Consider the following 72,089-nt stretch of genomic DNA (forward strand, 5'->3'; position numbering starts at 1 on the left):
TCGATCGAAAAGACAACGAGACCCGTAGGTGTAAATCCTACGTAGCTTCTCTCCTCCGAACACCGTCTGATAATAATGATGATACGTGAGCGGCAATTTACGCGTATAATCGTGCGCCCTAGCGGAATTTACCATCGTCGTCTCTATCCACGCGCGCTCGCGCACAGTTCGCGCTCCAATCTCTCTCCGCAAATGATGAGTCGCCAGATTCCATCGCGCGTCCTCCTTCACCACCACCAACGCACATGCGTTTGACGATAACGACGTTTCGAGTCTCGCCGATTCTTCGTCCGAATCCGACGAGAACGCGGGCATGGGCTCGTAACAGCGCGATTCGCCGTCTGATTCCTCGGGACGAGTAATGACGGTGATCGTTCATTCGCGAGTACGCACATTGCTATTGCTACATTATCACCGCTGTCGGGTCTAAATCAATTAGACGTATAAATACCGTCCTCTATTCTTTTCAAATATATTTGGCAATAGAAAAACCTCCAGTTCGATTGGCGATCGGCGATTCCGATTTCGCGACGGATCAGATATCTCGTTACGTTGACTCTCCACGAATCCGATCTGCAACAATTCCTCACGAGCGGTTCGCTTATTTTTACAATCGGTTTTCTAATTTTAGGATTAAACACCGGTTTGCAAAGTTCTACGTACTCGTCGCTCATACCGCATTAAAAAACAACTTATTCCGGTTCCGATCGGTTCGCACCGCTCTCTCACGATACATTTGTCAATCCGCGTCACCGTATGCCGCGCTGTCGCGAGCAAAACTCATTTTATACGCGTTCGTTATCTCAACGTTTTGGTTTTCCATACCCAGAGATAAACTCTTTCCCCGGAAAAAACGACAATTGCTCGCCGCATTGTTCGAGAAAAACAAAAGGAGGATGTGACGCCGACAGCAACCTTGAACGAGTTCGGACGCGCGATAAAAAATATTATTCGCAAAACGTACGGTTCGGGTGAACGAAGAGAGTGCGGTATCGTCTCTCTCGGTCTCTCTCGATACAACGAGGCTGGTCGGAAAACCACATCCGGTACTATCTTAGTATTATTTTTATCGGATTTTTTTGCTGATTATGACTGCTAGCTTTATATAATTTAACGAGTCGTTTTAGTTCGAGACTGTTTCTCCGTCGCGTAACGTCTTTTCATTTTTTTTTACGATTATGACTCCTCTCGAGCAATTTGTGCCAGTTAGAGGTGTAGTGACTCTGGAGGAACTCCGGGCTGTCGATGCGGGGGAGGAAACCACCCCTCCTGCGCTGGTGGTGCCCGACTGGTTGGATGGGGGCTTTACCTACGCTCGTCCACGTTTCCGCATCGGTCAGCGCGACTTTTTGCCGGGTGGTGATCGGCGTGACCCGCCGGATACTATGGCGTTGTTCATGCTGTTGTCCGAGCTCCGTTTCCGTCTGTTGACGGGTCGGGGATATACTCTTCCCCGTGATGGTTAATTGTAAGTTTTATTAATTTATACATTATACATCCTTTTTATAAAATTAATTTGATTTAAATTTAATAATAAAATGCATATTACTGCCGTGCCTCGTTGACTCGAGTCTGTCGCACGTGTTCCGCGTTAGCGACTGAAGAAAAATTTTCACACGCGTAAATACGTGCACGTATATTTATGTGAAAAAAATTGACTTGATGAAATAATATTTTTTTTTATCGTTGTGTTCAAATCATTTTTATTCTTGAAATTATATCACTTTTATATGTCCGCGATAAAAGTGAAAAAAAGTATGTAGCCAATCGCTAACGTTGTACATCGGAAAACCGCGTCCGTCCCGTTGGGACGAAGAAGCGCGCGATCGACGCTCCCCCTCGCGGGAGGACGACTCGCGATTTTCGCCGTAAAAGTGGAAAAAAAGAAATAGGGAAAAAGTAAGTAGCCAATCGCTAACGTTGTACATCGGAAAACCGCGTCCGTCCCGTTGGGACGAAGAAGCGCGCGATCGACGCTCCCTCTCGCGGGAGGACGACTCGCGATTTTCGCCGTTTGGGAAACGGGCGGCCGGAAACCACGTCCGGCCCGGGCGACGCGACAGTACGCGCCTTGCCGCGATCGACGACGCTCCCTCCTCGCGCACCGTCGGTATCGCGGTACCCCCCCCTTCCCCGCCCCCCTCCAGAGTACCCTGAGGCCAGAAGTGAATTTTCCCCCACTCCTCGTTCCCCCACTTTGCGTCCCCCCCACTATTACCCCCACCAGCTGCTCCTCCCGGACCCCCCTCGCCCATCTCTTATGGCGTTCCCCCCGCGGGGAACGCGCCCCCCCCCCCCCCGACCCCCGCAATTCGGCCTGAGGCCAGTAGTATTTATTCTTTAGCTACTCATATGCTTCGGGAGAAATAAAATTTCGAATAGTTGTCGACTTCTGCAAGCTCAACTACCTTTCAATAAGAAACTCATTTCCATTGCCAAACATTGCAGAAGTACACGTCAAATTAGAAAAGGCAAAATGTTTTACAACATTAGATCTCGCATCCGGTTACCATCAGATACCGATGCAGGAAAAAGATAAAAAAAAGACAGCATTTTCCACACTCAATGGACACTACAAATTTAACCGAATGCCTTTCGGATTAAAAAATGCCAAAAACTTTTCAGCGAGCTATAATTGCAGCACTAATGGGATTAGAAGGTATCAAATGTCTCGTTTACCTCGACGATATCGTGATATACGGAGCAACCTTAGCCGAACACAACAGGCGTCTAATTGAAGTACTACAACGATTACGAAAATATCGTTTCAAACTTCAACCAGATAAATGCGAACTCTTGCGGAAAGAAGTACTATATTTAGGGCACATTATTTCAGAAAACGGAATACTACCAGACCCTGACAACATACAAGCAGTGATAAAGTGCAAAACGCCTAAACGAGCAAAAGATGTCCAAACTTTCCTCGGGACTTGCTGGTTACTATCGAAAATTTATTGACAACTTTTCTAAAATTGCAAAACCTTTGACAAAACTACTGAGAAAGGGAGAAAATTTTATTTGGTCAGCCGAACAAGAAATGGCGTTCGAAACATTAAAGGAAAAATTAACTACGGCACCCATATTAAATTACCCTAATTTTAGCCAAGAGTTCTTAGTGACTACAGACGCGTCCGACTACGCAATCGGAGCCGTGTTATCACAAGGAACAGTAGGACAGGACAGACCGATAGCATACGCTAGTAGAGTATTAAATAAGGCAGAGCAAAATTATAATACGACGGATAAATAATTGTTAGCCATCGTATGGGCCGTAAAACATTTCAGGCCTTATGTATATGGAACAAAATTTAAAATAATTACGGATCATAGACCACTAATATGACTATTTAACGTGAAAGACCCCGGCTCGAGATTGATTAGATAGAGACTTAAGCTGGAGGAGTACGATTACGAGATTGTCCACAAGGCAGGCAAAATGAATGCGAACGTTGACGCATTGAGTCGAAACCCGATAGTGCAAGACTTACAAGTAAATAACGTGCATCAAGAGAAAATGCCGAAAAAATACTCGAAAAAAGATAAACTACAAATATTACAAGAATATCACGACCTACCTATGGGAGGACACCAAAGAGTCACAAGAACTATAAATCGAATCTGATTAACTCACAATTGGAATGGACTTACTAAAGATGTCGAAGATTATATAAATAGATGTGAATACTGCCAAAAGAATAAATTGAGCAGAAAAACGAAAATGCCTCTGTCAATTACAGATACTCCACTCAACCCATTCGAAAAATGCGCCCTTGACATTGTGGGATCATTAACTATTACCGATAACAGAAATAAATATATTTTGACTTTCCAAGCCAACCTGACGAAATTTAGTAAAGCAATTCCTGTAGACAATCAAGAAGCAGCTACTGTCGCGAAAGCTTTTGTTACTAAAATCGTGTTAAAACACGGAATACCGGAGAAAGTACTCACGGACCAGGGTAAAAATTTTACTAGCGAAATGTTCAAAAACGTGTGTAAATTATTAAAAATTGAAAAAATACAAACGAGACAGCTTATCACCCAGAAAGTAACGGAGCATTGGAGCGGTCGCATCGCACATTAGCCGAATATTTAAGACACTATATAAATGAAGATCAGACAAACTGGGATGAATGGCTACCCTATGCGATGTTTACATATAACACAACCCCCCACATCACGACAGGATTTACACCGTTCGAATTAGTTTACGGTCATCAAGCTTTACTACCGACAGCTCTAACAAAACCGTCAAAACTTACATATACCTACAATTACGCACAAAAACTTCGAGAAAGACGCGCAACAAACGAAATAGCTAGAGAACACACCAAGCATAAAGTAACTTCAAGAATTTTTGCAGCAAACCGAGGAATTATGCGAAAGGATACTCGCAATGGACACGCAGCAGATGTGTAAAAATATTATCCATTCAATAGAGGAAGATAACGTAAAATTAACGCAATTATTAACGCGATTACAAACTATATATAAAACAAACGATAACAATGTTGGTTTAATAAATGCGATCGGCACGATGAACAAAACGCTGTTCGGTACTATGGATACCGACGACACACAACACATACATGAGCAGCTTAAACTGATACAAAATCAGCAACAGACTCTACGGCACACCGCGAAAAATCAATTAAAAGTGATAAATGCCACAAGAGGTCACATGGAGGCCTTAGAAAAATCGTTATATCATAACAAGCAACTGCTGACGAACGTCACAAAACGAATACAGAAGGAAATAGCCAAGTTCGCCAAAAGAGAAGAAATAGAAGAACAGTTATTAAATAATAACTACAATTACAGAAGATCTAATAGAAGACGTGAAAGATACGATAGATTACCTCACATATTTGCAAGAAGGAAACATACTCACTCGTTTATTACCGATAGAAAATATAGTAACAGAATTAAAAGAGGCAACGTGTCACAATTGACGCGAGGATCTCATTACCCATTCAAAGTTAGATTAGAAAATTGGAACGATATACAGAGTTATGTGCAAATTAACGCGTATTACGAAAGCCCGAATATTTACACAATAATTAAATTTCCCGTGGTAGCATACCCTTTGTATGAAATAATAAAAACGACACTATTACCTGTCTATAACCACGCGAATAATTTTACATTTTTAAGAATTACTCACAACATCTTAGCAATAGATAAAGAAAATCATAATTATATAACATTAGAGGAGCGTGATTTAAGTGATTGTAAACGAAACGGAATAAAATATATATGTAACCGAAACTACCCGGTATACTTTATAAAAGCCGATGCACCATGCGAGATACAAGTTTAGTAAAAGCGCCAGGATATGTAAATACCTGTGAAACGTCAAATATTGTCAAACGTAACTTTATGGATAACCTTAATCGAATCACAAACGTGGCTGTTCTCAACACCAAAAAATAAAAGCTAACTGTACCTACAATGTAATGATCAGGCGGAACAAAAAATCGAAATAGAGCGAACAGGAAAAATAAGTATAAATAAAAATTGTAAACTAACTATAGCCGACATTATTATAAAAACAAAAAGGCAAACAAATATGAAACAAATACAAATGCATTTAGCAGATTTTAATTTAACACTAACAAGCGAAAATAAAAATACTAAGAACCAAGCGAAAAAAGAAATTAGAATAGAACCTGTAATTATAGAAATCCTAACAAACTAATGGAATTAAGTTTAGACATAAACGAAATAAATAAAGAATTGGATAAACCCCAAGATAGCATAATAAAAAATCCTTATGTCATATATCTCGTAGGATCGACCCTAACGATTGTAATTATTTTAAGCGTAATCGGAATAAGTATCCATGTAACAAAAAGAAACAAGAAACAAGCGAGCGCCCGACCGCACATACAGAACGATTTAGCGATGATGTATTAGAAAATTGTAACAAAAACCACAGACCGTAGTTTCCTTCTCTCAAAGGGGGAGGAATGTTGTGGCCTCAAATTAATATTACAAAATAGGATTAAGAAACATTATTATTTAAAGAGATGTATCAAACAGAGTATTATAAAAAACGGTATTATTATAAACTCCCACGAGACAAAGAAAAATTAAAACAATGAGTTAAGCGATCGGCCTACATCCGATCGGGCAACTCAGCGAAATCGAAGGATGAACGAGCGAACAAAACGGAACGAGAGAAGCAGACGAGCAGGACAATCAGAGTCTGGAACCAGGGGGAGTAACGGGCATTTCACGCGAATAACCATTGTAACGCAGAGTAGTTATTAAAGTTATCTTTTATTGAAAAGGGACGTTTAAATCAATCCATTCCGCCTTCTCCATGGACTAAAAAAATCCTAGTGTCCTTCCGCCAAACGGGGCACAACAAGTCCACAGTGTGACATATTGTCGTAATAGACTCTTATAATGTTTGACATCATTGACTCGGGAACTGCAAAAAGCAAGTTGTCTGAATATTTTCGAAATACTAATCCATTAACAAGAGCGAATTTTTCATCATCTTGTGTTTCAAGCTTTTCAGTGATTAATTTATATTTAGGATCTTGCAGTTGTCTGAACTGAAGTTTTTTAGTTAAGAAGAAAGAATCAATAGAAGCGATAACGCGACTGAGCGCATCTACATGTATCATTTTTTTTCACGGTGTTTAGTATCGAAATCGTAATTTTGTAATTTTAATGTCCATCTAACGATACGTGGATTGAACTGCGTTTTTCTCATTACGAATACTAAAGCATTAGGAAGTAATTTGTCAACTCTAAAAATTTTCGAAGTTCTACTAACTTACATAGTTGAGGAAAATTTTGTACTGCTTCTACGTGGCGAGGACTTAAGGTAATACTTTGATCAAATTTAGTGGAATTTGGATGAACTTTAAGTAAATAAAAACTGTCTTTTAGGTCTATAAGCGTAAAAACCGTTTTACAATGTAATTGTGATAAATAGTCTTCGATTAAAAAAAAAGAGTGTTCGAGAGCACGCGATAGCGCGAGGTAATAGACAACCACAAGAAAAGAAACAGCAAGTAAAGGAAAATAAAGTTTATAATGTCAAATATATACAAGTATTTGCACAAGTCTTTTTTAAGGCAAAATGCCGTGAACGGTAGCGCGCACTGAAGTGAGCATAGCAAAAGTGGCGAAAAGCAAGCAAGTGCGGATTGAAAGTTAAAAAGCGGTATAAGGCGGTATACTAGCGGTCGTATAGATATACTAGGCGGGTGATCTGCGAGCGAAATCGATTCCGCGGCGCAGCGGCGGTCTTTTATCACCTCCGAGGCGAAGCTCCCTCCAGGCAGATTACCAATAATTTCGGGAAGGTGATTGGCTATCGGCGGCCTACGTCATCGTGCTGACGTCACCGTTTTCACTTGACGATCCGAAGTGATCGTTACTTGTTTTTGCTCGCTATGTTTATAACATGGATCTTTCCTTTGTGTGAGAGCGGTTGCTTGACTTTGTTTGTGCGATCGGTCAGCCGTGGCTGTGTTATTGCTAACAATTAGCGAACTTTCCGGAATGTAACTGTAACGCAAGATCCATGCTATAACGTGACGTTCTTTTGAAGCGAAATTATTTAGGGGACTATTTTATTCAAGGCGTGCTTGCGCGGACATGCAACCAAAAGCGGTTTTCGTGATGCGAATTATCACGATCTCAAACAAAGGGCAATTCTCTTTATGAACTCGTTCGTTCAGAGGTCGTAAATCAATGCAAAGTCTTATCGAACCGTTTTTTTTTTAACAGGAACGATGCGTGCAATAAAGAGATTCACTTTCTTTAATAATTCCTCTTGCAAGAAGATTATCTATAATTTCGCGAATTTGAATGCGTTCATGTTATGCAAATTGTCTGGGTGAATACGCATAAATAGATTCATTCTTTAGTCTAACTTCGACAGAATAATCATCCTCAACGAGAGGGGGATATGCGTTTTACTAATTTTCTCCATAAGAGATATTAACTGTTTCTTAATGTTATCCCCGAAATCTATTTCAATATTGCTGAATTCGGAATCCGGTTTATCCGGAGATTCTTCCGCAACTTCTATAGAAACTATTTCTGAAAAGAGACGTAACCTTTCATCTGGTTTTTGAGACGATGGTTTTATTAAAACTGCGATCTCGTGTTTCTCGAGAAAATTACAACCGATTATCATGCCTATCGACGCTAATTTATCATTTAACACGTGTAATTTAATAGAACTAGACACTACAGACGCGCGCTTCGCGCGCGCTATTTAGCTTTAACATTATGCTATTACTATATATTAAACCTTGATACACACAACTGTCAAAATATACAATGACAGCTGCAAATAAAGTAAGCGCAGCAAAAGAACCAATCGAGATCGCGGAAAAGTGACAACAATACCTAACGACATGCCCTTTTTATAAGAAGAGTCACTATAATTATACCTATCTCCGATCCGCTGATATTTCGCGTGGCACTTCGATCCTTGCGTGACGCAACCGAAATTCAGAATTAAACAATTTTATATTTATAATAATGATGAGAGATCATAATAATAATATTAACCTCGCGACATAACGCGGGACGATTAACCTCGCAACACCGCGACACGACGCGAGCTGTCACATCACGACACACACGACGCACTACACGCACAAAACTCGCCACACTCCGCGATGACAGTCCCTCACGGGATGAAGCAAGCTACGGCGCGGCAATCAATCGAGATAACCAATCGGCATCGCGGAAAAGAGATTTCAATTTTTCGATACAAACGAAATTCACTCAGTTAACACGCCTTTTTTAAAAGTGGATTAGAAGTATCTGGTAAGGCTTCCAGTGAAATTATAGAATTCTTAACGCCTTCAATATTAATCGGTTTATCGTTAACCGCTTTATATTCCGAGTTAACCGCATTAGAAATTAAACAATCAGAAAGGAATTTGTTGTACGTTAACTTATTAACGAGAGAAATTGGACTGCCTGTGTCCAAAAGCTCATAAAATTCGCACGGCGAATTATTAAGCTTGGTTACCTTAATAACGTTACTGTTCGTGACAATTTTCTTATTTTTACCTCGGTCAACGAATGCGATCAATCAGTCGAATTAGGGTTGGTCTCGGCAGGTGCAGATTCTACAACCGATGAAACGGGAGCTGCTGTAACTGGTGGCGAGGTTTTCGAGGATTGCTCCTTTTTCTTCAATTTGTTGCATTCTTTTTTGGTGTGACCTTTGAAACGGCAATAGGAACAGAAGATTTCCTTGGAATTTTTCTTGGTCTTCGCGTGAAGATCCTTTTTCTCTAGAGAGTTAGTGTCTTCCGACTTATGTTTTCGCTTTTCAAATTTAGGCTTGAAAATCGGTGACTTCTTGTGAGTATTTCGGCACGTTGTCGTAATGCGATGCATCTGCTCAAGAAAATCGTCGGGCGAATCCGTTCGAATGGCTGCTGCTGTATGTTTATATATATATATATATATATATATATATATATATATATATATATATATTGTGACGTTGCGGCCCGCCGCTTCGTGGCAGGGGCCGCCGTTACAAGGCGCGGAAATTTGCGCCCAGGGACGAGCCAGAGAGGCGACGACGAAATCTCCAGAGGCCAAAAAGTCGATATCGTTTCCGCGTTTTGACTATTCTTTTATTTTCATGTATAAATTGTAATGCGCACGGCACCTCACCCACACCACGGCGAATCTTCGAGGGAGTACCGATAACGAGAGGGGTCCGGGAGGACCAAGGACCGAAGAGGGGTGGCGAGAGCGGAAGCTACATGGATCACGGGCGGCGAGAGCAACGCGGCAGGCGTGCGGCGAGGGAGGCAGCGATAGGGCCGCCGATAGCGGGGCCCCAGGCGCCTGAGGAAAACCCGGCCTCAGCAATCTGCCTTCACGAAGTACCGGCCCGCGGGGTGACTGATCACCGCCCCAAGGTCAAACCGGAAGCACACCGGCTAGAACAAAGTCCAGTCCGCTGTCCAGGGACGAATTGAAGTAGTCGCTACGCCGCCGAGGGACCGTTGCGCGCCCCCGAAGGATCCACCTTACGACGATCCTGCGTTAGAATATCGCGCGAGCATGCAAGCTCGCTCTCGATTGGTTGGCACGCCCCTACGGAAGGGGGTGCCGCATCGATTCCGCTATCGAGCGAATCTAGCGAGACACTCTCTGGTCATCCGTCGGCGAGTCCGAACGTTTTCTTAAACTACGCGATAGCCGCCCCGAGTCGGAAAAATCTGTTGCGCTGCGACGATCCTCCGTACGAGGTGACGGCGAGGAGCCATACGAGGAGACATCACACCGGTGAGGTTGCCCGCAGTAATTAATCGCGAGATGTAACGCCACGACGCCGCCCTCCGGTGCACGCTCTCGTCCGGGATAACGTTGTAATATCGCGACGCGTGCGGTCCCTTGAGACCGCGTATCGAATGGCGATCGACAGCGAAAGCGAAGGGCCTCGGGATGGTATCGTGGCCGCGGAATTGAAGTAAAGACGCGATTGCGAGCCTCTGGAGATCGTGATAGATTCGTGGCGAAATCCGTTACTGCGAGTCCGTTTCGTGCACTGTCCGCGCTCGCGATTGTGTCTCGTGCCTTCCGTATTCCCGGCGTATCAAATTACCAAACATCGTTCTTGTGGAATTTCGCGGGCGTCGGCACGTCAGTCGCGTTAATCGGCCGCTTGTGAGGAACTAATTGCCTTAGAAAATCGTGCGTGTTAGGGGAGTCATGTCCGGACGCGTTTTTCGGTGCCTGCGTGTGAGACGCATTGCTAGCGGGAGAGCGTTATTCGCGTGAGTTACTCCGTTCTCGCAATAGGCTCCGTGCCGTCGGGATTGCGTGTGATTATTACTCGCGGTAGTTCCACTTAGTTTTCCTGGTGTTCGTTCCGGAATTCCGCGCTATTTCAAGTATCTCGGTGTATTATTCTGCGCAGTACGCAAATCACCGAAGACCGAGTAGTGCCTTTCCCCGAATGACTTGCGTTAGGCGTAAGATAATTGGCGACAGAATTCTCGCGCGACTCCCGGCGTTGAGTTCACGCAATCCGAGCGTGAGGTATCGTCCTCTCGCGATCTGTCTTGCGAGATCTTTTTTTTTTTCGTGATTATTTCGTGTTCACCGTCAATGTTCTATATTACTTGTAAGTTTCGCCATACTGTATCCCTCGGAGATAATCGCAGCGCCTTATGCGCGTTATTATACGATAACACAGTATTTCGTTTATTCTGGTGTCCGCGCTATCATTATTCCTCTTTGTTTCATTTCTGACGCTCGCGCGACTGATTATATGATTTGCCTGACCGACCGAAGCCGAATCGATCTTTATTGTTTCACGCGCAAATTCCTACCGAATAAATGTTATTCTGATTTATTAATTGCTTGAGTTTGAAACCTTATTTATGGCGTGTCACCCCGCCGAATATCGCGCCGCCCTTCATCACCCCCGCCCCAGCCCTTAGGTCGAGCTAGCCGATTCCTCGCGCATCCGCACGTCTCGCTTTGCGTCTCGTGTTGGCTTTCTTTCGCGATTTCGCGGACGCGCGTCGACGCGTCTGGCGCCCAACGGTAAAGTCGTTTCGCGAAATGTCGGAGGTGCGAGGGAATCGTCGGAGAGGCCCGTCATCCCGCTCTCCTTACTCCTTTTGATCTGGCACACGTCCCGGAGCGGTCCGGGAGTGAAAAAGTCGTGACAATATATAGCGGCTGTGTCCATAATACCTGCTATAAGGCAATGAATGACGTTGTCATCAGTTAAGTCCGAACACTGTAGAATAGATATTTTTTCCATTGCGTATTCCTGAAAACTTTCTTTGTACTGTAACCATCTTCGAGCGTTAGCTTTTTTCCATAACGTCCGTAAAAAGTACTCTTATTTTGAAGCGTCTTATAAGAGCAGATTTGAAGTTTGTCCAAGAACGACTACTGACTCAGGGCTTAGGTCAAGCCACTTGTGAGCTGCTTTTTGTAATTTGGATGAGGCGGCTGATAGCATAGCTACTGCAAGCAAACTATGTGCATTGACGGTGCTTTCAATCTTGCGAACCCAAAGTTCTACATTTTCCTGCTCGGATCCGCTGAACGGCGGGATTTGCAAGGCCAAGAACTTAGAAGCATTCGTCAACATTGACACAAATTCTGACATATGAGCACTGTTGAAAATACCTGGAGAATCAGGCGGTTTTCGTCCTCCAATTGCAGCGTTGTTGCTGGCATTATTTAACCCTCGTTCCAGCATGTCTTGCTGTGATTTCAGCCCCCCGCCAACACTCCTATGTTCACTTACACCGACCATGCAGCGCCACCTAGTACACATGTACCAATGATCGACAACTGCACAGGTCGCACATTTCGGTGTCCAACTGCACAAGTCGCGCATTTTTGTGTCCATCTGCACAGGCCACGTATTTTGGTGTCCAACTGCACAAGTCGCGCATTTTCGTGTCCATCTGCACAGGTCGCGCATTTTGGTGTTTAACTGCACAGGCCGTATTTTTTACGATGTCCAGATGATCCGTGTCCAAATGAACGGTGTCCAAATGCAACGTGTTCAAATGAACGGTGTCCAAATGAACCGTGTCTAAATAAACGGTGTACAATTGATCGTGTCCAAATGACCGTGTCCAAATGAACGGTGTCCAAATGTACCGTGTTCAAATGCACCTCTCCCACTTTTATTTGGTAAGTGGTTGATGCCTCTGAACGAGCTCTTTTTTCCGCCATGTCTATGAGCTGATTCATGCACCGATCGTGTTCGTCGGGCACACTTTGAACCCCTTGACGGCGTAGCTCTTCTTATGCCGTAATTGTGATGTTAAAATGTTCCCCGCACAGCACTCGGCAACGGCGAGAATTCCGCACAGCGTTAGCAACGGCGAGAATTCCGCACAGCACACGGCAACGGCGGTAGAATGTTCGAACACCAATTATGCGTTGTAGCGTAATGTCCGCGGTACCGCGCACGCACGTTAACAAACCGGTAACCGAGTGACGATCGTAAGATAATTCCCACGAATTCAGGAACACGCTCGTGATGCCACGATGAGGAAACCGAAACGCGAACCTGCGTAAAAAACTCTCGAGACGGGTTCACTTCCACTGTAAAGTAGCTCGTCGGGTACTCGAGACGAATCCAAAGCGCATTCGAGTTGTATCCCACTTCTGAGCTGTAAGGTAACGCCCGGTCCGTAGCTCAGATTATACCGGCGGCAGGGACAAGGGCGTCAATTCAGGATGGATAGTGAGGGTGAAGAAAGGGTAAAACTCGATGAAACGCGTAACGGATCATTATTCTTAATATACACGCGAAGTACGTCCGCGTGGCTTGGTCGCCAGACAACGACTCTCTCAAGCACAGAACATATACTAAGAGAAGTGCAGATCGCTCTACGGTTGAAACATGAAACGACGCGCGATCGATACGACCCCACGCGGCCTGGCTCTGTTACTACGTTCTATATCTATGGCCTATTCCGAATACACTGCCAGTACTAAAAATTTATAATTTACGTTATACGTAAACTATAGATTTTCAATACTGGCAGTGTATATCGGAACACGGCCTATATAAGCTGTAAATAATATAAAATAATATATGTTAATAAATATGGTATTTTCGTCAATAAATGAGGGAATGCGCAATACAGAACAAATTAATTGTATATAAAATAAAATACATTTTTATTTCATTTTTAACATAAAATACATTTTTATTTCAAAGTGTGTAACATCAAATACATTTTTATTTCAAAGTTGAACATAAAATACATTTTTATTTCAAAGTGTGTAACATAAAATACATTTTGATTTCGTAATAAAGTTTATAATAATAAAACACAAAACAAAATATACGATTATGTAATAAGTGGAAAAAAGAAAAAACTGTAGAATTAAAGAGTTCGAAAGCCAAATACATCAAAGAGAAACTAAAAATGCAAATAAACAAAAAATGCAACTAAATCACAATGATTTAAATTGCTTGGTTTTTTCGTAAGGGCCTGAAGTTACCTGTAACGGTTTTTTCTTATCTTTAACATACTCATGTATTAAAAACGCTAAACTATTTTCGACGATTATATTATCACATCGATGATTGCTACAAAAATCACTGGTGTAGTTATTGAAAAATATTTTTTTAAAAGCTGATTCTAAGTTTGACTTATATGTCCATTTTCATCGCAAAAGTGAAATAATCTATTGTGTACGTTTTGTATTAACGTAATCACCTGATTACTTAGATACGTTAACGAATCTTTTTCTGAATATTTCTTAAAAACCGTGTACAGATGATGTTGTTCTTGTTGTGTACAAAACAAATCAATTTTACATTTTGAACAATTTTCATCAAGAAGTTGTAGCCTTTTTAAAAAATAACCCGACACGTAAGAAAGAGCTTGAGAGGCATCATTGTTTAAATTTTCAAAATCGACCCATGGAAGAGTACAGTCACTAATGGTTCTCACTAATGTTCTCTAATGGTTCACTTTCGCCCTCGCTGTCACAACCATTACTTAAAAACGAGCCGTCTTGCAAACAACATCTATACCTCTTGCCATCATCTAGATTTATTGTTGAACCATTTAAAAAATCAAAGAGATTATCTATAAGTTGAGCAAACTCTGCCGTTTATTGTATATATTTTTTAATTATTTTAAAGCATTCCTTTCGTCACTTAATTTCTTTTTTATTTTACACAGTTCTACCGAAATTTTCCGATAAATCGAGTACATGATTCTTTCTCGTGGTGTCATCGTCTTTGACGTAACTCCTGCTTACGTTAAAAATCCGCATCTTTTTTTTGTAGGTTTTGTAGAAACACTAGGTGATTGCAACTCATTTGAAGAAATGCTTTGTCTATGTGTACAATCTTCCTTGTCACAGATGCAAATAGACCTGTTTTCGCTATTGTCTGTATTACCTAAATTTGATTCTAAACTATTTCCAAATTGACTGTCGTTACTATCATGAACATTTTGAAACATGCTATTGTCATAAAAATTAGCAGGAGTTTCATCAAAAACAGTATCACTATTCACAAAAATATCACACATATTTATGTTAACCTTATTGTGATTTAAATCATTATTTAAATCTTTATTTAAATCGTTATTTAAATCAGGATTTAAATCGTTATTCAAATCGTTATTTAAATCAATACAAACGGCAGAAGATGTTTCAGTCATTATTGACTGGCAGTCAAAAGCAGCAACTTCTATTGTGACTAAATTGTTTGACATATCAATGTGTTTCGGTATGACATTTGGGTTCAACAGATGTTTTGTACAGTTAACAAAATCTTTTTTCTGAAAATGATCTTCGCAAATGTACATATTCCGGCAATTAATAGTGATATCGATGCCACAAATCATTTTCCATTTCGTAGAAATGTCAGAATTTTTAGAAGAAATCTATAAAAGCGTTTATTTATGACTGTATTGGCTTTACCTTTTGACCAATAATAGCTGTTGGCACAATTGGAAAATTTGCAAGAAAATTTCTTTTGCGAAGGCGTCGTATACAACAGGTTATCAATTGATATTAACCCCAAAAGAAAGTGCAAAGTAAATATTTCCTCTTGTTTCTCCTCCGAGCAAATGTATTGCTTTTAGTACCAACAGCAGTCTGTAATGATACAATTACATTCACACGTTAAATATTGCCAATTTAAAAAATTATAAATTGAAGTAAAAAAGTAAAAAATTAGGCAAAATTAACAAAGAAAATTTACCTTTGACATCACACTGTTGTGCCACTGTACGGATGAGGCAAAAGTGTTCACCCTTCCTGTGACAGTTAGTACATTCACTTTTTCGTTCATCTGAAGTATATGCATTTCATTAATTGATACAGTTTCAGATTGTATATAAAACAAATGTGAACAGTAAACAAATCAGTACATGGTTATATATATATATATATATATATATATATATATATATATATAGGTATATATATTTGTACTTACAAATATAGGGTGATTTGATGGCGAATCTCCGAACACGTGCATCAGCAGCGAAATCTGTCCTTTGCCGGGTTTTCTCTCGTCCGAGAGCGAATCTCCGAACACGTCTCACGAAATCAGTCCTTCGCCAGGTTATCTCTCGTACGAGGGCAAATCTCCGAATATGTGCAGCAGCGATCTCACGAAATCTGTCCTTTGCCAGGTTATCTCTCGTACGAGGACGAATCTCAGAAGTCTCAGAACACGTGCAGCAGCGGTCTCACAAAATCTGTCCTTCGCCAGGGTATCTATCTACAAGGGCGAATCTCCGAATATGTGCAGCAGTGATCTCAAGAAATCTGTCCTTCGACAGGGTATCTCTCGTACGAGGGCGAACTCAGGACACGTGCAACAGCAGCGAACGCGAGATTATCTCGGAGGAATATTAGGAACGTCGTCACTCGGGATCCGCGTTTTTCACAATTCACACCGAACATTAGAACAACGGCACTTCAGTTTCACTTTTCCTTTTCGACTTTGTGCCCGATCAACAGTCTTCGGCTTGCTTCGGCTTTCCTGCCTGGCCCTGCCGCCATGACGTTTTTTCCCTTTTCCTACTACTTTCACCTCCGTGCTCTCGAGTCCCGGTTTGAATAGGGTGTGTCTACCGCGCGGGCCTTTTACAACCAATCACGGCGCGCTTACTACAGCCAATCATTGCGCGCTATTACAACCAATCACCGTTCGTGGGGTCGCTAGGCACGAAGTGTATATGCACGAGCGCCTCGGTGGCGTTGCGCATTGCTCGCATAGGTAAACGCAAGAAATTCAAACACGGCCTATGTCCCTAGTCGACGTTTACAATATAATAGATTGTAAAATAAAATGTAAATACAACTGTATATATTATTCCATCAACTGACTTCAGGAAGTTGCTATAACTAAAATTCTATTAGTTGAATCTATTTCGCAAACGGTGTCTAATTATCTAAATAATGAGTTCAGTGTACTTATTATCAGTTTAATTTGACCCTCCAAGTAGTAAAATTACTAGAATTCTGGTAGTTTAAAGAACACATTATACATTGTACAAATAACTATGTTTGAGTTCTGTTAACCTTTTACTGTTGACTAGATTTTACAGTACAAATAACTACGTCACATTGTTGAACTAATTCGACTTTTAATCAATTTGACTCGATACCAGTTTGTGCAACTAAATTCTCGCAACCCTAACACTTAATTCTCGTTACTCAATTTTTTTTCAGTGTAGTGAAACTGGGTATTATTTTGCATATATAAACTGCAGTATTTTTGTTTAAGCAAATATTGTCGTCAGGTGACAGCTGTATATGCACAAATTTTTAATTTTTTTGTTTTTTATTTGAAATCGTATGTCGGGCACTAAATTTTTGTGCGTATTTTAATTTTGTAAAAGAGTTTTGCAATTCCGTAAAGTCAATTCAAAGATTTCTTCTAATAAAGAAATGTCGGTAATTGCTGCCACTATAAAATCCCCTTAAGAAAAAAAGTTTACCTTGAAATCGATGGCACCTCCACCTAGACAAGACCAATATCTATAATAATATATCCTCCGCAAAATAGAGTAAGTTCTATTTCGAACATTTTTTTGAACAACAAATATTCGGGAGATAATTGTGTAGAAAAATTAAAATATAACACCCTGAGTTGCGTTTATCATTTATAATCGTCAAGTTATAATAAAAATTACATTCATATATTATTTTCATTACGCTTTTAAATGAATAGTGTCATTTTACGGCACTTTAGCTTACAGTAAATTTGCTCGAATTTATTTATTTATTAAAAACCAAACAACAGTAGTTTTTAAGTTTTGATTCGCGTAGAGTATTAATGTAAATATTATTATAAATGTAATAATACAGTTTTATATCAGAACTGCTCATTTTGACTCGCTTATCGGTAACTTTTCGAATTATGATTTATTGCCCTTAAAAATACGTATATTTAAGGACATACACTCAAAAGATACTTATTTTTACGAATTATTTTATGAAAACTATTAATGTTATTATTAGTTTTTTAATAAAAATTATTAATGCTATTTCACTAGGTTTTTATACATACTTTGGTGAATGTTAGGGGAGAGCGGGGCTAGTTAGTACGCTTTTTTAATGATTTTTTTACATGTATCTAATAAACGGAATACAAGCTACAAAAGAATTTTTCAATAGCCGCATGCTTATACAACATAAAAATAATTTTTTAACTAAATAGTACAATTAATTTTGTTGCATTAATGAAAACTATAAGGCGACTACATTTGTAACAACTAGCCCCATATATGGGGTAAGTTGTTACAGGGTAAATATGCATATTAAGTCAAACCTCACCGATGACCTTGACCTTGACATATGTTGTCAAGGTCACCCTCCTGAGTGATCTTCAGAAGGTTTTAGCCGGCGGTTATTGTTTATTAAAAAATTATAAACAAAAAGAATTTGAAAAATATAGCAGATATTTTGAGTATTGGAAGGCATAAATGACTAATATTACGTTTTTTTTTTAAAGCAGAGAATACTTTATTTTGCGAGAAAGTCGCTGCTTTACCAAAACACAACATTTAAAGTAGTAAATTGTTGATAAATTGAAGTCTTTTTGTTAAAGCAGAGAATACTTACATGGGTTAGATGACGCGCTTTAAACAGTTGAATACTTTTAAAGCGCGTCATCTAACCCATTTGGCATTTCGCATATTAACTTTCCACGCATGAAAAGTTCACGCATACACTTTCCACGCGAACCGAGGTTCACGCACACCCCCCCGTGCTTTCGGGGGAGGTGCGGTAGCCCCGAAAGTTCACGTATACGCTTTCCACGCGAACCGAGGTTCACGCACACCCCCCGTGCTTTCGGGGGAGGTGCGGTAGCCCCGAAATAGTTCACGCATACACTTTCCACGCGAACCGAGGTTCACGCACACCGTATTTTGTCCAATTGTATGCGTGAACTATTTCGGGACTACCGCACCTCCCCCGAAAGCACGGGGGGGGGTGTGCGTGAACCTCGGTTCGCGTGGAAAGTGTATGCGTGAACTATTTCGGGGCTACCGCACTTCCCCCGAAAGCACGGGGGGGTGTGCGTGAACCTCGGTTCGCGTGAAAAGTGTATGCGTGAACTATTTCGGGACTACCGCACCTCCCCCGAAAACAGGGGGAGGTGTGCGTAAACCTCGGTTTGCGTGAAAAGTGTATGCGTGAAGTATTTCGACATATATATTAGTCATTTATGCCTTCCAATACTCAAAATAGCTGCTATATTTTCGAAACATTTTTTGTTTATAACTTTTTAATAAACAATGACCGCCGGCTAAAACCTTCTGAAGGTCACTTAGGAGGGTGACCTTGACAACATATGTCAAGGTCAAAGTCATCGGTGAGGTTTGACCTAATATGCATATTTACCAAAAGTTATTAACAAATATAACTGAAAAATATAACAGTTTATTTCAGTACTAAGGGAAGTAATTTGCTGATATCCCGGGAAAAAAGGATTGGATCTGACCATATAAAATTATAACTCGGCACATCAAATTATATCTGGTCTCATTTGCTTAGATTTGTGTTAGTCTGCGCAGATCTGGTTATATATGTTCATATATAATAATATATGGGGCGTAATCAGTCTTCGACGGCATCAAACCATATCTACTCAGATCGGACCAATCTGTGGTTGAATTTCATCAAAACAGTCCAGATCTGACTGTCTGTTTAGATATAACCATACTCGAATGCGATCCAAAATACATTATATTTGACCATATTTGTCTAGATATAATTATATATGAATAATATTATTCATATATATATATATATATATATATATATATATATATATTTAGTGTTAGAGAATTTTACATCCCTTCATAATTTTTAAATATATCTGAACAGATCTGGATCTACATTCGGTAAATAATTATATATCGGCAGATCAAATTATATTTGGTCAAATCTAGTTATATCTGTTCAGATCTGGCCCGACAGAAACAATTTGCAAATCTGGTCAGATCTGATAAACCATATCCATGTATGATCCAATACCATATATGATCATATCTTAGTAGATCTAATTCTTTTTTCCCGGGATGTGTGTATAAACAGTACACATATAGGCGGGGAATAGGCTTATTTGCCCCTACCCCTGCAACAGAGATAGGTAGCATCGATCTCGGTTTGCATGGAAAGTCGAAAACCCGAACCGTACAATAGATCTCGTTTCGCCCTGTAAGCCAGGGATGGGGTGACCTCAATTCGAGTGGACGATTCTTTGGACAGCATTGTACGATTCGGGTTTTCAACTTTCCATACGAACTGAAGTCCACCCTTCCCACCCCTGCTATAGGGGAAGGTGCAAAGCCCCTCCTCCGCCTATATATGTACTGTTTATATACTAATATCACCCAAATTACTTCTCTTAGCACTGACACAAACTGACCTATACTGCAAAATCATGCAGACACTCGAACCATGCACGCGCGTCACTTGTGCGCGCAACTTACTATAAGTTACCATTTTTTATAAAACTTAATTATAATTAAGTTTTATGAGATGATTATTTTTTATGTATATACATACACTTAAATATATAACAAATAAAATAAAAAACTCTGCATTAATTACTATGTAATTTACTGAGAAAAAAATTCCTGAAAACAGGCTATTTTTGCGTGCAACAAAGGTATGTAATACCTTAAAATAATTTAGAAAATAATACAGGGCTCTTCATTCATAAGCTTATTTTTACTGTCTGTCTTCATCAGTCTTATTCTCATTATTATATCAATGCAATTTGACGTTATTTATAAATCACTCATTGCAAGGTATAAGATAGAATTTTGTTCCCTCAATTTTAAATACACTTGAGATTACGGCAAAAGAACACTAAGCAGTTCGATCATTATATGCATATCTCGTAATACAGAATAAAAGCCTTATACTTGAACGTATTGCTCATCATCGGTATCCCCTCCGTTGCTAATTCGTTCCAAGGAATTATGTAGTTTTATTTTTTCGTAATCAATATTAGTTTTCTTCTTACTCTTTACCTTCTCGTAACCATCTGCATTTGCATCTAACAAGAAATTATTCACTTGCTCATATGGCGGTTCCTCATTCTGCGCGACACTCATGTATTTCACACTTTCATAATTTGGATCGGTGTGATTCACAGATTCGTAATTTGGGTCCGTATCACTGTCACCAGAACGACAAACGGATGCATAATTCGGCTCGTTCGTATCATGCGGCATGCTTTCGTAATTTGGCTCCGAATCCGTGTCCTGATCCAATTCATCTCGCTGTCGTAATCGCACCTTCTCATAACCGGGATCGTCGTTGTTAGCGTTACTCACTTGTCTATGCTTAAATGGTGTTGAATATACGTCCGTGTTATTTTTCACAGGTATCGAATTAGGTTGATAGTCATTCTCCCGCGAACACTGCGGACGTAACATCTCATAGTTCGGATTGGATAAATTTGCAATTACTCTCGCAAAAGAGTTTCTTTGATTATTGTTAACGGCTTCGTATTCGTGATCAAATTCTAAATGCGACGGAACAATCGCATCAACTTTTGGCAATCTTAAAGAAGTGCGACTGTTACCTTCTGCATGAAAGTTGCTTGCAACAGAATTGATAGTGGTAGAATAATGTACGAGATCGGGTTCCTTCTTCTGTATTTCTACAGATTCGTGGCTGCACCATGACGCTCGGCTGATTTCTATAAGACTAAGTTTTCTATAAGTATTTGTTTCGGAATGTAGAGTGTTATTAGAACTTAGATGAGCATCGTTCTGCTGATCCTCTATTTCCCTTTTCTTCTTCATCACCTTCGCGTACATATCCTCAAGCGATTTACCCGCCGACAGTGAAGATCTCGATCTATCATCACTTTTATTTTTTTTATCAATAGATGCATATCCCTCTGCAGTTGTTTCAGGCGGCGGTGGTAAAGGAGAATTTGCTTGACGTTTTTCAGGTTTAGGAGATCCGAGATTGATAATGGAGCTATTGGCACTTGACGATGATGCTAAAAATAAGAAAAACAGTTGTATTATAAATATATTCTAAAATCAACACATTTATTTAGAGAACTAATAATATAACAAAATAATAAAAATAAATAGCAAAATCTAAAAAAAAAATCATAATTTTGCTTCCTCTTTGTTTTCATAAACCTCGCGTGTGGACCTTTGATTGGGCATAAAGCTGGTTCTAATCAACCAAATCTTATAAAGAATTATATATGAAATAGGGGTAGAAAAGATCAAAGAAAAAAAATGTTTTTTAATTTTCTCTGCTAATGTGTTCAGAATGTTCTAAAACGTCGACAAATTATATTTTGTGTGTGCGTGTGTGTGCGCGCGTTTATATGTGTATTTGTAAAGACATGAATACTGTTAGTAAGATATTTAACTTATTGGAAGGCAACAACAGCTCAGATGGCGCAGTTAAAGTACGCGCGAGTGTGCTAGTGTCTCAGGATCCGCTCTCTCTTAATTGTAACGTGCATTATGATCATTGTACGATTATATTATACGTAATATACGCTCACTTTGTAAGCGTACAAAAAGTAAAGATTATAATTGACTGGCATAAGTCAAATTTTCTTGTCATCTAGGTTAAGGTATTTAAGTACTGCACTATTACATCTATTATTGTGTCTACCATCATATATTCTTCGGGCATTTCTAATAACTAAATATTTTTTATTTTTTTTGTTTAAGTTCTTACATGCCTCAAAGATATGAGTAATCAAGGTATGCGAATAAAAAACTTGGAAAAGTAGTGGAGCTTAATATTATGTTTAACATAGTCCTTGCTTATATTTTAAGTATTTTCTGTTCTACATTATTGTACGAAAATTGTTTGTTACATTTTCATTGCCTTTTTTTTTATTTGGATCGAGTAGCTGAGATACAGGTCAATGAAAGAATTGTACAATAAAGTGTATGTAATGTATTTTTTGTTCTCTTTCTCTGACGGTCTCTGTATTAAGACGGACCAAGTATCTGAAGCAGCGAAGGAATTAAAAAAAAAGAATACTACAATTTAGTAATATATAATATATGTAATTTTTTATGTGTTGTAATTTGTCATGGGTAGCGACTGTTGCGCGTCCCTAGCGGCCCCGAACAGAACCTTCCAAGTCGTGTATCGACGCGATTCAAAGATCGGGTGCGTATGCGAATTGTAAAATGAATTTTTTTAATAAACATTAGTAACTTAATTGATTATGTTGGAGGTGATTTGAGAGCGTATGTTGAAGGGGAGAATGTACTGAAGGAATGAAGGTGATGCAAATCACCTTATGTAAGTTGGAATAATTTCCAAAAATAGAGGAAATAAAAATAATGTCCTTATTGCGCTTAAAAAGCTCGGATTTGTTTGGTCCACTACACGAAATTAATTTAATTATTAATATAGCTAATAGAATAAATATATCTTGCATATGTTCCTGCAAAGCAGGCTAGTCTGGTAAATGTAAACATAGTGTTGCCTTATTAATGCACTTAACTAGGTAAGTAACATCAACAATTTTATAGCGTTCTTTCTTGGCAGCACTACCGCCCACTAGTGCAACACTAGTGCAACACTAGTGCAACACTATTGGGTAATGCAGGGCAGTGCAGGGCGGTAGTGCAACCAAGAAAAAACGCTATTATTTTCATATATTGTGATGCATAGACTAATTTATTTTCACATTTTTGAAGAACTGCTATCGAAGATATCGAAGAATCAAGCTGTACAGACGTAAAACAAAAATGAGGAAAATTAAAAGAAAATGCAAAATTGATGTATGAAGTTACACCAATAAAGAAATTTTGCCATGGTGTACAACTGGATGCTCCACAAAATATTGAAAGTATTCCAGAGCATATACTAAATAATGTTTTTCAAATTTTATTACAAAGTAAGAAATTTATGCTTAAAAAATAAAATAAATATATATATGTATATTCATACGTTAAAAGTATGTACAAAATTTTTTAGGCGCTCCAGAAAGTGAATTAAGTAAAACAATTAAAGGGTACAGAAGTTCTGTTAATAATAAGCCTGTAGCATGCATGAATGTTATAAAAAACAAATATATTTTCCTATCAAGGAAGATACGATTTTATATGTTACTCAGATAAATGATAGTATTTGTAATATTACTTTGAAAAATATGCTTCCTCAAAAGAGAGTTCTACGAACAAAAAGTGTGTATTACAGTAGAAGATGCAGTTTTATTAAGCAGTAATACTCAAACCCAAAAAAGCTGTAAGCGGTTCCACGAAAGAAAGAAAAAGATCACTACCAGTACTGCATATTCTTTCTTAACTTATATAAACAATAAAAATCCAGATTGGGATACTAAAATAAAAAAACATTTGGACAATAAATTTGAAGGTAATGCAAGTACAAGATATGGCAACATTATGTTTACATTTATCAGACTGGCCTGCTTTGTAGGAACATATGCAAGATATGTTTATTCTATTAGCTATATTAATAACTAAATTAATTTTGTGTGGTGAACCAAACAAATCCGAGCTTTTTAAGCACAAGGACATTATTTTTATTTCCTCTACTTTTTTGGAAATTATTCCAACATACATAAAGTGATTTGCCTTCAGTACATTCTCCCCTTCAACATACGCTCTCAAATCACCTCCAACATAATCAATTAAGTTACTAATGTTTATTTAAAAAATTAATTTTACAACTCGCATACGCACCCGATCTTTGAATCGCATCGATACACGACTTGGAAGGTTCTGTTCGGGGCCGCTAGGGACGCGTAACAGTGGCTACCCATGACGAATAAAGATAAAATTTTATTTTATATTAAAAATGTAATTTCTTTGTTCTATTCATTAATAAAACATGTATTTTTAATATTAATTAATTTGTATATATAAATTTAATATAAAGGATGAATACACATAAATTTAAATTATTTTAAAATATAATATTATTAAGATATTTTAGTTTTTACATTGTTGTATTAAAATTCAAAGTTTATTTATCACATTTTAAATTAAGCATAAATACATATCAGTTTTATTTTGGATGCATAGAAATTATTCGTTTATTTTATTTAATATATAAAATCATTTTATATTATTATAAATATTTTATAATTATAATTGTTTTTTTAAGTATAATAGGTATAACATTATATTTTGCTTTCTTGTTATTTATGTTATATAACATATATTTTCTAATAATTTTTTGCCACAATATTTATATTTATATTTATATTATTCAATCACATTTATATAATTTTATATCTTATCTCATTTTTCCCATTTTTTTCTTATTTTTTAATGCACTATAAATAATTTATCTTTATTATTTTTATTTTAAATTTATTTGATACAAAAATTAGCTAGAAATAAAACGGAGAAAAAAAGAGCAAGTGAGACAGGTCAGACGGCATTACTAGTTAACTTGGTTATTTCGCGCATGCGCACTCCATTTTGGCCAACACTATCATCAAAGGTGCCGACAGGGAGTTGCGCTACCGGCTACGGTATATACTGTAGTTTGGTAGGGATAACTCTCTGGGCAAGACGTGCGCCAAGGAACAGAGTGGAATTATGGAGTCCAGGCGCCGCGCTTGCGCTCGGCGGCGATCAGCCCCCTTCGACGATGCTTGATACTCCTCGAGTTCCTCTAGTAAGAATTAGGACACTGCGTGATGACTACTGATTGGTCTGCCATTAATAGGGAAGAAGTTAGTGGAAATAAGACAAAGCTATAACATCCAAGTAAAAAGTACAAAAAGTACAAGAGTGAGGAGGCTGTCTCTCTCGATCGTTCACTATAATTCTCTATTATTAGTGGACGGTGTCCTAACTCTTACTAAAAGAACTCTTATCTAGCTTATACCTGTTACAGTAGATCGGTCGGACAGCATCCGGATGATGACTGCCGGAAATGATGCCTTTATAGGGGTGTATCGTTACAAGTAATTAAATGTAAAAATAGCTTTGACAAAAAAATATCTAATATGTTTTAATATTTAATACCGTTTTTATTTTATAAAAATATGTGCGTGGCCTCCACGCGCAGCAAAAGTAAAACTTCCTAAATGTAAGAAATAGGATAGAAATAAAAAAAAAAAGACATTTCGACTGGAAAGTGACATAATAATCTGTTTTCATTTGTTGTGACTTTAGAAACGAAATATCGATGTAAATTAGGCCAGAGTCAAGTTACGCGTTAAAGTGTCTCTATAACACAAGTTGTTTGAATAGCGCATCACCTCACGCAACATACACGCAGAGTCTACGTGATCGTGACGCTCGGATCTGACGATCGGCCATAACGCTCCCGCAAAGAATTGCGTCCATAGAAATTTTATTTACTTTCGTGACGCTCGGATCTGACGGTCAGCCGTAAAGCCCGTATGAGACTACGGATTGGGATTAAAATTGGATTGAAATTTGACCAATCAAAGCAAAGCTCACTAAATTTGAGATCATTTTCTCTATTCTGATTGATTAAATTTTAATCCAATCTCAATCCCAATCCGTAATCTAATACGGATTTAACGCTCACGCGCAAAGTCGCGCCCATAGTAAAATTTTCACTTTTGTGACGCTCGGATCTGACGGTCGTCCGTAACGCCCACGCGCGGAATTGTGCCCACAGAAGTTTCACGCGATTCGACGCGGGAGCGTTACGGCCGACCGTCAAATCCGAGCGTCACAAAAAACTTCTATGGGCGCGATTAGGCGTGTAAGCGTTACGAATAACCGTCAGATCCGAGCGTCACGGAAGTGAAATCAAAAGACGCGGTAGCGTCTCACGCCAAGTATATTATAATAATTTATTAATTATTAATTAATAAAATTATTTTTTAACAAAATACAAGAGAGATACATCTTTCATGTAAGCGATTCATATCCTCCTTTCATAATATAATATATATAATAATATTATATTATTTAATTATTTTAATTTTAAGTGAGACACGCTACAGCGTATCTTTTACAGGAAGGAGAACGCTTCTCCAAAAATAAATCACTGAATTCTTTTAATAAATTAATATTATCGAAAGATTTAAATACTGGAGAAGAAAATTGATTTTTCTGATTATAATGATACAACATTGATGCACAGATATTGTATAGGAATTGAGTATCGAACCTTTTATTCGAAGGGAAGGAAAGAACGATGCCTTTATTGTTTATGAAATAATTATATTTTATTTGGCAGAATTTCATAGAATACCAACATTTGGTGCACGGGTAAGGAAAACTGCCAAAAACCTTACCAGTATTCATAAAATAAAAGTACAATGCTTATATCACTTTACAACAAGATCAAGTAAATGCACAATATAATAAAAAGGCATAAACATATGCTAGAAACGTAAATCATACAAGGATAATGCAGTAAAGGATTATATTGCATTGTTGTCATTAATAATTGAAGTTTCGTTAATTCGGTCTTATCAGGTATATTCTCTTTTGGAATGGAATTCTTAGAAAAGAAAATTGACTCTTTTTTATTTGTCTGATTACTGAGTTGAATTACTATTTCAGCTGAACACATTTACTAAGTATATAATTTCTGAAAAGAAAGATCATGTTATAATAGTATGTCGTACTTCAATCATTATTGACCGATATAAACCCACAAGTAAATGCCAAACGTACACTGAAAACTATTACTGAGTATACGCAGAAAAACACGTAAGAAAGAAAGTATTCATAATTACTGATAATTGAATAAAAGGAATATAGTTTCTCGAACAGAGAATTTCGACAGTATTTACTATTCGTATCACTGATAACAATATCTATATTGATTTTAGTCCGGCTTTGTACTCGCTATGTATTATGTTTAGGATACGCAATGTCGTACTAGTTTAACACGGTATATCACGCTCAAATCACGCGAAGTTTCACGCCTCAGGTATTACGTTGTCACGCGCCGAACACGCTATGTGTTATACGGATAGAAGCACGAATAGCTTTGTACTATTCGTCTTCTGGAAAGTTCACGAAGAAACTGAACTTCGTTTTCTGGAAGGTTCACGAAGGAACTGAGCTTTCTGGAAAAGTTCACGAAGGAACTGAGCTTTCGAGAAAAAGCCTTTAGATAGTATTAATTTATGCGCACCACAATTGTATTACTTTATGTGCGCCACAAAATGGAATCGTGATAATCTCACGATATTCTCTGTAACCAATATCCTCTGATTAGGCTTAATAGCCCGAATTTATTGTTAACCCAAGAACGGTTTTACCAAATAAAATGATAAGGTTACCTTGCAATTAGCCAAAATTAGGCTTGTTCCAGAATAGGATAACTGGAATTCTCTCATCAAAGTGTACTTATCGAGTATAAAGTCGACGTAAGAGATTCTCGTCCTTCCAAACATATATCTCGGGATTAATCGCTGCCCTCGTCTTTACTATCGGAATTCCCTCGTTCTCTCCTTCAGCAATCAGAAAGTCCAGAGACAAGGTTTCGTCTTCTCAAATTGGCACTGTAGCTGTATATAACAGCTCTGCTTCCTCAGAAGCCGGAATAATACGGATTTTACAAATATAGAAATAGCGTATCTACGCAATATCAAAGCAAACTGATATATGCTCACTCGTTGAGCGTCCGAAAAGAAGTGACGACGAGAACGTCGTTGTTTGCGCGGTAGAATCAGGGAACGCCTGCGCGTACACGTTGCGCACGAATATAGAAAGAAACACGACACATGCGCTGAATTAGACGGATGTCTCACAGCGCGACAACATCAGAAACGCTGCTCGATAGATAGCGCGCTTACGGGAGGTCGATAACAAATAGATTACACTACCCAGATAACCAAGCGTGCGATTCCCGCACAAGATACTGCTACCGTATTGTTACTGTACTGCCACGAGATGTCAGCGTACGGCGTAGCTGTACAGTATCAGTACAAAAATGATACATGATACTGATACAACGTACTGTTCTGGTACTATCATCGTACCTGTACTGCGTACTGTTCGGTTTATATGCGCAATAGAAACTGTACCATATCAGTACAGCGTACTGAGCATGTATTGAAATCTAAAATTTTATTATTTTTTAATTTTAAATACAAATAAGATATATATATATATATATATATATATATATATATAGCGTCAAATTTACATCAATTTAGAAGGACCAAAATCCATGGTCGAAATGTCTTGACAATTTAATTGGTCGAATTGTCATGACGCGATGATAGCCAATTGCAGTCGATCAATTAAAGAGTTTTTTAATTGAAAACCTAGAATACTTAACCCTTAATTAATATTCATACGTTTTTTCGGTACCTTCAAAGTGCATACGTGAGTCTGTCATCACGTTCAACGCTATTTTCTCCTATACCTTAAAGTACTTAAAAAAATCTAAAAAAATTTATGAAACATTTGTCTACATTATAGTTGACAATTTTAGTCATTATTTTGATAAATATTGTTATTTAATATCTTCCGACAGGCTCTTGCAAGTTTTATTGTTACGAACAGATATATCACTTTATAGCTCGGACACCGTAAACCTATGTATGCACTTTAAGGATTAATTATAATTATTTTTATAATTAATTAACTGAAGCGGCGGAAACACGCGGGCAAAAACAGCGGCAGTGAGGACGTATGAATTATTACGTGCCGATTCCCGATGTTGAAACTCCAACGTGTGAAAACAAGTAAGTTTTGTATAATTTATAGAGCTTTATATTTTTTTATATCTTTTTTTTGCGAATTGTATTATTTTGAAAGTAATCTCATTATTTTTTTTCTACAGCATTTCGTTGGATCGTTGCGCGGTTCGTATACTCAGCAGACGATACGCGCTGACAGCTACGGAATACAAATTCCTCGAAATTGGTATCAACGTGGGTCCACCAAGCTACGTGGAGATCGCCATTGGAGATCCTCGCCGAGGAAAGGAACTGCTGTTGTCTCTCGAAACGTGGAAGGCGCTATACGAGCAACGGCAAAAATATCAGAATTTTCTTCGCAATGACTTCAAAGATATCCTATGTTTTATAAACGTTGGACCACTAACGGTGAGAGTTTGTACGGTTAATAACATCAAACTCATACGTCTCGAATCTGCAAACGTATGCTTGAGAATGACCGAATCGACGTTGCATCGTATGTTCGATCTCGATTGGTGCATCGATGTGAGATTCGATCATTTGATCAGAATACTTGCGACGGTCGATGCAAAGTTTGCGCTGTTCTCCGATATCGCGTCCACTGTGAAAGATCCCAAGGAAACGTCGAATGTAATATACGCTAGCGATGCGTTTAATACGAATCAGATCATCGATTGTGAGCTCGCAGCTTTAGTTTTTAGCACGTAAGATATATTATGTAAAAGAAGAGTTAAATAAACAGGCTTTTCTTACACCCTAAAACAAACGATGTATTTTTCTTTTGCCTGCCATTGTAGTGCGAGACATATTTTATTTTAATTTCTTTTCGTTGGAAGGGGCTGTCCGTTTTTAAACTGTTACCATTTCTTTCTCTGGTGACATTTTACCCCGCTTCGTTCTGCAACCGTCGTTGCAGAACCGAGAATTCAGTTTCGTCGAGTCCGCGAAACCAAACGTTCGAAAGTTCGAAAGTTTTAGTGTCAAACAATTATGGTGCAGTACATAGAAGTACTTATTCCGAGGGAGGGCACGGTACGGAAGACACAGTGACAGAGTATAGTGAATAGTGACATAATATAGTTTTTTAAATATGTTTTTTTTTCTGTTTAGCAGATGCAGCTAAATATACAGGTCGTGACGGATGAGCGGTTGGTGCGGGTGCGCATTGCACGGGAACACGTGAGTCTTATTTTTCGTGTGTGCGCGCGTGTTTTGAAAAAAAGTACAATAATATTTTATATATATTAATTTTACAGCTGTGGATGAGTTACGTGATACCGGGATTTATAAATATAGCTCACCGGCGTTGGATCCGAGAGGATAGGCGAGATGAGAGAGAGATGTGCGATTACCGAGAAACATCTCGATACGCGCTACTCAAACTTTTCGGAGAGGATACCTCCGACGAGGAAGAAAATGAAATCTGGTAAAATAATCGCTTTTTAATAAAAAAATTTTGAATTTTTATTAACTATATTAATCATATTGCATTTGTATGTTTCAGGTGAAGATCCTCCGGATAAATTGATTCTCCATATAAATTATTTAATTTTTATATTATAAATTTTTTTGAAATAAACAAAAAATTAAATAATTATAATATTTATTTATTTCCCTTCCTTCTCCCTGCCTTAAAAATAGTTTAATTATATATAATAAAATATATTTATTATGGGGGGACGGGAGCGAGAGAAACTGCGCGCGAGAGAGAACGCGAACGGGGGACGGGAGCGAGAGAACGCGCGCGAGAGAGAACGCGAACGGGGGACGGGAGCGAGAGAAAGACTGCGCGCGCAAGAGAACGCGAACGGGGAACGGGAGCGAGCGAGAGACTGCGCGCGCGAGAGAACGCGAACGGGGGACGAGAGCAAGCGAGAGACTGCGCGCGAGAGAGAACGCGAACGGGGGACGGGAGCGAGAGAGAGAACGCGCGCGAGAGAGAACGCGAACGGGGGACGGAAGCAAGCGAGAGACTGCGCGCGAGAGAGAACGCGAACGGGGGACGGGAGCGAGAGAGAGAACGCGCGCGAGAGAGAACGCGAACGGGGGACGGGAGCGAGCGAGAGACTGCGCGCGAGAGAGAACGCGAACGGGGGACGGGAGCGAGAGAACGCGCGCGAGAGAGAACGCGAACGGGGGACGGGAGCGAGCGAGAAACTGCGCGCGAGAGAGAACGCGAACGGGGGACGGGAGCGAGAGAGAGAACGCGCAACGTCATAATCGAATGGCACCGCAAAAACGTGACCCAGTGAACCTGTGACCCACATGTTCACCAAAAAAACCTCAATAAATTGCCTTAAAAGACATGTCTGAAGAGGACATTGCGGCGGTAGGCATGCACAGCGGGGGTCTCCGAGACTCACAGGCCAACTTTCTTATCCGGCGTTTTATTGTTTCCCTTTTTTACCCCGTATATCTCGGAGTTTTTTTTAGAAATTTTCTTAAAATAAATATATAAATATTAAATAATTATCTATTCCCTTTCTCTTAGATAGTTCTCCTATACAGAAAAATAAAGAGAAGAGACCGCGACGGTTAAGTCGCATAAAATTTTGGTCGAGTACCTACGTCGCGTGACCATCGATGCTCGGCCATCCGCAGTGCGAGATGATATTCGTTTATAAATTCTGTCATCGACGTTCGTCGATACCCATAGAAATTGAGTCGCGTTGCCGCGCTTATGCCGTCTAGTGTTTATAAAATCTAGCAGCCTGTCATCGGCGCTCGCCTTTGTAACGCGCGACGCCATAGCCGAATGGCGCCGCCGCGAAACACCGATAAGCGGCAATTCCTACAAAGAAAAGTGAAAAGGACCGCGGTGTCACGCTAGTCGCAGGTCGTAAATTATAGCCGCCTGCCATAGGCGCTCGCTCGCATTTGATAAGTGTGAAATGATATCTGTTTATAAATACTATCGGCCGAACATCGACGCGAGGCTGCATTTGTTTATCAAACATGTCCCGACGCGCTCGCCTAATCCACCCCCCTCTCCCCCCCTCCCCCAACCTTATGCTAGGAACGCAGATCACCCCCCCCCGCACCATATGGTGGGAACGCAGACCCCCCCCCCCCCGCCGCACCCCCCCGGAGGACGGTGCACTAAAGTCCCCCCCCCCTCCCGCCCGGCAGACCCCGCGGCCGCGAGTCCTTCCCCCGCCCCTCACCCCCCCTGAGATCCCCGGCCTAGAAGTCTCATATCTATGCTACTGATCATATTAGACAGTTTTATATGCAAGACGTCAAACAATGGATAAGATGATGAGCAGCTCCTAAATTATCAAAAATTCATATGGACCCAAATAACTTTATGAGAATGAAAGTTAAATATGCCGTACAAGTACTTAGTAACCATGTATGTGCAGAACTGTGTACACAGATGTTTGTCGGTCTTCTTCCGACTGAAGTCGTTGGAACTATAGATTTAATTGATCATTTTGATAAGTTGTTCGATATGTTAAATTCGTCCGCCGTAAATAATCCTAAAGAACATGGAAAAGTTTTTACCGGAAGTGAAAAACAAATGCAATTTTTGCAAGAAATCTTATAAAAAGTATTAAAGTAGTTAATAATAATAATAATGGTAAATATGTAAAAGTTAAATGCTTTGAATGCTGGCAGATAACAATTAATAGCATCATTCAGCTTTGGGAAACATTAAAAAATCATAATTTTCCATATCTCCGAACACGTAGATTGAATCAAGATTGTGTCGAAAATTTTTTTGGTTCCGTTCGGAAACAAGGCGGTAATTGTCTTAATCCGACACCTATACAATTTAAGCGCGCCTTTAAAAAACTTTTTAGTACAACATTATTAAAACATTCGGATACGCAAAATTGTGCTTCTGATAATGATGATATGTTAAATCTTATTGGAACGTTAGATAATAACAAAGAGTCCACTGTTTCGGAATTTACTGCTTCATCATCGGCGCATAACATTTTAAATATTCCGACTCATGAATATTGTTCAATGGATCTGCCAGAAGAAAACGCATTTAAATATGTTTGCGGATTTTTAATTAAAAGATGTACAGCAATACATTCTTGTGATATATGTACAAAATATATGAATGATAATATGGCTGTCTTAGATAATACAACATATTATATTGTTTTTTTCGAGCCTATGAAAACGAAGAAGGAAATTTGTTTGGGAAATTAAACATACCAAGTAATGACTTTTGTTATTATATTCATAAATTAGAAGAAGTATTTGTAAAAAATTTTGAGAAGAATTGTTTCCAGAAAAATATTGGCAATTATTTATACCAATTAACATAAAATATAACTTTTGAACCGCCATGTACAAATTTCCCTACTTTATTTTTGATGAAATTATATCTTCGTATGCGTATATATTGCACATTATCGCTGCATAATAAATCGTGCAAACGGGTTACCACAAAAAATAAGAAACTTTTAAACGTTTCCCATTTATAAATTTTCTTCTTATAATGTTTAATTGTTATGTTGAGTTATGTTTTACGGGCATATTTTAATTATTGAGGCTACTGTTTCATTGATTTTTATTCTTCTAATAGATTGTGATATATTACTTACCCAGTATTGTGTGTTCATTTATTGCATGTTTTGTTTGCTTGCAAATAACATTTTATATAACTTTGCGTGTTTCTGTATTGCATTTTGTTTATTTTCAAATTGTATTGTTTAACTTATATTATATTTAATAATGTATTGATTGTGTATTGTTGCGTTTTACATTTTACTTTTAATTAATGGCAACATGTATGTGCAATTTTTTCAGTTGCGTTAATATTGATATTGTGTTTTGATATTATGCGTTCATATTGTGCGTTGAAATTATGCGTTACTATATATGTATTAATATGTGTGCATTAAGGGGAGATATACACCTAGGAGGCCGAAAAAAAGGTCATTTTTGCGAATTTTTTTAAGGAAAACTATTTGAAATTTCGGATTGGGAGTTTTTCTATCTAAAAGTATACACATTCAAGAATATGTCCAATTTTTTTTTATTAAAAAAATCAAAAATTGACGAGGTTGTGGTATAACCTTTGGAGCGCCGTAAAAAAATCCGGGTAAACGGTACCCACTGGCGTTTCTTCAAAAATCATCTGAAACAAAAAAAACCAAAAAGATTATTAAATTAGATACTATAATCTAGTACTTGTCATAGCCGATTTTGAAAATATCGATTTATGACAAAATGGCGGACGTTTGAACATAACATAGCGATTTTTCGACCAAAAATCAGTTATTATTTTGCCTATAAAACAAAAACTAAGCAACGAAAAAAAAAATCCTATGACAAGTACTAGATAATGATGTACAGAATAACCACAAAAAAAATTCAAGGCGATCGGTTCATTGGTTTTCGAGAAATTTTGGGTACCGATTTGAAAAACGTGGTTTTGAGAAAAACGCGTTTGAAAATTTGGGAATGAATAAATCATGAAATTTGTCAACTTACATGGAATCATCGATACCAGCTCCATAGTGTAGGTCTTCTGCAGTCAACGGAATGTTCATATTGGCTAAATTTTGTTGTCGGCGCCGTATTCGTCCTTCTTTCGTCTGTTCTTGCGCTTGCAGCTCGGCTTTCGCTATGCGAGTTTCGTCTTCTTGCGCAGCGTACAAGTGCGCGCCCGATCCGACCGATATTCCTAACACGTTCATGACTTCTAACAATGACGTGAAACCATTGTTGAACGTGCATGTTGCAAGAAATGCAGCAATGTTAACAATTTTGGCCCCGCTGTGCATCGTTTTTGGAGCTATCTTCCAAATCAGTTGGTTGAAGCTCTCATTGCTGTTTTGTGTGTATCCGCCAACACAGCGTTCCAACAATTTGTCATTGCTGAGGTTTTCGTAAATTGGTTTGATGGAATCTAACACCGTTTTTGGCAATGCTGAATAATCGTGACGGAAATTCTTCAGTTCTCCTTTAGCTTTCGCTTGTTGCGCTCTCGGAGACGGTTCACTCTCTCGGCTGTAACTTCGTTATTTATCGAGATATTGACTTGCAATTTTAACCAGATATTTTTGAGACCTCAAGCTTCAAGAAAATGCAAAAAAAATCGATTTTTTTGACCATGCTAGGTGTATATCTCCCCTTAATAAACTTTTATACATTACGTTACTTATTAAATTTTATATTGTGTATGTTACATAAATTCATGTATTCGTGTGTGTTAAATATATATATGTATGTATATATATATATATATATATATATATATAACATTAACATTATTTTAACCACCTTTAACTGCAATAATTAAATTATTTATATTCAACTAATTAATAATTTTTAAAATAAGTAATTTACCTGAGACTAATTATTTATTATTGAAAAAAATTTATAATTATTTTTCACTACTTATTAATTTTTGAATAAGTAGTAATTATTTTTGACACGTTATTAGTTATTTTAATAAAAAAAATTTATTTTTACTAATTACCGGTTTGCAAAAAAAATTAATTTATTTTTATCTAAATAACTTTCACGAACTAGAAATTTTTCTCTGACAAATTACGAATTTTTTAAGTAATCTGTAATTCATTTTACCTAAATATTATTAATTTTTATGCAATTAGTAATTTTTTGTTACTAATTACTAATTTGCTAATTTAATAAAAATTTAATTTGTTGTTATTGCTAATTTTGTAAATAATTAAAAAATAAAAAATAATTTTTTTTGCCATTCCCTGCTTAACACTACAAAATGCGTAATATCAGTATAAAATTATCTATTTTAAAAAAGGTAAAAGAAGGCGCCAAGTACACGCAATGTATTTTGTAAATTAAAAAATCCTAGTTTTATTTCTCTTTAACAAAATTATATCACAAAATTACGTTACCTAGCTCAACTTAAATGATGTGTATAAATAAAAAAAATCCAACCTAAGTGATAGTAACTTTAATTTCTCCTTAACAAAATTATTATATCACAAAATTATGTTACCTCTCAACCCAAATGACATGTATTTGAAAAAAAGATGTGAAATCGCACTAATTTAAATTGCACTAATTGCAAAAAGAATATATATATATATTGCTTTAAAAAATAATTGTTGTGCAACTACTTTTAAAAAATAAATTCCAAGTAGTACATATTTTTGCGTTCCCATTCAAGGGTCTTCCTATTTTAATCTAAGTGATAATAGCTTCTTAATTCTCCTTAACAAAATTATAATATTACAAAGAATCATTTTGATCACAAAAAATTTAAGAGGTACCAGTACAAAATAAAAATATTTAATTAAAATAAAATAAATAAATTTTTTTGGCGCTGCTAAACTTCAAAATTTAAACATTAAAATTAAATTATACATAAGTGAACAACGTTTCGGCTCACGTTTAGAGCCCTTATCAAGTGCCGTCTGAAATATATGAAAATCGCGATGTAACACCATAAAAAATATAAATTAGAAATTAGTCATAAAAACAAAGAGCATTACCTAATCATCAATAAGACTCGTCATATGTTAATCAAGACCGCCTTGCGTTCATGGGAATGTCCCAGCATTGTCACAAAGCACAACTACGGGAAATCACTTATATAAAACCAATATACGGAGAGAAAAATGCGACAATCGATTCTTACGTGTCTTAAATATTAAAACTCGGGACACTTTTAAAAGTGAAGAGCAGTTTTTCCATGCTACCGGGCGCGTCCACAGGTTGCGGATAGTGGAACGTCCAGGGAGAGTATCCCTCTGGATAGTCGTGAATAACAATCGGAGACTCTGTTTCTGGGCGGAATAAGCGATCGCGAACAAGGGAATCAAAACCCAAAACCACAATGGAAGAGAGCAGTATAAACAGATTTACCCCAGGAGGTAACCCAGAAATGGGGAATCCTTCCACTTTCTCGGAAGTGGCTGAGCTCCGATCGGATTCTGGGGGAGGCTCAATATTTCTTGATTCGGAGAAGCCGACAGTGGGACACTTGGCTGTCGGAACCACTCCACAAACGTCAAGTGAGACAATGGAGACTGATACTCCGGCAGGCGGGAGAGGTCCGCGGAGTATCTCATCTCGGCTGGAGAAAGTACAGATCGACAAGGCGACCGATGACGAGCAATCGCTTAAAGATGGCAGTGTTGACTATATGGATTCCGACGCTGAGAGAGATTTTCTCGACTCAGAGGCCGACACAGCTTGTCAGGAGGAAACAAAATCCAAGAAGAAAGAAATAACGGCAGCTCAAAAGGCTAGAAAAGCCTACAGAAATGCCCTGTCATTTCTGAAAAAGATGAACAGTAAAAAAGATGAAGAACTGACCGCCAGCGACAGGGAGCTCATCAAAGTGAATAAAAAGAAGGTCTCCAAATTTGAAGCCAAACATCAGCAACAAAAATTGGAGACGATCACCGAAGAACACAAGGTAGCAAGAACTAAACCGGCAAAAAAGCTACAGAGGTCCAACGCTACGGTGGAATCTCCAAAGCCGGAAAAACCCAATTTGCCACCTTCCGAAAGGAAAACGGTAAAAAGTGTGCAATCGAGCAACGGAGAGGAAAGTAAAGCGAAAAAGGTCAAACCCTCGATAAACTTTGATTTGCCCGAGAAACGTCGGATTGCCATCATAGATCGTTCTGATCCGGATGGCAAGATGACGGCCGAAAGGTGGATGGAGGTAGAATCGAGGATCCTGCTGGCCATAGCCGAGCTGGATAGCGACGGTTGCGAGGAGGTTGATTTTGACGGGGCTGGCTGGGAAAAGGGAGTCAAAGTCGTTGGGTGCAGCAACAGAAAGTCACGCGACTTTTTAACGCAAGTCATCGACGGCTGCGGCGAACTCTGGCAGGGGGCCCAACTCGAGGTCATTCAGATGTCGCAACTGCCGCTGAGAAAGAAAATCTCACTGTGGATCCCACCGCCGGTTTCGGAGGGGGACGATACCGTGGTGAAAATTTTGGGAAAGCAAAACAGAGGCCTGAAAACCCAAAGCTGGAGGATCATTTCATCGGCTAAAAGCCAAAATGGCAAAAGAAAGGACTTCGTCTTTACGATCAATGGCGAGTCCTTGGAGTCTCTCAGGAAGTCAAAAGGAAGCATCAAATTTGGTTCGGATACGCTGAAAGCGAGGCTTCCAAATGACAAGAGACGGCCAGGACTTCGGGTGGTTCAGATTAATCTGAATCACTGCGAGGCGGCCACGGAGGATTTGATGCTGCTCATGACTGAAAAGAATGTGGACGTAGCTCTGGTCCAAGAACCCTGGCTTGCAAAGGACAGAGTTCGAGGACTGAGGACCAAAGAGTATACCCTGCTACATTCTCAGACTGCAGGTAAGAAAAGAACGTGTATAGTGGCAAAGAGATCCCTAAAACTCACACTACTAACACAATATAGCACAAATGACCTGACCGTGGCAACCTGCGAGAGCCAGGGAAACACAAAACTTCTTTTGGCTTCCGCATACATGCCATACGATGAGGCTGAACCACCACCGGAAACCGTCCAAAACCTGGTACTTAAAGCCAGGAAGCAGGTCAGACAACTGGTGATAGGATGCGATGCCAATGGACATCAATGGGGAAGCAAGGACATAAATGAGAGAGGTGAGTCAATAATGGATTTCATTCTCACAAATAACCTGACCATTTGCAATAAAAACAATATACCGACTTTTGTAAACAAGGTTAAAGAAAAGGTGATAGATCTGACCTTGACCACAGGCGAAGAGGGGTTGATAGTTGAGGACTGGAGGGTCTCCTTAAAACGATCCTTCTCAGATCATAGGAGAATCCTGTTTAGTATAAACCGCGCAGTCCCAATTAGCAAGCCCTTTAGGAATCCCAAAAGAACGAATTGGGAAATGTTTAGTAAACTCGTGGATGGGGGACCAAGGGTCCAAATGTCAGAGTACCCATCAATCGAGGGAATAGAGATTTTAGTTAGTGAACTAGAAGATGCATTGATGAGAACATTCAAAAAATCTTGCCTTGTTAGCCGCTTGCGCAAGGCCACCAAACCCTGGTGAAATGGGGAGCTCAAGCAACTAAGGACGGAAACAAGGAAGCTCTACAACAATGCAAAAAAGGACAAAACAGAAGAGAGCTGGGAAAAGTATAAAACCAGTTTCAATGAGTTTAAGTATAAAATAAGAGAAGCAAAATGGGAATCGTTTAAGGAGTTTAGTGAATCCCTTGTGAATACTAGCGAAGCTGCAAGGCTCAAAAGGGTGTTATCGAAGGATCCAGTGATCCCAAGTAACATCATGAAGCCGAATGGCTCGTGGACTGAATCCAATAGCGAGACCCTGGATCTTCTTATGAACACCCATTTCTCTGGATGTGGGAACATCAATTACAAAGACGTAAGAAAGGATTGTTCCCGCAAACAAAAGAAATTGATGACCCCCGTAGAGAGAAAAACGAGGGTGGAAAAGATTATCACAGAGGAGAGAATACTATGGGCGGTGCATTCTTTTGGCCCGTACAAGTCTGCGGGTTTGGATGGAATACTGGCTATCATGCTACAAAAATCTCTGAGCAGCATCATTGGGATGCTAAAGAAAATCTTCGTGGAATGTCTTGAATTAGGCTACATATCAAGAAGATGGAGTTAAGGGTGGCGTTCATAGCCAAGGCTGGTAAACCGAGTCACACTACGCCAAAAGATTTTAGGCCTATTAGTTTATTGTCGTTTCTGTTGAAGACACTAGAGAGACTGATAGACACGCATATAAAAGAGATCACAAATATAGAAAATCTGTGCAAAATGCAACATGCTTATCTCAAAGGTAAATCAGTTGAAAGTGCATTACACGTGGTTGTCGGAACAATTGAAAAATCCCTCAGGGACAAGGAATACACCTTGGCTGCATTCCTGAACAGAGGAAGCTTTCAATAATGTCAAAACTAAATCTATAAAAGAGGCCTTAAAAACATTGGGGGTAGAGCATATGGTCACGGAGTAGGTGATAAAGATACTGGAAAGCAGAGTTATTACCTCTAAAATAGAAAACAGCTCTACTAGTAAGAAGGCAACAAGAGGCACACCGCAAGGAGGAGTGATATCACCGCTACTGTGGTTGATTGTGATAAACAAGATCCTAACAACCTTTAAGGAGAAAGGAATCAAAATGATAGCATATGCAGATGATGTAGTCATACTTATCACAGGCAAATACTTGTCTACAATCAGTGAAATCATGGAGTCTGCGCTAAAAGAACTATCAAAGTGGGCAAGAGAGAACGGCCTAGGGGTAAACCCAAGTAAGACCGAGCTCATTCTGTTGACGAGAAAGTATAAAATACCCAAATTTACACCCCCAAAATTGGAAGGAAGGGCACTCACACTTTCAAAGGAAACTAAATACCTCGGAATCATCCTAGACTCCAAACTCTCATGGAAAAAGAACGTGGAAGAAAGGATAAAGAAAGGAATGATTGCTTACTATGCATGTAAGAAAATGTTTGGAAAAAAATAGGGTCTGATGCCGCACATCATACACTGAATGTACACTGCCGGTAATAAGACCAATCATTACATAGGAGCATTAATCTGGTGGGAAGCTATGAATAAGGAGGTAAATAAAAAGAGCCTCACCAAGGTGCAAAGGCTTGCAGCCCTGGGTATCACAAGAGTGAGGAATAACACAGCACAAGCTGCATTAAAGGCAATTCTGAACCTACAACCTACAACCACTCGATTTGTACATTAAAGGCCAGGCAGCAAAAGGAACCGTAAGGCTCAGGGAGTCAAATCTCTGGAAGCCGACTAACTATGGATTTAAGAATACTGGAAGAGATCGGAAAGCTGAGTAGTAACAAAGGACCAAACTTATTGAATAATCCAACGGACTACTTAGTTGCCAGATACAATTTTGAAGGGTGTGTTAACATACACATTCCCTCCAGGGAGGACCTACTTAGTTGCCAGGTACAACTTTGAAAGGTGTGTTAACATACACATCCCCTCCAGGAAGGACTGGGATGATAACTCAGTAATAAATGAACATGAGACATCAGTCTATACTGATGCCTCCGTAACCAAAACGGGCACAGGCATTGGAATCTACTCTGAGGCGCTCAACATCCAAAAGTCATACAGACTAAAAAATGACTGCCGCGCCATACAGGCAGAAATCTGTGCAATAGGGGAGGCAGCTAGGCTAATCAGGGCAAGCGGCAAACCATTAGAAAATGTTATAATTTACTTTGACAGTCAGGCTGCGCTCAGAAGTATTGCATCAAAAACGGTGAGATCAAAGGTAGTGATGAGTTGCCAAGAAGCACTGTCCTAGATCCGTGGCGACGGGGTCGGTCTGCGCTGAGTCCCTGGCCACAGAAACGTAATAGGGAACACATGCGCGGACGGACTAGCAAAGCTGGGGGCGAGGGGGAGCGGTGCGGAGGTTATAGACTCCCCACTACCACCGATCAGTTCACTGAAGGATGCCATAAAAGAAATCACATCGGAGAAACAAAAAGAAATTTGGCAAAACCGGAACGATTGCGGTATAGCCCGAAATCTATGGCCCAAGATAGACAACAGTAGGACTGGGCAACTACTGAAACACAAGAAAAACCTGGTTCGCATAGCGGCGGGAGTTATCACAGGAAACTGTGCGGTCGGAGTGAACCTCCAGAAATGGAAAATCACAAATGACAACTACTGCAAAGAATGCAACAAGAAAGAAGAAACAATTGAGCATCTACTGTGTCGGTGCCCAGCCCTAGTAAACCGACGCCTCCAGATAATGGAACAGGAATTTCTGGATGGATTGGAAGACGCAGCAGAAATGGAGATTAATAAAATAATGAACTTCGCACGGAACTGGAAATGTTTTCGGAGCGAGGTGGTAAAGAAGGGTTAAGGGTTAATTGCAGAGTATCACAATGGACCTCAGGTCTCCGAGTGAACGGTCACTATAGATGACCACACCCTTTTACCTAACCTAACCTAACCTAAATATTAAAATTCCACCACCAAGCATCTTAAATTTGAGACTCTCCGATATGCGATGTTATGCGAGTGGAAGTACTTAGGAGACTGAACACTTACAAAGGAAAAGAATCAAAGAGTCAAAAGGTTGCCAAGAGAACTGACAAATATAAACAATTAAACCGACGAGATGACACCGTCGTATACTGGGTTTAGATTATTTGTGTCTCTCTGAAGATTAATAACGTTGTTGTGTTTTTTAATAAAAAACATTTCAGCAATCTTTCTCTTTTTCGTATTATACTCCTTATGTAAAATCTTAGGCTCTGACCACTTAAAATGATGGTTATTGTGTAATCTGTGTTTGCTCGCACAACAGAGTGATTTCTGAAATGCTTCTTGATATTATTACAATGCTCCTTGATTCTAGTCTTGAGATGTCTCTTAGTTTGCCCTATATAAGAAGCCTCACAGCTTCCACAATCAATCTGATAAACAATATTGGTTTCTTTGTTCTTTGTTAATCTATCCTTACCTTTTTTGATAACGGTGTTAAGCTTCTTCGGTATCGTGTATAATACTTCCAGTCCAAAATTTTTTAAGGTACGACATATACCCTCGCTTAAGCCCTTGATATACGGGATTGTTATATGATTACGCGTGTTAAAAGAAACATATGAGAAACTATCGCCACTATCTTTTCTGTTCTTCAATTGCAATAATCTATTATGTATATGCTTATTCACTAACTTGGTTGGAAAACAATTATTTATAAGAATGTCTTTCACAATTTTGACATTTGCATGATGGAACCAATCATCAGATAACAAAACAGCACGGTCAACCAAGTTAGTTATAATGTTAATTTTATATTTATGTGGATGATTGGAAAAGTAATTTATATATCGTCCCGAAAAGGTCGGTTTTCTGTACCAGTTCGTAATTAGCCTCTCACCATCTCTTATGACTAATGTATCAAGAAACGGTATTGAGTTATCAACCTCGGTTTCGAAGGTGAACTGTAAACGGGGGTTGTAGTTATTAAAGACGTCAAGCATCGAATTGACCGCGTTCTTCGGCACTATGGCAAAAATATCGTCCACATACCGAAGGAAAACCCGAATCTCAAAATTCAGAAGGCTAATACAGTGCGTCTCCAAGTCATCCATAACTATGTCAGCTAAGATCGGTGAGGGAGGAGATCTCATGGGGCTACCAAATATATGTTTATAGAATTGATCATCGAAACTGAAACTGGTGGACTGCAAAATCAACTCGATAGGGTAGAGAAGCTGTGTCAAATTAAGTTTTTTTTTATGTTGAGAAATGTGGTGCCACCGCTTCCTGACACCCTCACACACCAACTCATTCGGGATGTTAGTGAATAAAGTCCTGACATCATGCGATATGAGGATCTCGTCGGTACCGATGTCCGCATTCACAATCATCTTCGCAAAAGACTAATTTTTAATGTGAGATCGCGGTTTAGGAATAGATTTTTGTAAAATGTTTTGCATAAAGCTCGCAACATTATATAGTAAACTACCAATAGCTGATACAATAATGCGCAACGGGTACTCAGCTTTGCGTATCTTCGGTAAACCGTAACAACGCGGCAGATTCCCATTCGTGCAATTCAAACGTTTGTAATCTTGGTAGTCAATGATGTCGTTATCAAGTCAAGACTTTACTAATTGGTTCAGTTTACTAGTAACCTATTTAATAGGATCATTCTTAATTTTTTTATATGTAGATGTGTCATTCAATACTTCCGTCATACGATTAATGTAATCAGATTTATTCATAATAACCGTAATTTGCCCTTTATCAGCCCTGGTGACAAGAACATCATCGTTTTCACACAAAAAGTTTTTACATTTTGTAAATTCGTTCGAGATATAACGCTCGGTATAACTAACATGTCTGCTCTTGTTTAAGAAAAGCTGAAGAGAGTTCGCTACTGCACCACGTATTCCACTGACCATGTTCGGAAGTATCCTGTGGTATACCGGTGTCGCGTTTAAATAAAAATGATAGGCTCAATTCTGCTATGGAGATCATTATGAAGATCGAGGTTAATAACCACAGGATTCTTCCGAACATGGTCAGTAGAATACGTGGTGCAGTAGCGAACTCTCTTCAGCATTTCTTAAACAAGAGCAGACATGTTAGTTATACCGATTGTTATATCTCGAACAAATTTACGAAATGTAAAAACTTTTTGTGTGAGAACGATGATGTTCTTGTCACTAGGGCTGATAAAGGGCAAATTACGGTTATTATGGATAAATCTGATTACATTAATTGTATGACGGAAGTATTGAATGACACATCTACATATAAAAAAATTAAGAAAAATCCTATTAAACAGGTTACTAGTAAACTGAACCAATTAGTAAAGTCTTGGTTTGATAACGACATCATTGACTACCAAGATTACAAACGTCTGAATTGCACGAATGGGAATCTGCCGCGTTGTTACGGTTTACCGAAGATACGCAAAGCTGAGTACCCGTTGCGCATTATTGTATCAGCTATTGGTAGTCCACTATATAATGTTGCGAGCTTTATGCAAAACATTTTACAAAAATCTATTCCTAAACCGCGATCTCACATTAAAGATAGTTAGTCTTTTGCGAAGATGATTGTGAATGCGGACATCGGTACCGACGAGATCCTCATATCGCATGATGTCAGGACTTTATTCACTAACATCCCGAATGAGTTGGTGTGTGAGGGTGTCAGAAAGCGGTGGCACCACATTTCTCAACATACCAAACTTAATTTGACACAGCTTCTCTACCCTATCGAGTTGATTTTGCAGTCCACCAGTTTCAGTTTCGATGATCAATTCTGTAAACATATATTTGGTAGCCCCATGAGATCTCCTCCATCACCGATCTTAGCTGACATAGTTATGGATGACTTGGAGACGCACTGTATTAGCCTTCTGAATTTTGAGATTCGGGTTTTCCTTCGGTATGTGGACGATATTTTTGCCATAGTGCCGAAGAACGCGGTCAATTCGATGCTTGACATCTTTAATAACTACAACCCTCGTTTACAGTTCACCTTCGAAACCGAGGTTGATAACTCAATACCGTTTCTTGATACATTAGTCATAAGAGATGGTGAGAGGCTAATTACGAACTGGTACAGAAAACCGACCTTTTCGGGACGATATATAAATTACTTTTCCAATCATCCACATAAATATAAAATTAACACCATAACTAACTTGGTCGACCGTGCTGTTTTGTTATCTGATGATCGGTTCCATCATGCAAATGTCAAAATTGTTAAAGACGTTCTTATAAATAATTGTTTTCCAACCAAGTTATAACTAATTCACTAATTAGTGAATAAGCATATACATAATAGATTATTGCAATTGAAGAACAGAAAAGATTGTGTCAATAGTTTCTCAGATGTTTCTTTTGATACGCGTAATCATATAGCGACCCCGTATATCAAGGGCTTAAGCGAGGGTATATGTCGTACCTTAAAAAATTTCGGACTGGAAGTATTATACACGACGATACCGAAGAAGCTTAACACCGTTATCAAAAAAGGTAAGGATAGATTGACAAAGAACAAAGAAACCAATATTGTTTATCAGATTGATTGTGGAAGCTGTGAGGCTTCTTATATAGGGCAAACTAAGAAACATCTCGAGACTAGAATCAAGGAGCATTGTAATGATATCAAGAAGCATTTCAGTAATCACTCTGTTGTGCGAGCAAACACAGATTACACAATAACCATCATTTTAAGTGGTCAGAGCCTAAGATTTTACATAAGGAGTGTAATACAAAAAAGAGAAAAATTGCTGAAATGTTTTTTATTAAGAAACACAACAACGTTATTAATCTTCAGAGAGACACATATAATCTAAACCCAGTATACAACGTTGTCATCTCGTCGGTTTAATTGTTTATATTTGTCAGTTCTCTTGGCAACCTTTTGACACTTTGATTCTTTTCCTTTGTAAGTGTTCAGTCTCCTGAGTACTTCCACTCGCATAACATCGCATATCGGAGAGTCTCAAACTTAAGATGCTTGGTAGTGAAATTTTAATATTTAAGACACGTAAAAATTGATTGTCGTATTTTTCTCTCCGTATATTGGTTTTATATGAGTGATTTCCCGTAGTTGTGCTTTGTGACAATGCTGGGACATTCCCATGAACGCAAGGAGGTCTTGATTAACATAAGACGAGTCTTATTGATGATTAGGTAAAACTCTCTGTTTTTACGACCAATTTCTAATTTATATTTTTTATGGTGTTACATCGCGATGTTCATATATTTCAGACGGCACTTGATAAGGGCTCTAAACGTGAGCCGAAACGTTGTGCACTTATATATAATTTTAGCCAGGTAGTCGAGTAATAAAAAATTGAATTTGTTTTTAATCACTTGCGGATAAAGGTTTCTTTATATTAAAATTAAACGTTAGTATCCCTGGTAGAAATTGCCTTGCCAGCGCCACGACACTTGTCAGCGCCATGCAAGTTTGCCACGCCACAGCCTTATCTTAAAAAAGTAGAAAGAGCCATATCAGGGCCATGTCCGCGCCTAATGTGGCATTTACATAAAATTGAACGGGCGCAAGTCTGAATTTGACTAAGTTTCTAATGCGATCCACACTTGCGCCACATTAGGTGCTGTCGAGATTCTTCTTTTTGGCTTCTAGATCGACTTCTTAATTGTTTTAGAAATTTGTACGTTAAAATTGAGACAGGATTATTTTATCCTTCACCTGCCGCGGCCGGGGTCCTTCGGCTGGCAGGGCTCTACTAATTTATCTGGCAATAAATGATAATAAATAATAATAAATAATAATAAATAATAATAAATAATAATAAATAATAATAAATAATAATAAATAATAATAAATAACAATAATAAATAATAAATAATAATAAATAAATGGTAAATGAATAATTTGGGTTCAGTAATAAATAATAAATAATTAAATTGGGCGCTAATCAGTTTTAGAAGAACTGATAGGCTACAACTACATTTATCGTAACGCTTTGATCGTGATCGTAGGCAATGAAGTCGTCGTAAACCGCGTATATCTATGCCAATATATATCTATATGTTTCGAAACGGTCGGGAGCAAGGAAGTCTGAGGCGAGTGGATCGAACGAGTCGAAGCTCTGGTAAAAGTGAGCTTTATTTCACTAATATATATACATGATGACTTAGCGTATCAGCGCGTGAATTGTGGATGGGGCTTTATCTTTAGATTGCTCTTATGCCGGCGCACAGGGGCGCCGGACTTCTCAAAAAATACGGTGGCCTAAAGCGGGAGCCGGTGGCTGGCTGCTCGCGTAGCCACTGTTACTTTCTCGCGGTTGTTATTCGCGTCTATTGCTTTTCCCGGAGTCAGGGGAGTTCTATCCAGGGGCAACTCCGGGATTTCAAGAGAAGGCAGGGCCGGTGCGGTCTTCGTCTCCCTGCTCTTTTTCTTCTTCTTCTTGCGTTCCTCGGTCTGGGTGCCCACAGACCTCTAGGAATTCGGAGGTAGGGGCCTTTCTGCCCTCGGATCGCCAGGCACTAGTGTCAGCCCTGGTGGGCGTGTGATTCGCCTGTGCGACTTGGGGATCGTCACCCGTATCAATGGCCACCACAGCTCTGGTGGAGGTGCCGGTCCGGCAGCGGTTGGTCGTCGTGGTGGCGAGGGCCTCCTGGCTCTTCTCCTTGGTCGTGGTCGTCGGCGGCCTCTGCTAGAGCGGGCAGAGTTGCCCTGTGCTACTACCACCACGGACCGAACTTGTCCGGTTCGGCGGGTGGGAGGGGCAGACTCTCCCTTGCTTAATAGCAGGCGCAAGTCGGTGGCACGTCGTTCCGAGGAACGGTGAGAGGATTCCGCTCGTTCCAGGTTGGAGCAGAATATGCAAGTTTCGTCTCAATCACGGTCGCTACTGCCGGTATATTTAACGCCCGGTATATTGTAGCCTCAACGTGAGAGAAGAGAACAAACTCGTCCTGGGCCGACTCGCCCTTATGTATCTTTCTTGCCGAATTTTGATTGCGAGTAACGACAGCCGCCCCGCGGTGACAGGTGTTACTCGCGCTAGCGGCGCGCGAGTGGGGTGGTGCCACGTGCGCCCGGCCGGACGGACTTGAGCGCGCGGACCGGGTTGCCGCACTCGCAAGCGCGCCGTTCGAAAGACGGATCCGAACACTATATAATAGTTATTTGTGTAACAAGTGCGAGAAGTTGAGAATTGGACACGAGTGCAGAATGGACGCACGAGCCGAAGGCGAGTGCGATCACCCGCACGAGTGTCCAATACTCAACCCGCACGTGTTACACACCCTATTTTATATTACACAAAGTGCGTGGAAAGTGGCCCATTGCGCGCGCGTCATCTGTGCCCGACGGATGGCCGATTCCACAGTCCCACACACGAACACGAGTCGAAACAGTGCGGTAATGTTTACATGTTTACTGTAACAACTACATTTATCATAATGTTCACCGTAAGCGGTCGTAACGCTCGTCGTAATCGCTATCGTAAGCTCATCGTATGAGTTGATTTAGCTTGAACTCTTTACAATTACGACGCTTGTCTGGCGTTACAACATAACCTAACCTGCTGTCAGCTTTTTGACGTGCAAAGAAAAATGTGTTTATAGATATATTGGCATAGATATACGGTTTACAATGACTTTATTGCTTACGACCACGATCAAAGCGTTATAATAGATGTTGTTGTTACTTTATAGGTTATGTTGCAACGCCAGACAAGCGTCGTAATTGGAAAGAGTTCAAGCTGAATCAAGTCATACGACGAGCTTACGATAGCGATTACGACGAGCGTTACAACCGCTTACGATGAACGTACGATAGATGTAGTTGTAGTCTCACATGACAATGGATGGTAATAAAAAATTAAAATCAAAATTTCGAGCGCAAAAATATCGCCAGATTAAAAAATTTAAACGCCATTATTTGCAATTATTTGAAGAAGAAAAATACGATAAATGTAATAAATTAAGTACTAGCGGTGCAACATCAGAAGGTATTATTCATGTACATCACGAATAATATCAAAGCATATATTGTACTGTATGTAATAGTATAGTGAAGAAATATGTTTTATTATTTTTTATGTAGATCACACGGATGATGTAAACGTAGGAGAAGGTTTGAGTGATTCCGATGGAAGTGATTCAGAAACAACATCAGGAAGGTTATAATTTATATATATATATATCATGTAATGAATATAATATTGAAGCAAATGTATAATGAAGAAATATATTTTATTATTTGTTATGTAGATCATATAAATGACAATATAAACGTAGGAGAAGTGTTGAGTGATTCCGATGGAAGTGATTCAGAAACTTACATTGTAAATGAAGAAATCGATAATAACGATAGCGATCAGAATGATGTGGACGAGCACAATATAATATAATAGATGTAGAAAAAATTGAAGAAATATCGAAATTACGGTTGTGGGCTATTGAATGTAAGATTCTGTTCAATGAGTATTTATATAACTCAGCTAATGAAGCTGAGCATCATATCGCAAGCAAGCTTAACTTGACTTCGACAAAATGATAATATAACGAAATGTAGTAAATCTGTGGAGTAAGGACTTACGAAGAGTTGCACCTTAGAGACTATTTTCGTTTAGTTTAAAGTACAGTTTTCTCGCTGCTTCTGCGTACTTACTGCAATCAGTAATTAATAGTCGACGAACACATACACTCGACTGCCTTTTTTTCCATTTATAGACAAAGGGAGACGCGAGATGCGCTCAATTGCGTTTTTTCTTCCAATTTCATAAATTGCTCCATTTTTTATTTTTTATTAAAATTTAATTTTATTAATTTCTGTACTGGTGTATACCACTTAAATTCTATCATGAACTTTTACAATAAGATATATAGGATGAGCTAGAATGTATTTAGGTGTACTCGCGAATAAAGGCCTTATATATAGTTATAGTGTTAGGTGAAAAGAAGTACAAAGTTTTTGTTTTTATTTGGAACACAGAAAATTAATAATTGTAAAACTGTCGATGTAAGATTGCGATTATTTGCTAAATATTAAGGTATTTTATTTTTAATTATAATGGTGTCATTTTATCACCCTATTGAACTTAATACCACTTCCTTTATCTCTTGATATAGAGTCACGTTTGTCATTGTATACATATTTATTTTCATGTTTCCTAATTTATGAGATAATAAGTAAATTTAGGAGTAGTAAATTGTATTAGTTTAATTGACAGTCTGTTAAAAATAACTAATTAAATGAATAATCTTTAATATGAATTTAGAAATTATACCTTATTGGCGCCATGTTAGCGCCATACACGTGCCACGTTAAAAACTCGCTAGTCCCATGTCTGGATTATGATAGTACCTTACTGCCGCCATGTTAGCGCCATGCCAGCACATCAGATCTGTGGCGCTAGCGGGCAAAACGTGACGTTTCGCGGATGGCGCTTATCAGCGTGCCATGCCAGCTCCTGAAGTGGCAGTGTGGCACGCTGGTCAGTGCCATGCAAGCGCCCAGTCAAAATTTCTACCAGGGATATACTAAAATTTTTGATTAAATAAAAAAAAACAATAAACATAATTTAAAGAATGTGACAGGAGTAAAAAAGCAGTTCCAAGTTTTTTTACAAGAGAAATTTATTTATTTTATTTTTATTAAATATTTTTATTTTGTACTGTTACCTCTTAAATTTTTTGTAATTAAAATGATTCTTTGTAATATTATAATTTTGTTAAGGTGAACATACACTCAAATCTATCCAAAAGTTTGTATAACTGTTATAAATATTTTTATAGCAGTATATTATTTTACTCGACAATTAAATTAATATGAGATATTATTTCTAGTTTCAGTTGCATTACTCAATTGCATTTTAAATCCGACAAAGTCTATATTGGCACGCAGTTTAAAAAACTGAAAAATGTATTTAATAATAAGATTGATATTGTGAAATATTATCAAGCACCAAAATCCGCTTTGACCGAAAACAGCTTTTCTCATTGCTCACGTTATTTTAAGTTTTCTTTTTTTTCTAATTATACATAATTAAGATGCTTAATTTTTTTAATTGACATTAATTTTTATTAAACATTTTTATAAACACTGAAATTACCTGTAATAATTTGTGAAAAAACTGTTATATAATATATCCCAGGAAAAAAAAATCTCTTATAATGTCTTATATGCTTATATATGAATTTTGTCCTGATAAGATCTTATGGTCATATATGATTATATAAAATTATATAAAAAATATCTCTTATAATGTCTTATATGTTTAGGTAATTCTTCAGTTTAGCTACAGCAGCACAAAAAACGATGAACTTAGGTTCATTCGACGCGTTTTTGCACGAAACGAAAGAATCTGGCAGAAAAAAGTGTCGCTCTGCCCCGCGACGCGAGATATTAATCGTTAAAGTTGACAGGAATCAGGTTATGATTCCTGTCATACCGACGACATGTAGCAACACTGAACGTGCCCTGCGGCCACATGCGCATGCTCAGTGGTCGCACGCGCATGTAAAACTGCGCCAATTTTAAATGAATCAATCGTGCAGAATAACCAAGCATCTCGATTCAAGCAGTTAGGTCTCACGCTGAGAGTTTCTTTAGTTTAATTATGCGTGGGAAGCATGCATGTGCTTTATAATTTCGCCGAAGGCCCCCCCTCGCACCCCCGTGTGTGTGTGTGTGTGTGTGTGTGCTTCCCCCGCATAATTAAATTAAAGAAACTCCAAGCGTGAGACCTAATTGCTTGAATCGAGATGCTTGGTTATTCTGCACGATTTATCTGTTTAATGATTTTTGTTAAAGCAGGGCACACACACACGTGTGTATGTCCTGCTTTATAGAAGTTGTGATTTTCGTTAAAAAAAAGCGTCATTTAATCTATTGTACATAAGTTAGATGACGCGCTTTAAACACTTAGTAAATATGTATAATAGCGGACCCAGCCCCAATGACCTTGACCTTGACATATGTTGTCAAGGTCACCCTCCTGAATGACCTTCGGAAGGTTTTAGCCGTCGCTCGTTACTCGTTAAAAAGTTATAAACAAAAAATGTTTGGAAAATATAGCAGCTATTTTGAGTATTGAAAAGTTCACGCATACACTTTCCACGCGAACATAGGTCCACCCCCACCCTCCCCCTGCTTTCGGGGGATGTGCGGTAGCCCGTTCTTTGTTTACGTGTATACTGTTTATGCATACACAATATATATGTCGAAATAGTTCACGCATACACTTTCCACGCGAACCTAGGTCCACTCCCACCCTCCCCCTGCTTTCGGGGGATGTGCGGTAGCCCGTTCCTTGTTTACGTGTATACTGTTTATGCATACACAATATATATGTCGAAATAGTTCACGCATACACTTTCCACGCAAACCTAGGTCCACCCCCACCTTCCCCCTGCTTTCGGGGGATGTGCGGTAGCGACATATATATTGTGTGTGCATAAACAGTATACACGTAAACAAGGAACGGGCTACCGCACATCCCCCGAAAGCAGGGGGAGGGTGGGGTTGGACCTAGGTTCGCGTGGAAAGTGTATGCGTGAACTATTTCGACATATATATTGTGTATGCATAAACAGTATACACGTAAACAAGGAACGGGCTACCGCACATCCCCCGAAAGCAGGGGGAGGGTGGGGGTGGACCTAGGTTCGCGTGGAAAATGTATGCGTGAACTATTTCGACATATATATTGTGTGTGCATAAACAGTATACACGTAAACAAGGAACGGGCTACCGCACATCCCCCGAAAGCAGGGGGAGGGTGGGGTTGGACCTAGGTTCGCGTGGAAAGTGTATGCGTGAACTATTTCGACATATATATTGTGTATGCATAAACAGTATACACGTAAACAAGGAACGGGCTACCGCACATCCCCCGAAAGCAGGGGGAGGGTGGGGGTGGACCTAGGTTCGCGTGGAAAGTGTATGCGTGAACTATTTCGACATATATATTGTGTGTGCATAAACAGTATACACGTAAACAAGGAACGGGCTACCGCACATCCCCCGAAAGCAGGGGGAGGGTGGGGTTGGACCTAGGTTCGCGTGGAAAGTGTATGCGTGAACTATTTCGACATATATATTGTGTATGCATAAACAGTATACACGTAAACAAGGAACGGGCTACCGCACATCCCCCGAAAGCAGGGGGAGGGTGGGGGTGGACCTAGGTTCGCGTGGAAAGTGTATGCGTGAACTATTTCGACATATATATTGTGTATGCATAAACAGTATACACGTAAACAAGGAACGGGCTACCGCACATCCCCCGAAAGCAGGGGGAGGGTGGGGGTGGACCTAGGTTCGCGTGGAAAGTGTATGCGTGAACTATTTCGACATATATATTGTGTATGCATAAACAGTATACACGTAAACAAGGAACGGGCTACCGCACATCCCCCGAAAGCAGGGGGAGGGTGGGGGTGGACCTAGGTTCGCGTGGAAAGTGTATGCGTGAACTATTTCGACATATATATTGTGTATGCATAAACAGTATACACGTAAACAAGGAACGGGCTACCGCACATCCCCCGAAAGCAGGGGGAGGGTGGTGGTGGATCTAGGTTCGCGTGGAAATAAGTGTATGCGTGAACTATTTTGACATATGTATTGTGTATGCATAAACAGTATACACGTAAACAAGGAACGGGCTACCGCACATCCCCCGAAAGCAGGGGGGAGGTGGGGGTGGACCTAGTTTCGCGTGGAAGTGTATGCGTGAACTATTTCGACATATATATTAGTTATTTATGCCTTTCAATATTCAAAATAGCTGCTATATTTCACTTTGCATGCGCGTGCGACCACTGAGCATGCGCATGTGGCCGCAGGGCATGGTCGTTAGTCGCTGCATCTCGTCGGTATGACAGGAATCATAACCTGATTCCTGTCAACTTTAACGATTAATATCTTGCGTCGCGGGGCAGAGCGACATTTTTTTCTGCCAGATTCTTTCGTTTCGTGCAAAAACGCGTCGAATGAACCTAAGTTCATCGTTTTTTGTGCTGCTGTAGCTAAACTGAAGAATTACCTATGTTTATATAAGACATTATAAGTTTATACATATAAGAAACGATCTTATATTCTTAGACATGAATTTTGGCCTGATAAGAGCTTATATCGTTATTTATGAATATATAAGATTATATATAAGAACATAATATTATATATATTTAAATAAGTTTCAGAAAATTGTTATCTTTAAATGTTATTTTTTAATTGTGCTACTTTATTATAAGAGTGGACTCCACGATACAACTGATACAAAAATTGTACCGCTCCATAGCGCGAGACGGTGTCGTGTTTTTTGATACCGTTCTTATAACACTGTCAAATTTTAAATACGAGAAACAGATCCCATCGAATGCTATCTATCGGATACTTTGAGATAGAATATTGTGATCTGATCATATATAATGTTATATGACTATATAAGTTCATATATGATTATATTATTTTCAGTAGTTACAGTTTAAATTATAAAGTATGTTTGCAAAATAATACGATTAATATATTTATTTATAAGAACTATATAATATATATTATATTAGATTTTTTTACAAATTATTACAGATAATTTTACTGTTTACGGAAACATTTAATAAAAATTAATGTTAATTAAAAAAATTAAGTATTTTATGCAAAATTAGAAAAAGAAGAAAACTTAAAATAACACAAGTAATGAGAAGTGCCGTTTTTTATCAAAGCGGATCTTGGTGCTTAATAATATTTCACAATATCAATTATTATTAAATACATTTTTCAGTTTTTTAAACTGCGTGCCAATATGGGACATTATCGGACTTAAAACGCAATTGTGTAAACTGAAACTAGAAATAATATCTCATATTAATTTAATTGTCAAGTAAAATAATATACTAGAAGAATATTTATAACAGTTATGCAAACTTATGGATAGATTCGAGTATATGTTCATATATGATTATCTTTAACCTTATAAATGTACTTTTACATGATCAGACATGATAATATATAAGTATATAAGACCATATATGGCTATATAAAGTTATACTTAAAGAGGTTTTATGAAATATATAATCATATATTATCATATATAGCCATATAATATTGTTCAAAATTATATTTATATTTCTTATATGATCATATACATATAATTATATATCTACTAATATGAACAAATAAGAGGTATTTTTTCCCAAGTATATAATCATATATGCTCATACATGGCTATATATAATTATGTACTCTCATATATAGCCATATAATATTGTTTAAGATTATATTTTCCATTTCTTATATGATCATATATAATCATATATCTACTAATATATAAACTAATATAAATAAATAAGAGATTTTTTCTCGGGTATATATGTCCTTATAAATTTCGTTTATTGACTCTCCTCAGGGTTGCAAGGCGTTTTGTAAGGAAGTTCCCAACTCTTTACTCAATACTACCCTTCTCCTCTCACTTTAACCCTTTGGACCAACGGCTTAACGTCTCTTTCCGAAAGACAGAGCCCAGTTTGCTCCGCACAAGAGCCTATCTTGCACGGAGGGGCGCAACTTTCGGAAAAACATTCCATGTTTACATGGCTCTAGTGGACTCAAACCTGGTTCCTCAGATTACGAGTCTGGCGCTCTACCACTAGACCACACTGCCGCCCTTATATATGTCCTTATATATAATCTTATATAATCATATATATATATGACCATATAAGCTCTTATCAGGCCAAAATTCATACATGAGCATATAAGATCGCTTCTTATATGAGCATATAAGACATTATAAGAGATATTTTTTCCTGGGTAATGTTCATTTGCTGAACAAGAGCAATGGAGAATTATTACTGACGTATCCAACGCAATCATCGCTAATGAGAGATTTCTATGCATACACGTACAAAATAATTCGATAAGGTTCCTAATGTCAATTTTCTCATTATTACTCATTATTAAATTATTTGTGCGCGCGCGTATAAACACACATTTTTTAAACAAGAATAATAATTCTAAGATTTATTTGTACTTACATATCTTTAATACCACACAGATTAAAAAAATAAAAATATATTAAATCATATTAAAATTTTTCATGTAAAGCATATGCAAATATATACATATAATTATGTATAAAATATGTCCATGTAGGTATGTTTTCTTTCTTTTGCATAATCTCTGTTTGCACATACAGAAAAAATAATGAAAAAAATTAACAAATAATTAAAGAAATCATTTTTAAGAGCATTGTTCTTTTTAATAAGATGTTAATTTCGAGGAAACGAAGAAAAATTACCCACATATAGGATGCTGAAAAACTATAATGTAGATAAACTCGGTGGGGGATTCAGGGGAACAAGATAAACAACTTTTTCCCGGGGCAGAACGGTCAGAAATGTCTCCGTCAGATTCTAAGGGGTGGTGAAAGATGTAAAATGTGAATTTATTTCTTTTTTGGGAGCAATATGTAGTTTCATTTATGAAACACTTATCAAATCAGCTAAAAAATTTGTTGGAAGGATAGCAGTCGTAACAGCATCAATATATGTGACCATCGCAGACATTACGCTTCAGGATTTGGAGACGAGGGTGAGCGGGACTCTTGGTGTTTCTCTCCCGTTTTTCCGTAGATACATTGACGATATTGTGACGGCGGTTCCCCCCTTCATATTTAATATGGTATTACACGCTTTTAACTCCTATCATCTGAGGTTACAATTCACTATGGAGGTAAAAACTAATAATAAAATTAATTTCCTTGACGTAACCCTGATTAGAACGAATAATTTTATCATTTTTGACTGGTATCATAAGCCTACTTTTTCGGGGAGATATCTTCATTTTGAGTCTCGACACCCCCTCTGCCAAAAGAGAGGTACGGCTATAGGCCTCATAGACAGGGCATTTCGTTTCTCGCACCCATGTTTTCACCAAAAAAACCTTGAGTTTGTGATCAACACGTTGCTGAATAATGGCTACCCACTCACGTTCATTTTCAGGGTGCACGAGAGACTTAAATTTCTTATCTAACAATGCAAATAACGCACAGACGATCAGTTTGTCTAGCGATGGTGTGGCGCGCTCGACTTATTTCAAAATCCCGTACGTTCCGAATATCTCTGAGCAATTTATACCGGTGATCAGAGATCTAGACTCGAAATTATCTTTCACCGATATGAACAAGCTCAAGCGTTTTATCCGCGTACATAAGGATGCCTTGTTTAATCAATCCCGTCACTATCCTTCTCCTATCACTTAACCCTTTGGACCAACGGCTTAACGTCTTTTCCCGAAAGACGGAGCTCAGTTTGTTCCGCAAAAGAGTCTTTCTTGCACGGAGAGCGCAGCTTTCGGAAAATAAATTCCATGTTTACGTGCTCAAGTGGATTCGAACCTGGTTTCTCAGATTACGATTTATCATTAGGTGTCCGCCGACCTCTGCGTAGCGACGTTGTTTACAAAATCTCTTGTAATGATTGCAACGCATCCTATATCGACCAGACGAGTAGACAGCTAAAAACACGTATTGTTGAACACCGCAATCACATAAAAAAAATACGTCGCAACACTCAGTCATTACAGAACATAGGAGAGAGTATGGTTATGAATTCGCGTGGAACAATGTTGAGATTTTAGACGAAGAGCATTTTTACGGCAGACGACTCCTATCAGAAATTATTTTATAAAAAGACAAGCTAATAGCTTAAATCTCCATAGCAATACGGATAATATCCACTATGCTTATCTTAGTACCTATATTCGAAAATTTATCTAAAATCTAAATCGAGCAGTTACCAGTCGCAATGATGTGATCGGCCTTCTGTTTTTGTTTGTGTCATTCTGATATTTGTCACTAACAATGTGGTGCTTATGTCAGTATAACATTGTCGCCCCGTCTGAATGCTTCTGGTGTCTTTCTCGATGTGCTTGGTGAATGGCCTCTTTTACTACATCTTTTTTTATTTTATTTTCTTGGAGATTTATCATAGCTTTAATTTAAGATCAATGCTATATGCATCATCCACAAATAAATCTTTCCATGGCTACTACTGTGGAGAAGCCGGCTTCCCTTGGCATCGACGTTTGACTTGAGAGGCGTTTATCATTATAAACAATTATGTATGTATATAATTATTGATTATCAACAATTTGCATGTACCGATTTTCTAGATATGTATCTCTTTATAGTTGCTGAAGATGGTCCAAATTGACAAATCGAAACGTACGTAGTCATTAAAAATTAAAAAAGTTACATCTCTGTGCAGCACCAACAGCGTCTGGCTCTTATTTAGCAATCACCAATACAACACATTTTATGGACTGCATGTCTCTTTATTTTTGCATAAATTTACCATGTCACATCCTTCATCACCCCTTAAAAACCTAAAGGAAACATATCTGACCATTCTCTCCCGGGAAAAGTTGTTTAATTTGTTCCCCTGAATCCCTTCCCCTTTGTCTACATAGTTTTTTAACACCTTGTATATGGTAATTTTTCTTCATTTATTTAAACTTAACCTTTCAGAAAAAAGCATACCCGCGAAAAACGATTGTATTAAAACCGTATTAAAAACTTATATGAATTTATTAAGAATCTTATTAGAATCGAATATGCAAATCAATTATAATTTAAATATGTCATATTTAAATCAAATTAAAGTACCCCATCTTATTTAATCTATATATGGATTAAACTGGACCTTGCTTTGTTAAAATATGCAAAATCAGCCGCACAGACCAAAAAAAATGCAGAGTTAATATGGTTTTAATTTGCCAAATGTGGATTAAATATGGTAATAAATTCAAAATTAATTTGTTAAATATAATCATATATAATCATATATATTAAATATAAGTCAAATATAATCATATAAGTCAAATATAATCATATAAGTCATATAAGTCAAATTTGTCATATATAAATGTTATTTGATCTTATTAGAATTTTATATAATTTTGTTTTAAATTTAAAGTTATACCAATTTAAACTTAAACAAGATTATATAAAATTTTATTTTTTAAGCGTGCTACTTTATTATAAGAGTAGACTTCACGATATAACTGATACAAAAATTGTGTCGTTCCGAGACAGTGTCGTGTCTTCTTGATACCGTAATCTTATAACACTCTTTGTCAAATTTTAATTACGAGAAACAGATCACATCGAATGCCATCTATCGGATACTTTGAGATGCAATATTCTGATCTGATCATATATAATCTTATATGACTATATTATTTTTTTTTTAATTTGAATCAAATATTTTACATGTTAAGTTCGACAAATAAAGAAACAAATTTTACCGCAAATATTATTTAAACATTATTTAAACAAAATTACGTTTTAATAAGAATCAAATTAAAACCAAAGGGCCTAGCGGAATAAGCATGTGAAATTGGCCCTTGATCATACAGAGCTGACATTAATGTCACAAGTTAGTATACCAATATGATAAAACTTTCCACCAAACATTATTTTAAAAAATCCACTTTTTTATAAGTTATGCAGGGAGAAAGTAAAATAAAGAAATGTATTTTTCTCGAAAACCACTTGACCGATCTTGATGAAAAAAATATATGTTATGTAGACTAATAAAACTAATTAACAAAAAAATGTCCAAAATGTTTGTCAAAAAAAAGATCAAAAAAAATATTTGAACTTTTTAATATTTTTTTAGGGTGATATTTTTTAGGTATTTCTTTGAAATTTTTACGGAAATTTCTCTTAAAGTGTCCACTATAACATATATTTTTTTCAATTTTTTTAAAATAGGGAAACATAGTTAAAAATACGAAAATTGTAAGCGTCGCGTCACTCCGGCGCACCAGTGCAGTGCCATTCCGCGTTGCGGGTGTTCGATGTAACTTATTTACTAGCACATATGTACATCTGCAATTAGCTTATAATATGTATACTTTTTAATTTTTATAGTTTCCAGAGTTTACTACGTGGAGGTTGCAGTACGGTTTTAAACTCCTTATTGGGGGCTTTTTTAACGTGAGTCCCTTCGCCTCTCACTATATATTTCCGCAAAATCGGGGTGCTTTTTTAACGTGAGTCCTCTCGCCTTTCACTACGTTTCCGTAAAATCAGGGTGCTTTTTTAACGTGAGTCCCTTCGCCTCTCACTACGTTTTCGTAAAATCAGGGTGCTTTTTTAACGTGAGTCCCTTCGCCTCTCACTACGTTTCCGTAAAATCGGGGTGCTTTTTGAATGTAAGACCTCTTGCTTTTCATTACGCCTTACACCTACGATTTTATTTAATCTTCTTCACTATCACTGTCTATTACTGGAATGTTATTTGTTTTTTTAAACAGATCGCTCAGTATTTCTGCTGGTTTCAAAATTTTCGCTAAATATCTTGCATGAAATAGATAATATATAATTGCAGCAATATGACAGCAGCATCCAATTGTTCGTAGCCCATTAGCGATCTGTTTAAGAAAACAAATAACATTCCAGTAATAGACAGTGTGTGATAGTGAAGAAGATTAAATAAATCGTAGGTGTAGGGTGTAATGAGAGACGAGGGGTCTTACATTCAAAAAGCACCCCGATTTTACTGAAACGTAGTGAGAGGCAAAGAGACTCACGTTAAAAAAGCACCCTGATTTTACGGAAACGTAGTGAAAAGCGAGGGGACTCACGTTAAAAAAACACCCCGATTTTACGGAAACGTAGTGAGAGGCGAAGGGACTCACGTTAAAAAAGCACCCTGATTTTACGGAAACGTAGTGAAAGGCGAGGGGACTCCGTTAAAAAAGTACCCCAATAAGGAGTTTAAAACCGTGTGCAACCTCCACGTGGTAAACTCTAAAAACTATAAAAATTAAAAAGTATACATATTATAGACTAATTGCAGACGTACATATGTGCTAGTAAAGTTACATCGAACACCCGCAACGCGGAATGGCACTGCACTGTGCGCCGGAGTGACGCGACGCTTACGATTTTCGTATTTTTAACTATGTTCCACCATTTAAAAAAAATTGAAAAAAATATATGTTATAGTGGACATTTTAAGAAAAATTTTCGTAAAAATAATTTCAAAGGAATACCTCGAAAATATCACCCTAAAAAAAATATTTAAAAATTCAAATATTTTTTTTTGGTCTTTTTTTTGGCAAACATTTTAGACATTTTTTTTGTTAATTAGTTTTATGAGTCTACATAACATATATTTTTTTCATCAAGATCGGTCAAGTGGTTTTCGAGAAAAATATATTTCTTTATTTTACTTTCTCCTTGCATAACTTCTAAAAAAATGAATTTTTTTAAATAATATTTGGTGGAAAGTTTTATCATATTGGTACTAACTTGTGACATTAATGTCAGCTTTGTATAATCAAGGGCCGATTTCACATGCTTACTTCGGGTTAAAGTCGCAATTGAATCGAGTAAAAGTCGCATACAGAACACATTAACTTTTTATTAAAGTCTTATATATAAATATTCTGCATCATGTATGGTTCTGGATCATATATAATCCACATAAGTTATCTTATTAAATACAAATTAAAACCATATTTGATTCGAAGTGTTATATGATCCACATAAGTGATCTAATTAAATTTTAATTAAAGCCCTATTTTATTGTGGATCATATTTAATCTACATAACTGATTTTAATAAGTGCAAATTAAAACTGTATTTAAACAAATATAATTTTAATATAAAATCTGGAATTAATTTGAATTTTACCCAAATTTAATATGATTTAATATGATTTTAGTTATATTCATATTAGATCGTTTTTTGCGGGTACTCTTAAAAATGATCTTTTTAATTTTTTTATTACTTTTCCTGCATATACAAACAGAGATACAAAAAAAAGAAAACATACATAGGCATATTTTATACATAATTATATATATTTATTATATTTTTATATAAACATTTTTTGGCTGTACTTCCGAAAACTTCCATGCTCAGATTTAAGTGAAACTTTGTGTGTGAATAGGTTTCTGTTAAATAAAAAACACATATATCAAAAAAATTTTTTGCGACTCCAAAGTTTAGCAACTTTTTTAACATTTTTAACTTGCTGCCTCCGCGCATACATTTTCCACGCGAAACAAACCAAAACAGCTCTCAAGTAATGTAAACAACCATAAAGTCATACACAAAATACAAATATATTAATCTGCTGCTTCTGCGTATACATTTTCCACGCGATACGAAGTGCCACATAAGTTTAAGACTTTCCATGCGTGGAAAGCTCACGCATGTACTTTGGAGGGACACTATGTGTCTAGTTTAATAATAGTGGAGCCCCCCCCCCGGGGGCGGAACCTACCACGCATACACTTTTCACGCGAACCGAGGTTCACCCCCACCTCCTCCTGCTTTCGGGGGAGGTGCGGTATCCCCTCCCTCGGTTACGTGTGTACTGTTTATACACACACAATTGAAGTACTTATTTAAAAATTTATATTAACTTTCCACGCATGAAAAGTTCACGCATACTCTTTTCACGCGAACCGAGGTTTACCCCCACCTCCACCCTGCTTTTGGGGGAGGTGCGGAAGCCTTTCCCTCGCTTACGTGTGTACTGTTTTCTCTCTCTCTCTCTCTCTCTCCCTCTCTCTCTCTCTCTCTCTCTCTCTCTCTCTCTCTCTCTCTCTCTCTCTCTCTGTGAGTATTGGCGATTGTCAAAATTCTTTGCTCCTGCACAGGTGAATATTTCTGCTGCCGCAGACTGCCTCCGGGCATTTTTGTTACAGATATAAGCAGGTCTTTTGTTGCTTGTCACGCGCTTTATCTCGTTTTCTTCGGGATTTTCACCTAATTCCGAATACTTTCGTGACAAGTATCATCTCCATCCTAACCTCACTCTCGGAATCATCGTGGAATTCTCGGTATTACCTGAGTGAAGCGTTGGCTCCTGCTGCGCGTGCGCCTGCTTTGCCGATCTTTTCTGCACTTCTTGGTCTGTGGTTGATATTGACTGCTACTATCATTACTATCATTACCGTGCATCACTATCTGCATGTAGTGACTTTTACATTGAACTCTGCGTCACCTCGAGTGATGGATCACTGCTTACCTGATTGACGGGAATGCAGCGTGAGTGCGCTAAGTGTAAGAAGTCTATCGCGACCACAACGGTTGAGTGTGTGTGCTATAGAGTATTTCACCCCGGATGTGTAGCGCCGTACTCTCTTTATAAATACGCTGACCCTTGCTGCAAGTCGTTGTCTGCTTCTATTAATTCACCGCTTACACCTGAAGGTGAAAATACCGTGCGATCACCTAACTTTAACAGTATGACTACTCCTGTAAGCGCCGGTGCTCTGTCGCAGTCTCAGTCGTGGTCTCAGCATGACAATACTACTAATGACCTTCTGCTTCGGTTAACTAAACAGCTGAGCGAGTCAAATGCAAGATTGACTGAGCAATTGAAGGAGTCGAATGCGAAATTTTTTGCTTTTGTCGAAGAGCAGCGGCGTACGAATAGCGATCTGAAAGACAAACTAGATAGATTAAACAGTATTGCGGGCAATGTCGAGCGGAATAGTCAGCGGATTGTTGTTGGAGCGGCAGTGTGGTGCTCTCACAGATCAGATTTGTAATCTAAAGAGCGATCGTGCTGATTCTCATTCTGTTATGCACGTTCCGACTCCGAATGAGTTGATAATATCGGGTGTGCCTGCCGCAATGTCTGTCACTCCCTTGGAATGTGTATGCAACGTGTTCACGACATTGGGGATCCCTGAGCTATCGTGCCACGTTCTTGATGTTAGGGCTGTTGCTCGTAAGCCCCCGCCGGTGGGTGCTGGCAACCGATCTTTACCGGTTTCTGCGGCAAACTCGTACATTGTCTCATTGGTTTCGGGCGCGGTTCGTGACATTGTCATTTCTAAAAAGAGGGCACGTCGCGCACTCACGCAGAGGGAGGTTTGTGGAATCGACTCTGATCGAAGCGTTTATGTTAATGAGCTACTGCCTAAGGAGATACATAAATTGTTACAGCGTGCCAAGCGTGTTGCCAAGGATAAGATGTACAGGTACGTCTGGGTAAAGGGGGGAAGTATACATATACGTCAGACTCTCGGATGGTGAGCCTGCTGTTTTGATCGATTATGTCGCCGATCTTGATAAGCTGGTTTGACATGAGCATACCGATCGCTTATCGACTTCTGTCTTGCATCGTGGTTCGGTTTTGGGCGCTGCTTCAATTCGTGTAGCTCAATTTAATGCTAACTCTTTACGGGGGCACATTGAGTTTTATCCGGCTTCACTTCAACACCAATCTTTACCATATTATTTCTGTATCCGAGACTTGGCTCCATGCTGGCGTCTCTGATGATCTTGTGGCGTTGAATAATTACTTTTTGATTCGTAATGATCGAGTTGATCGGATTGGTGGGGGTGTCGCCTGCTATATTCATAATTCACTTAAGGCCGCGGTGGTGGCTGCGTTCGCGGGTGGCCTTGTTGATGACCCGGAATATTTAATTATTGATGTTCGCTCGCCTCAGAACGAGTCGATATTGTTTGCATCGGTATATAGGAGACCAAAGGGTCACCTTCTCCATGATTTTGTAGAGTCGTTAACTGGCTGCTCATATCTTTACAAGAATATAATTATTGGTGGCGACTTCAATTGTAATTTACTAGCAAATAATTATGAGGCAAACTACTTCCGCGAACTAATGCTTAGCCTGTCGCTACACATTGTGAACTCGGACGCCACCCATCATACCGCTTCCTCCGACTCATGGCTTGATGTATTAGTGGTTGATGATCGCGACAAGATATTATCGTTTAACAAGTCCTCATGTCCTTTTATAGCCGGTCATGATCTCATTGAACATTCGCTGTCAATTAATTTCAATGTCGACATTCGGCGCTCTATTTTACGACGAAGTTACAAGGGTATAGTCGATTCCGAGTTTCTTGAATTTCTTCAGCCTCATGTTAGTGACGCCGGGTCTGTGGTTAGCAATCTGCCGCATGTCACTTGCGTTGAGGAATCCTGTGCGTTGTTATCCCGTACATTACGTGGTGCACTTGATGTTTTTGCGCCTGCTCGGGCTTTCGTTGTTAGAAGGCGCCCTGTGCCGTGGCTCTCGTGTGAGCTTAGCCCGTTGTGGTCACACCTCCTAAAAATAATGTAATGGTCACATGGGGTCTAATGGACCCCACGCAGAAAAACAGTTGCCATTTGCGTTTTTTTTTTATGTATCGACTCAAACCTTGAACTGGAATTTAGTTTAAGACTTCCTCTTTATAATTCAATAATGTTTTTCTCCTTTCTAAAATTTTTTTATGTTGAAAAAACGCGAGAAAGAAAATTTTCGAAAAATTTGCCTTTTTTTACAAAAATATTCATCAAAATTTCAATTTTTGAGATAGAGCAAAAAACCTTCCTGCGTTTTACTCTCGAAATAGTATACTTTTAAGAAAAAAATAGTATTATAACGTGCTTTGAAAAAAGTATATTTATTTTACAGTTTGAAGTTGTCAATTTTCATGAAACTCGTAAAATTAGATAGGTCAGCTTTGAACGTGTAAAATAAAGTGAAAAACTGTTTTTATGAAAAAAAACTGTATATTATAGAGTCAGTATTACTGTATAGAGTCAGCAGTCGTTCGAGATCGCAGATAATATGACATCTGTATAAACGTTATAACCTATTATTTTGTGGCAAAAAAAAATGACAGTACGTGCACTAATACTTACGTTGTCAATCACACTTTAACGAAAAAAAAAAAATTTTTTTTAACACACGTTTTTTTTTTTTATTTTGCCACACTGTGGTCACACGGGGTCTGCTGGACCCCCAAAAAAAACCGTCCGTACAAATTGATGTCTACAGACGCACTGGCGCCCTGCTGACTTTCGAAAAGTCTTGAAACTTATTGTAGTACCTTCAAACAACAACAGATGGTGCCACAAGTTCCGTGCTAAACCGTCTCTTCGAAGATACGTAGACGCAAAGTTAGCCTGGGGTCCACTAGACCCCATGTGACCACAACGGGTTAGGAGGCGTATTCGTGATCGAAACCTACTGTATAAACAAGCTAAGCGTTCGAATAGTTTACTAGGATATGCTAGATATAGACTCCTTCGAAGTCAGCTCAATGCGGACATAAATCGTGCTAAGAGTGAGTTTTACTTGGGCTCGCTGAGTGCCATCACTGACCCGGCTAAGTTGTGGAGAGGGTTGGCTCGCCTTGGACTCGTTAAGTCTTCTTTTGTTTCTCCTCTCTGCTTTTTCACACCGGATCAGTTAAATGCTCACTATGCTTTGGTCTCCTGCGCACCACCGCTGAGTTATGACGATTTTATCTTAGCTACCTCTTGTGCTGCTCGCCCACCTGAACGTCCTGAGTTCATCTTTTCTCCGATACTACCTCGTATGATTCTTAAGCATATTATGGCTGGACCTGCCAACTCTTACGCTTCTGGCTCGGATGGCATTCCACTTCAGGTTCTGCGTATGGCCTGGCCTAGTATCTCATCATGGCTCACTACACTTTTCAATAAATAATTAGTGTCTTCCATGTTTTCTTCTGAATGGAAACGGGCCTTGATTCGCCCACTGTCTAAGATTCGCACTCCGTTGTCCCCGTCAGACACGCGACCGATTGCTAACTTGCCTGAACTTTCCAAAATCCTTGAAAGGATTGTTGCTGAACAGATCACCGACTATCTAAACAAGCATAATATTCTCGATCCTAGACAATCGGCATATCGCTCTGGTCACAACACGCAGTCTGCTCTTTTACGTGTCTGTGATGATATCAGGGAAGCGATTGATAGGGGACTTGTTACCATCATGATTCTGTTCGACTTTAGCAAGGCGTTTGACACAATCTCGCATCTCCTTCTACTTATCAAGCTGGTGGAAGTTGGTTTTTCTGATGCCGTGGTTACTTGGATTTTCTGGTACTTGACAAACCGCTCTCAGGCTGTAGTCGACGATGAGGGGAATTGTTCTGACTGGTTATCAATGTCCCTGGGTGTTCCTCATGGTTCGGTGCTAGGTTCTCTGCTGTTCTCCCTTTTCATTAACGACATTAGCAAAGTTTTGTCTTACTCAAATCACATGCTTTTTGCTGACGACAAACAGATATATTTCTTATGTCCACCTGCTGATGTTGTTCGCGGCCTTGAGCTGATCTCTAGAGATGCCTGTGCCATTTTTGAATACGCTACTGCAAACGGCCTTAAACTCAATCTTGCTAAATCCAACGTCATCATTTTTGGCAGTCAGGCTTATATTAGTAATATTGACACTTCCCTTCTACCACCGATAGTTATTAACCAGACGCCTCTCCCTTTTGTTAGTGATGTGAAAAATTTGGGTGTAATCTTAATGTCCAACCTGTCATGGAAGAAGCACGTCCTTCATATTTCACAGAAGGTTCACCACGCTCTGTACAAACTCAAATTTAATAAGAACTCCCTTCCCACTGCGCTTAGAATCAAGCTCGTTAATACTCTTGTCTTACCACACATTGACTACTGCTGCCTTGTATATCATGGTTTAAGTGGTGAGTTGGATACTAAGCTGCAGAGACTTATTAATTGTTGCATAAAATTTATTTTCAATCTCAGGCGAGATGAGCATATAACTCCGTTCAAGCGTCGTCTGGGATGGCTCTCGGTCAGAAATAGAAGGCTTTATTTTCTTGGCTGTCAAACTTACCGTGTTCTCTACGCTCAATCTCCTTCTTCTCTTCAGGAATTTTTCATCCCTCCTGACTCAGCTTTGAGAAGATCAGACCGCTTGGCCTCATCCTCGCATACATTTCACATTCCTCTCCATCGAACTGTTACCTACCGCAATTCTTTCCGACTCTCTGCAATGTACTTTTGGCACTCTCTTCCTGACAATATTAAATCTGCGTCTTCTTTTGGCTCTTTTAAGAATCTCCTTCGTCCGTATTTATTTGCTTTGGAGTCTGACTGACTTTGATTGCTTTCTGTTCGCTGCTTGCTGTTTGGCGCACTCGCGAGTCTGTGTCCTTTTCTGTCTAACTGTTAGCTCTTGGCATTCTCTTTCTGATAAAATTACAACTGGACTTTTGTTCCTGCGAATTGCTGTATTTCTGTATTTTTTGTAGTTATTTTTGCGTAGCGTTGTTCTCCTAGTTTTATGCTGCATTAATTTTTAAGGCGAGTTAGTTGTAAGTTATTTTTAAGTGCGTACTGTTTGAGAGAGAGCATGAACATGTTCTATTTACGTGTATTCAAATATTGTATTCATTCTTTGCCCTTTAGCTATCGCTTGGGCATAATAAACATACAATCACACAATCATCTCTCTCTCTCTCTCTCTCTCTCTCTCTCTCTCTCTCTCTCTCTCTCTCTCTCTCTCTCTCTCTCTCTCTCTTTCTCTCTTTCTTTTTCTCACTGCTAATTCTGTGATTATTATTATACTATATGATAAATTATATAAATTGATATCTCGAAAACTATGCATCGTAGTTTATAACGTTTCTGATTTTCTGAAGTTTCGCCAATGATGTTTATGTTATGACTTTGACGGGTATGACTTTATGGTTGTTTACATTACTTGAGAGCTGTTTTGGTTTGTTTCGCGTGGAAAATGTATGCGCGGAGGCAGCAAGTTAAAAATGTTAAAAAAGTTGCTAAACTTTGGAGTCGCAAAAAATCCTTTGGGTATATGTGTTTTTTATCTAAAAGGAACCTATTCACAAAGTTTCACCTAAATCTAAGCATGGACGTTTTCTGAAGTTTTGCCGATATACAATGCATATAATGTATGGGTGTTTCGTTTTAAGGAGGTTCGATGGCTTCATCGGAGGGAGTAGTGGGACGCGGGGGTTCTGGAAACAGCGCACTAGCGTTTGAAGTAGTGGGAGAGAAGGGAATTGCTCTGATTGGTCGAGCAGACGAAAAATCAAGCAATTTATGCTTTAATAATTAATTTTTCTACGAAATGTGCGGTAATCTTCCCCTTTCTTTCGCTCATTTATTTGTAAATTATTAAGTTACATGTGCATATTTTTCTTTCCTTATCATTTGCATTTTTTCTTGCACTTATTTCATTCTGAAAGTATATGCAATATATTATTTCCCATAAAAACCTATGTTAAAAATGCAGCCAGTTTCATGAAATTTTAATATGTTGTTTTGGAATGCAAAATAAAATTATGTGAATTTTTTGGAATTTTTTACCGTCCCGTTTTGAAAAAAATCTAATCCAAAAATTGTACTTTTTAAGTTTTTGGAGTAGATTTTTTTTAAAACGGGACGGTGAAAAATTCCTAAAAAATTCACATAATTTTATTTTGCATTCCAGAACAACATATTAAAATTTTATGAAACTCTCTGCATTTTGTTGTAGCCATCGAACCTCCTTAAATGATACAGTCGATTATCTCGTCAACCAATGATTTTATTGAAAAATGTTTCGGACAAAAGTTGCATGGTTTGGAGGGGGACACATGATAAAAATGTGAACTTGACCTTGAGTGACCTTTCCAAGGTCAAGACAAGGTTGTGGGGAGGTTCACGGAAGGTATACTTGTGATTCCCGGGGCCTCCCCAAAAAGCGCCGTGAGGGACATCCGAGGGGGTTTTTAGTGGGTTAAAGTCCCACATAACAGCCCTCCCCACCCCGGGAAGGGGGTATCCGTGTGGATTTTCCCCCCGTTATAAAAAAAAAGGTTAGGACAAGGTCACTTTGAATTTTTAAATAAGAACCCCCAATTTTTTTATTGCATATTTTTATAGCCTTTGTCGAGACGTTTCCAAAACACTATAATAAAGCTTTCTTTCGTTAAGAATTTTTTGAGACATTTTAAAGAGTGACCTCAAAATCGGACATTTTTAGCCTATTTTGGTGGCCCTCAAAATTCGAATCAAATTGTATGCCAAACGATGCTACATGATGGAACATTAATCTAAAAAAAAAACTTGGGAAGGAGTAAAAATTTTAGACAATGAAGTTATGTATAATAAACGACTCATCTCTGAGATGTTGCATATTAAAAGACAGAGCGAGGGTCTTAATAAACATAGTGACACGGAATTATTGCCAAAAGCTTATTTCCTGATCCTTAACGCACTCCCACCTTCCTGATTCCCACTTAGGTTCTTTTCCCCTCCCATACTCAGTCCCCCCCACATGTTCCACTCGATAATTCTCTGACTCTCGCACTTGACATCTGACCGACTACAGCCAAACATGTATTTCTCGACAAGCGTTTCTACGGTTGAAGGTACTTAGAATAATTTAATTTGTATTTCGTTTCAACACTAAATCAAATATTTTATATAAGGACATTCGGCATCAGTCCTACCAAACCATTTGACCGCAACGTGTGGACAACAGAGACGGATCCTTTCTCGATCGACTCATGGATGCTCGAACAAAAACTAGACACGAAGATCTGTGTTTCCTACTTCGGCGAGCCGTGATCGGGATTGATACGACGAATGTATGCGATTGACAATATCATGTATGTAAGCGATTGACGTTTTAATTATGCTAATGTAAGAGGGTTTTGTAATTTTAATTTTTAATTTCAATTAACATGTAACGACTATTTCGGTTTTTATATTTAACGATGTCATTGTTTGTACACTGAAGAAGGCCACAGTTATGGCCGAAACGTTTGTTATTATTTTTATTGTTCGAAATATATTACGGTAGCACAAATATCCAGCTAGTTCGCAAGCCCTTTGTTTGAATTTTATTTAACTAAAACAAAAAATTAAAATTGAGCATAGGCCTAGTTTTGGAGATACGGGGAGTCAAAGTAGCCAAATTTCCAATATTATTCAAGTACAGTAGATACAAAAAGGATGTTAAAACTTCTTTGATAATAGTGGTATTTTGAATAAAATTAGTCTAAATAATTCTCTAACCACAGTACTAAAAATCCATCCCCTCCACCCTTGTTACTTAATTTTTTAAATGGGTAAAACTACCCCTAAAAGAAGTTTTTGCTGAATTTCTAGAAAACGGATAGAGATACAAAAAAATGTTTCCAATAAAAGTTGTTGGTCTAGAAATTCTGCACAAAAAAGGTTTCTTTTATTTTTTTGTAGAACTCACTTTTTGGCTGGAAACCGCGCCTGAAAAAAGATAATTTTTAAAAATAAAGTAAATTTTCTCTTAAGGAATAGTTGTCAATTTCTGTCAATTTCTAGCTTCTTTACGTATTTTATATCAAGATACTTCAAATATCACATGCGGTATAAAACACAGTTGTGTACACAGTGTAATCACAGTTCGCAATACTTAAAATAACTAAAATCTTTCTACAATTATATTTTAAAATATATCGACACTTATTTTTGTGATGATAGTTCCTTAAGAGGAAATTCCCTTTATTTTAAAAATTATTTTTCTTTAGGCGCGGTTTCCAGCCAAAAAGTGAGTTCTACAAAAAAAATAAAACAAACCTTTTTTGTGCAGAATTTCTAAACAAACAACTTTTATTCGAAGCATTTTTCGTATCTCTATCCGTTTTCCAGAAATTCAGCAAAAACTTCTTTTAGGGGTAGTTTTACTTCTTTAAAAAATTAAGTAACAGAGGTGGAAGGGGTGGATTTTTAGCACGGTAGTCAGAGAATCATTCGGA

The 72,089-nt window shown here is 38.3% G+C and overlaps 2 protein-coding genes and 2 long non-coding RNA genes across 4 annotated transcripts; 1 reads left to right on the forward strand and 3 right to left on the reverse strand.

The window, feature by feature from the left end:
• Nucleotides 1–13,658: 13,658 nt before the first annotated feature.
• Nucleotides 13,659–18,291, reverse strand: LOC143907477 (uncharacterized). Its single transcript, XR_013259861.1, has 3 exons — nucleotides 15,953–18,291; nucleotides 15,716–15,805; nucleotides 13,659–15,609 (listed from the first exon to the last, which is right to left on the reverse strand). It is a non-coding gene; the product is annotated as an uncharacterized LOC143907477 (long non-coding RNA).
• A 1,089-nt stretch (nucleotides 18,292–19,380) lies between these two features.
• Nucleotides 19,381–21,973, reverse strand: LOC143907476 (uncharacterized). Its single transcript, XM_077424295.1, has one exon. It carries the CDS (start codon nucleotides 21,807–21,809, stop codon nucleotides 20,901–20,903), a length of 909 nt encoding a protein of 302 aa, XP_077280421.1. The 5' UTR covers nucleotides 21,810–21,973; the 3' UTR covers nucleotides 19,381–20,900.
• An 11,764-nt stretch (nucleotides 21,974–33,737) lies between these two features.
• Nucleotides 33,738–35,437, reverse strand: LOC143907480 (uncharacterized). Its single transcript, XR_013259862.1, has 2 exons — nucleotides 35,057–35,437; nucleotides 33,738–34,700 (listed from the first exon to the last, which is right to left on the reverse strand). It is a non-coding gene; the product is annotated as an uncharacterized LOC143907480 (long non-coding RNA).
• Nucleotides 35,438–37,122: 1,685 nt separating this feature from the next.
• LOC143907492 (uncharacterized) lies at nucleotides 37,123–39,917 on the forward strand. The gene has a single exon (XM_077424309.1). It carries the CDS (start codon nucleotides 37,392–37,394, stop codon nucleotides 39,576–39,578), a length of 2,187 nt encoding a protein of 728 aa, XP_077280435.1. The 5' UTR covers nucleotides 37,123–37,391; the 3' UTR covers nucleotides 39,579–39,917.
• The last annotated feature ends 32,172 nt before the right edge of the window (nucleotides 39,918–72,089 follow it).

The sequence above is a fragment of the Temnothorax americanus genome, unplaced genomic scaffold (genome assembly GCF_048541705.1).
Source record: "Temnothorax americanus isolate GAGA-0224 unplaced genomic scaffold, ASM4854170v1 Scaffold82, whole genome shotgun sequence".
Classification (NCBI taxonomy): domain Eukaryota; kingdom Metazoa; phylum Arthropoda; class Insecta; order Hymenoptera; family Formicidae; genus Temnothorax; species Temnothorax americanus.

Excerpts from the sequence above, each read along its gene's own strand:
- LOC143907492 (XM_077424309.1), top strand. The coding sequence starts at position 37,392 with ATGGAAGAGAGCAGTATAAACAGATTTACCCCAGGAGGTAACCCAGAA.
- LOC143907476 (XM_077424295.1), bottom strand. The coding sequence starts at position 21,809 with ATGTACGCGAAGGTGATGAAGAAGAAAAGGGAAATAGAGGATCAGCAG.